The 72,089-nt window shown below is 37.6% G+C and overlaps 4 protein-coding genes and 1 pseudogene across 4 annotated transcripts; all 5 read right to left on the bottom strand.

Moving 5' to 3' along the window:
• Positions 1-7,632: 7,632 nt before the first annotated feature.
• On the bottom strand, positions 7,633-8,565 carry LOC126079877 (olfactory receptor 4C11-like). The gene has a single exon (XM_049891237.1). It carries the CDS (start codon positions 8,563-8,565, stop codon positions 7,633-7,635), a length of 933 nt encoding a protein of 310 aa, XP_049747194.1.
• Positions 8,566-20,861: 12,296 nt separating this feature from the next.
• On the bottom strand, positions 20,862-21,797 carry LOC126079381 (olfactory receptor 4S2). Its single transcript, XM_049890362.1, has one exon. It carries the CDS (start codon positions 21,795-21,797, stop codon positions 20,862-20,864), a length of 936 nt encoding a protein of 311 aa, XP_049746319.1.
• Positions 21,798-33,688: 11,891 nt separating this feature from the next.
• LOC126080379 (olfactory receptor 4P4-like) lies at positions 33,689-34,592 on the bottom strand. Its single transcript, XM_049891614.1, is given in 3 exon segments — positions 33,689-34,032; positions 34,035-34,508; positions 34,511-34,592. Coding segments are annotated over 3 exon segments (900 nt in total).
• A 6,062-nt stretch (positions 34,593-40,654) lies between these two features.
• On the bottom strand, positions 40,655-41,584 carry LOC126080378 (olfactory receptor 4P4-like). The gene has a single exon (XM_049891613.1). The coding sequence runs from the start codon at positions 41,582-41,584 to the stop codon at positions 40,655-40,657; it is 930 nt and encodes a 309-aa protein (XP_049747570.1).
• A 29,345-nt stretch (positions 41,585-70,929) lies between these two features.
• On the bottom strand, positions 70,930-71,856 carry LOC126079864 (olfactory receptor 4C11-like; annotated as a pseudogene).
• Between the last annotated feature and the right edge of the window lie 233 nt (positions 71,857-72,089).

Raw genomic sequence — 72,089 nt, 5'->3', positions numbered from 1 at the left:
AGACGTAAAAGACCTATATAAAGCAAACTACAAGACACTACTGCAAGAAACTGAAAGAGACCTACATAAGTGAAAAATGTACCTTGCTCATGAATAGGAAGACTCAAACTTGTGAAAATGTCAATTCTACCAAAACTGATCTATAGATACAATGCAATCCTGATCAAAATTCCAAAGGCATTTTTTAATGAGATAGAGAAAGAAATCACCAACTTCATATGGAAAGGAAAGAGTCTCTGGATAAGTAAAGCATTACTGAAGAAGAACAAAGTGGAAAGTCTCACACTACCAGATTTTAAAACCTTTTATACTGCCAGGGTAGTTAAAAAGTCTGGTACTGGTAAAACAACAGATACATAGATCAATGGAAAAGATTTGAGAATCCACATGTAAATCCATCCACCTCTGAGCACCTGATATTTGACAAAGGCGCAAAGTCCAGTGAATGGGGAAAAGACAGTCTCTGTAACAAATGGTGCTGGCATAACTGGAGATCCATCTGCAAAAAAAGGAAACAAGACCCATACCTCACACCGTGTACAAAAACTAACCCAAAATGGATCAAAGGCCTAAGTAAAAAATATAAACCAATAAAGATCATGGAAGAAAAAAAACAGGAACAGTGTTAGTAGTCCTAATACATGGAATGTTGTTGCTGTTAGGTGCCATTGAGTCGGTTCCGACTCATAGCGACCCTATGTACAACAGAACAAAACACTGCCAGGTCCTGGGCCATCCTTTACAATCGTTGTTATGCTTGAGCTCACTGTTGCAGCCACTGTGTCAATCCACCTCGTTGAGGGTTTTTCTCTTTTCCACTGACCCTGTCTGTACTCTGCCAAGCATGATGTCCTTCTCCAGGGACTGATCCCTCCTGACAACATGTCCAAAGCAGGTAAAACACAGTCTCGCCATCCTTGCTTCTCGGGAGCATTCTGGTTGTATATCTTCTAAGAGAGATTTGTTCGTTCTTTTGGCAGTCCATGGTATATTCAATATTCTTCGCCAGCACCACAATTCAAAGGAGTCAACTCATCTTCGGTCTTCCTTATTCATTGTCCAGCTTTCACATGCATATGATGCGATTGAAAATACCATGGCTTGGGTCAGGTACACCTTAGTGTTCAAGGTGACATCTTTGCTCTCCAACCCTTTAAAGAGGTCCTTTGCAGCAGATTTGCCCAATGCAATGAGTCTTTTGATTTCTTGACTGCTGCTTCCATGGCTGTTGATTGTGGATCCAAGTAAAATGAAATCCTTGACAACCTCAATCTTTTCTCCGTTTATCATGACATTGCTCATTGGTCCAGCTGTGAGGATTTTTGTTTTCTTTATGTGGAGGTGCAATCCATACTGAAGGCTGTGGTCTTTGATCTTCATTAGTAAGTGCTTCAAGTCCTTTTCACTTTCAGCAAGCAAGGCTGTGTCATCTACATAATGGAGGTTGTTAATGTCTCCTCCTCCAATCCTGATGCCCCATTCTTCTTTATATAGTCGAACTTCCATTATTATTTGCTCAGCATACAGATTGAATAGGTATCGTGAAGGAATACAACCCTGGCGCACACTCCTTTCCTGACTTTAAACCAATCAGTATCCCCTTGTTCTGTCTGAACAATTGCCTCTTGATCTATGTAAGCGTTCCTCATGAGCACAATTAAGTGTTCCACAATTTCCATTCTTCACAACGTTATCCATAATTTGCTGTGATTCACACAGTCGAATGCCTTTGCATAGTCAATAAAACACAGGTAAACATCCTCCTGGTATTCTCTGCTTTCAGCCAGGATCCATCTGACATCAGATATGATATCCCTGGCTCCACGTCCTCTTCTGAATTTTTGGCAGTTCCCTGTCAATATACTGCCGCAGCCTTTTTTGAATGATCTTCAGCAAAATTTTGCTTGAGTGTCATATTAATGCTCTTTTTCTGTAATTTCCACATTCGGTTGGATTACCTTTCTTGGGAATAGGCATAAATATGGATCTTTTCCAGTCAGTTGACCAGGAATCTGTCTTCCAGATTTCTTGGCATAGACAAGTGAGAACCTCCAGCGCTGTATCTGTTTGTTGAAACATCTCAATTGATATTCCATCAATTCCTGGAACCTTGTTTTTCACCAATGCCTTCAGAGCAGCTTGGACTTCTTCCTTCAGTACCATAGGTTCCTGATCATATGCCACCTCTTGAAATGGTTGAATATGGATTAATTCTTTTCGGTATAATGACCCTCTGTATTTCTTCCATCTTCTTTCATGGGTCCTGCGCAGTTTAATATTTTCCCCATGGAATCCTCCACTATTGGAACTCAAGGCTTGAATTTTTTCTTCAGTCTTTTCAGCTTGAGAAACACTGAGCATGTTCTTCCCTTTTGGTTTTCATCTCCAGCTCTTTACACATGCCACCAATACATGGCATAAACAGAATAAAGAACATAACTATCAATGCACAAACACCAGAAAAGAAACTAAATAACTGGGAAGTCCTAAAAATCAAACATTTATGCTCATCCAAAGACTTCACCGAAAGAGTAAAAAGACAACCTACAGGCTGGAAATAAAATTTCTAGCTATGACATCTTCGATCAGTATCTAATTTCTAAAATCAACAACATATTGCAAAACTTCAACCACCAAAAGACAGATAATCCAATTAAAATAATGGGCAAAGGATATGAACAGGCATTTCACCAAAGAAGACATTCAGGCAGATAACGGATACGTGAAGAAATGCTCACGGTCATTAGCCACTAGAGAAATGCAAATCAAAACTACAACGAGGTGCCATCTCACCTCAACAAGGCTGGCATTACTCCAAAAAACAGAAAACAATAAATGTTGGAGAGATTGGGGAGAGACCGGAACACATACACACTGCTGGTGGGAATGTAAAATGGTACAACCACTTTGGAAATAGATTTGGCGCTTCCTTAAAAGTTAGAAATAGAAGTACCATAGTATACAGCTATCTCACTCCTTGCAATATAAAAAAATATACCCTATAGAAATAAGAGCCATCGCACTAACAGACACATGCACACCCCTGTTCATTGCAGCACTGTTCTTTTTTTTTTTTTTTTTACAACAGCAAAAAGATGGAAACAACCTAGGGGCCCATCGATGAATGAATGGATAAAAAAATTATGGTATATTCACACAATGGAATACTATGCAATGATAAAGAACAGGGATGAATCTGTGAAACACCTCATAACATGGATGAATCTGGAAGGCATTACGAAGGGTGAAATTAGTCAGTTGCAAAAGGACAAATATTACATGAAACCGCTAGTATAAGAATTCAAGGAAATGTTTAAAAAGAGTAGAAAACATCTGATGGTTATGAAGGTGGGGAGGGAGAGAGAGGTGTATTCACTACTTAGATAAAAAAAACCCAGTGCCATAGAGTCGATTCCGACTCAAAGCAACCCTATAGGGGCGCTATACGAATCGACTCGACGGCATTGTGTTTTTTTTAATCTAAGTAGTGAATACACCTCTCTCTCCCTTCCCACCTTCATTATCTTGGGTAAAGGGAAAGGCAACTCACGATACAGTGGAAGTCAGTACCACTGGACTAAATAAACCAAAAGCTAAGAAGTTTTCTGAACACCACCGAACAATTCGTTGGACAGTGTTGCAGGGGTGAGGTCCGGGGACCATGCTTTCTGGGGACATAGGGGTCATGGGCATAGCAAAGTTTATGGAGAAAACGTTCTGCATCCCACTTTGGTGAGTGACATCTGGCATCTTAAAAGCTATGGATATGAACAGGCATTTCACCATTTAAAATGCATCAATTGGTCCCAACCCACCTGGAGCAAAGGACAATGAACACCAAAGACACAAAGAAAATATTAGCCCAAAAAACAAAATGGGCCCCATAAATCAGAGACCCCATCAGCCTGAGGCCAGAAGAATTAGATGCTTCCTGGCTACCACCAATGGCTGCCCTGACAGGGAACACAACATAGAGTCTCTGATGGAGCAGGAGGACAGTGGGGTGCAGAGCTCAAATTCTAGTAAAAAGATCAGGCTTGGTGGTCTGACTGAGAATGGATGAATCCCAGAAGACATGGCTCCCAGACTCTCTTTAAGCCCAGAACTAAAACCATTTCCAGGGCCAACTCTTCAGACAAAGAATAGACTGGACTACAAGACATAAAATGATATTCGTTAAGAGTGTGCTTCATAGTTCAAGTAGATACGCAAGACTAAATGGGAAGCTCTTGTCCCAAAGGGGATAGAAGCTGCCTGAATGGATATGAGAAATCTGGGGTGGAAAGGAGGAATGTGTGGTCACATTATAGGGATGGCAGCTAGGGTCACATAACAATGTGTGTATAAATTTTTTGTATGAGAAACTAACTTGAGCTGTAAACTTTCACCTAAAGCACAATAAAAAATATTTTTTTGTGTGTGTGTGAATTATCAATGCTGTATCAGTAATTCATTCTTTTTTATTACTGAGGAATATTTTAACTTAGAATACCACAGTTCACCCATTTTTATATTGATGGATGCTTGGGGATTATATACAAAGCTGCTCTGAACATTATAGTACAATTTTGTGAACAAATTATTTTTCTTGGATAAATAGTTGGGAATGGAATTGTTGGGACACATGAGAAGCATAAGGAGTGCTGGTGGTGCAGTGGTTAAGCACTTGGCTGTTAAATGAAAGGTTGGTGATTCAAACTCGCCAGCCCCTCTGTGTAATAAAGATGTGGCTGTTGGCTTCTGTAAATATTACAGCCTTGAAAACCCTATAGGGCAGTTCTACTCTGTTCTGTAGGGTCTCTATGAGTTGGAATTGACTGGATGACAATGGGTATGATAAGTGTACAGAGCCCTGGTCATGCAAACGGTTAAGCAGCTTAAGGCCAAAAACCAAACCCATTGATTCCCAATCAGTTCTGACTCATAGCAACCCTACAGGACAGTGTAGAATGGCTGGTATATTTGAACTGCCAAACTGTTGGTTGGCAGCCCTAGCTCTCAACCACTGTGGCTCTGCTAACAAAGAAGGTAGTGGTTCGAACCTATGCAGCAGCTCCATGGGAGAAAGATCTTGTGATCTGCTTCCATAAAAACTATACCTAAGAAAGCCTTATGTATTAGTTCTACTCTGTCAGATGGGGTTGCTTTAAGTCGAAAACAACTCAGGGGTACCAAACAACAACACAGTAACTGTCTTAGTCCTCTAGTGCTTCTATAACAGAAATGCCACAAGTGGATGTCTTTAACAAACAGAAATTTATCCTTTCACAGTTCAGAAGGCTAAAAGTCCAAATTTAGGACATCAGCTCTGTGTTGACTCAGCAGGAAGCTGCTTGTCATCAATTTTCTCCTGTTCTAGGAGCTGCTCAGTACAAAGACTATGAGTCCAAAGAATTCATTCGGCTCCCAGAGCTTCTTTCTTGGTGCAAAGGTTTCTTCTCCTCTCTGCTGGCTTCTCTCTTTTATATCTCAAAAGAGATTGACTCAGAATTTAAACTAATCCTGTAGATCGAGTCTTGCCTCATTAATGTAACTGCCTCTAATTCTGCCTCATTAACCTCATAGAGGTTAGGATTTACAACACATAGGAAAATCACAGCTGATTACAAAGTGGTGGACCACCACACAATACTGGGAATCATGGCCTAGCCAAATTGATACACTTTTGGGGAGACCCAATCCAAACCATAACAATACCCCCAAGTTATATTTTATAATAAACACCCAGAATCTACTGCAATAGGGTGAATATTGTGACCATAAGATTCACAAATAAGGTTTTTATTTTATAAAGGAGAGGATAAACAAGGCTAGAAAAAACCAGGGTGGGGAAATGGAATGAAAGGGTGCCATAAATAATTGGACAGTAAATCAAAGAAATTTATGCTAATGATAGTCTATCTTTAGGCTGGGCTCATAATGAGGGGCTATGTGCTGGGCTCTGGTTGAGCAGGGGCCAAAATTCAGAGACCTAGGGAAAGGAGAAATGCTTAGTCAAAGTTTGCTTAGGCAGCATTTTGCTCCAATTGATAAGTGGGACAAGCTGTTCAGCTAATCATTTACGAAGCAAACAATGGAAACATGGGAGTACCTCTGGCCTTGTCACAGGTACATGAGGCTCCTCCTTGAGTTGTATTTAAGTGAAGGAAGCTTGTTTGGCAGTCTTGCAGAACACAAAAGTGTGTTGGGGGTGGGAGAGTTAATCATGGGTGTTCTCCAGGGTAAAAGGGATCACCTAAAATTCAATCCTGTCAAGGACAGTTCCACTCTCAGTTAAATACATGGCCCTGCTCATGCACTAAATGTCAACATAGGGACACTGGTGGAGACTCTAAACTTCTTAAAGTCTCTAAAAATAAAAAGAAATAGGAAACAAGTGATATTTTATTAAATTTATTTTTAAAATAATCTGACAGAAACACAAACCTGGTTTTGGTAAATTTTGTTTTTTAAAGAATTAAAAGCAGCATTAAAATGAAATGGACCCTAGTAATGGAAAAAATACTTTACATTTTAGAACACTGACATGCACGAATACCAAAGTTTATGACATAACCCGTAGCATACACAGCCATGGCCCTACTGTTAATCTGCTTTACCCACCTTGGGCATCAAAATTCTGCTGGCAATTCTATCTTGGGAATCTACACAGCCTTCTATTACAAATTATTATTCCTACTGCAATCATGGATTCTTCTTACTCTCACTAACTGGAGACAAGTTTCCTGTGAATTTTCTGAATGCCCATGGTAATTTTACTGACACAATACATCTTTAACAAAATAATATCATATCATCAATGGGCTTTAACTAAGTTTTGACTTTTCTGCCTTTTTGTCTAAGAAAACACATACTATCTCCAGTTTATTTTTATTTAATCCTGATAATACACATTATTTCACTTTCCTACTGTTAGAGTTTCAGAGTTCTGTAGCTCAGCTTCTGCACACCAACCACACTGCATAAATAGCTGAATGTGGCAAGACCCATTGTAATACTAAATTAAAAACATCCTGTAAAAAAATCCTGTGTCATCTTAATAACATAAGAAAATAATGAGAAAAACTAATTTAGAGTATAGGTATATAAAAAAGGAAGGCTTTGATTAAAAAAGATGAAATTTTTCAAAGACAAACTGGTGATACAATGGATTTCTCAATATCTCAGTACACTGAGTACCCTCCCATTGAAGATGTTCAAAGGAAGATGGATACTTTATTGGAAATGAATTGTAGTGAATGAAAGATCACAGAGAATTAGTTACTTTATTTATGGATTCTCACAAGTTTGAATGCCTGTGATTACATAAATGTCTATTTATCTAAACACGAATTACTGAATTCAGGATTGTGATGTATATTTCATGGTCAGCAATGTCAGAGTTAAGCTCACAGGAAAAGATTGGGTCAGGCCGATGTCAGTTTGGTCCATAATTATCTGACTTATTCTGACACTCTAGCTATGACACAAAAGGTGATGCTAACCATTTATCTTGCCTGTAAACTGGGGAAAAAAAAGAGCAACTCAAAGCCTTGCATATGATTATACAGTATTCACACAATAACCACACTTTAGCATATTGATGTCTGTACTAATTCAGTCAAACCATTACTGGATAATCAAATCTCCAATTCAGCCTTTGCTTTCTGAGGTAATTTTGATACTCCATAACTTTCTCATGGCATTTTTCACTTCTGCATTCCTTAATGTATAGATAAGTGGGTTGAGAAAGGGTGTTCCAATGGTATAAAACACTGTCACCATCTTGTCCATGGAGAAAGTAGTTTGTGGACGTATATATATGAATATACACGGAACAAAGAATAAGACAACTACAATGATGTGGGAGGTACAAGTGGAAAGGGCTTTTTTCCTCCCTTCTGCACTGTGGTTTCGCAAAGAATACAACATGACAACGTATGAGATCATCAGAATGAAGAAACTGATTGAGCAAGTGGCCCCACTATTGAACACCACCAGTAGGTTGTTGACGTAAGTGTCCACGCAAGCAAGTTTTAGTAAGGGCTGCAAATCACAACAATAATGATCAATCAAATTGTTTCCACAGAAGGGCAGTTTCCAGATCAGAACATTCTGAGTAATAGAATGTATTAAAGCAGCTATCCAGGCAAGAATGATCAAGATAATGCAGACCTCTGGTCTCATGATGGTCGGATAATGCAAGGGATTACAGATGGCCAAATAGCGATCAACAGCCATGAGGACGAGGACAAAGACTTCCATGGATCCAAATAAATGCACTGCAAAGACTTGTGTCATACACTCATTATAGGATACAACTTTCTTTGCAGAGAGAGCATCCACAATTAGTCTTGGGGCTGTGGAAGTTGAAAAGCAGGTATCAGCAAAGGACAAATGAAATAGGAAGAGGTACATGGGACTCCCAAGAGACCAGCTGAACTTGAGGGTCACAATAATGAGCAAATTCCCCACCACAGTTCCAATGTAGAAAATGAAGAAGATTATAAACACCATTTTCTGCCTCAGAGGATCCTGTGTCAATCCCAACAGTATGAACTCAGTTACACTCTTATTTTGCTGCATTGTTTCAGTAGTTGTGGGGAGAGTAGAGGTAAGAAATAGTTAATCTACAAGGAAAAAAGCAATAATTTTATAAAATGAATACTACATTTGGAGCTTGAATACCTAACCTTGATCACGAAACTTAAACTTATGAATGGGTAATCACTTATTTTTCTGTATATTGGTTTTTCATGAATATAAATAAAATAGAGCTCATACTTAATCTAGCTCCCTAATTGCACATGACTGTGTAATAGGAAAATAATAAAAAAGTAAAAGATTCTATGGACATAATAAACATTAATGTTGGGGATCTGGTACAAGTGAATATTTTTCTGAATTGAATGTATTTCTTCATTTTTTATCAGGGACCTGCCAATATTTTAGGGAATGTGCTGCAAAAATAGGGAAAATTTTTACATAATAGATTCCACAAATCAATATTAATGTAAGGAAAATATAAATAAATAATAAACCAATTGCAGTCCAGTGGTTTCCGACTCATAGGGACTCTATAGGAGAGAACAGACCTACCCCATAGAGTTTCTAAGGAGTGTTAGGTGAATTTTAACTGCTGACTTTTTGGTTAGCAGCCACAGCACTTAACCACTCCGCCACTAGGGCTTCCAAACAAATAACTGGGAAAAAGCTAAAATAATTATAAAAATAAAAGAGATCCTGTTCTTAACAAAAGAACTAAACAAATGAAAAGGTGCTCATACACAGTTAAATACATTACCATTGAAATTGCAATTAGATAGCCTTTTCACCTATGAGATAGTAATGTGACCCTTTTGATAAATGTTTGTTCAACCTCGCACTTTTTTGGTAGGAATGAAATTGGGTGCAATCTCTTAACAGGATTTTCAACATGGAGGATATTGCAAGTGTACATCTACATCAGCCAGTAATTCTGCTACTTTGCAGACACACTTGCTCACACGCAGAAAGAAAATCTTTGGGTCACTTTCCATGGTAGCAAAAGATGAGAAGCAATTTAAATGTTCATCAGAACTTAATAAACCAGAGCTGGCACTTTTATGCAATCATTGTTTAAAAAAAAAAGGACTAGTATTTATGTAATGGTCTTTAAAATGCATTGCAGAGTGAAAACTAGGGAACATAAATGTATGCTTACACTGTAATATTTCCATTACAACCAGGATAATTTATACCACACATATGTAGGTTTATGCAAATAAATTGTGCTTAGAAGAGTATCAAGGACAATCATAATATTTATAATCTCTGGAGAGGGAAACCACATTCTAGGCATCAGAGATGGATGAAGACCTTTTAGAGATGTGCACTTTGGTAATAATGAAAATATGTTGTAATCACGTGTTGCATTAAAAAATAAGGACTTTTAAAATCTTACCTAAGGAGATGATCTGATTAACTTATTTACGTTTTCATGTTACTGAGCCCTCAGATGGCCTTCTTTAGGCAGGAAGCATCACAATATTCCAGGGCAACACTGGATTCCAGGAACTTGAGTAAAAAATCAGTCAGCTGTACAGGCAGTTCTGAAACTCAGTGCTCTTTAACCAGATTGTACATCTCCACACTGCCATGTAACTCCAGGCTTTCATTCTTGGAAGTTTTCCAGAGGTAGTGCTAGTCAAACTCTTAATCAAAGAAATGAAAAACTGTAATTTCTATCAACTAAGCATTATATCTTTATCTATCTATCTATCTATCTATCTATCTATCTATCTATCTATCTATCTATCTATCTATCTATCTATCTATCTATCTACCTACCTACCTACCTACCTACCTACCTACTTACCTACCTACCTACCTACGTACCTATCTTATCTACCTACAGACAGGTTTATACATATAAGTCACATAATTACTATACCAAACCCAAAAACCAAACCCACTGCCGTCTACTCGATTCCGGCTCATAGCGACCCTATAGGGCAGAGTAGAACTGCCCCACAGTTTCCAAGGAGCACCTCGCGGATTTGAACTGCTGACCTTTTGGTTAGCAGCCATAGCACTTAACCACTATGCCACCACAGTCATTAGAATAATACACATTATGAACGACACATTAGAACTAAGCAACGTAAGGAGAGGGATTTTTGTCTTCTCACTGCTGAATTTCAGCAAAGAAAAAAGTAGGTGTTTAATAAATATGTATGTATATAATGAATTAAAGAATTAAGGAGGATTTTCTATAGATAAGATTCTATAATATCTCATACTAGTCTACACTTTGTTGCCACTGAGGAGGTGTAAAACCTGTAGGATACTCTAACCACAGCAAAATAAATACCTCTCTGAAACATTTCTGGAACACTCAGAAGATATTATTTCTATTTGCTTATCTCTCTCACTCCCATCTTTCAAAAGTATTTACCTTGTCGTGCTCAACTACCATGCACATATTTTATTTCTGCCTTCTCACTTTAGATTGTAAATTCCTCATAGAAAAGTCTCTAAACTTTTTATCCTTCCACAACTGACTTCTATGTATTAGATACTTAGCGTGGTCAGTGTGAACAGATTGGTTTTCTTCAAATACTGAAGACAACTGTGTTATTACCCAATAAAAATGTTACCAGCTTTTATGCTGAGTTGAAAATGCTCAGTTGCACTCTTTTCTTCCCAGGATAATTTGGAAGTCACTTCCTTTTTAGAAAAAAAAAATGCTTCTCTCTTTGATCTCACAAGGATGCTTCGATTCTCATCTGTCTTTTCGTGCTGACAGTTTCACCCCACAGACTTGGAAATCCACCCTCACACAAGATTTTGAATGGGAAATGCTTGCCTTTTGACTTCCCTAGAGGAGCATTTAGCATGAATGATGCAAAATATAGCAGTCTGGGGAAAATCATTCCTAAGTGTCCATTTCCTTCTAATTAAGAAACTTAAGCCAGATGTGATACAGAGCTTATCCTCAATTTGTCTTCTTAGATTATGGGGAAAAATGTGGCCTACTCTTGAAATTAAAGGTGCAAGTTTTGGTCATAAATGTACTTTTTACTAGAGTAAAAGAAATGGTCATCTTGTACCCAGATCTTGGTTTTTAATAACATTCGCCAACAAAAAGAACCCGGACTTCTTGGAAAACGGCTGCCAAATATAGGATTGGGACAAGAAAGGTACAAGAGGAACTGGAGCAACTTCTAGTGCTGGAGAGAAAGGACGTGCTCAAGCACACATATGCACACATGAACACACACACATACACAAACACCCACACAAACACACAGAGTGGTGGGCATATACCAAATGAACACAGGATACAACTGAAACAGCTCTTATTGACCAAAACTTTAAAAATGTGAGCAACAAAATATCACAGTACTAGACTATACTTCAAAGAATAAAAACATATCCATTAGTCCATACTGATATATATATGTATATATTTATATATATATAAATAATTGAATGAGGAGAAGAAACTAATTTCCTGTACATAAGAATTCCAAATAATTTGCGCAAATATGACATCCTTAAGGAAATAGAGCATAACTTTCTACCTTTTAAGTGTGGACTGAAAAGTGACTTCCTTCCAAAGAGTACAATACGGAAAGGGGAAAAAAGAATAACTACAGTACAGAAGTCTCACAAACATTGCCTCAGACAGTGATCAAAATTAACATCATCAGTGATAAGTCATGTTTATAGTATGTAATCTTGATGTGATGAAAATAACAGTTTACATCTGTGGTCTTGTTTCAAGGAATACAAAACCCCAGGCTGTTGTTGTTCTTAGGTACCATCCAATCAGTTCCTACTCATAGCGACCCTATGCACAACAGAACAAAATACTGTCCGAACCTGTGCCATCCTCACAAATGTTGCTATACTTGGGCTCACTGTTGCAGCCACTGTGTCAAATCCATCTTGTTGAGGGTCTTCCTCTTCTTTGCTGTCCGTCTACTTTACTAAGTATGATGTCCTTCTCCAGGGACTGATCCCTCCTGATAACACATCCAAAATACGTGGGATGTATTCTCCCATCCTTGCTTCTAAGGAGCATTCTGGTTGTAATTCTTCCAAGCCAGATTTGTTAGTTTTTTTGGCAGTCCATGGTACATACGATATTCTTTGCCAGCACCACAATTCAAAGGCATCAATCCTTCTTCGTTCTTCCTTATTCATTGTCCAGCTTTTGCATGCATATGAGGCCATTGAAAACACCATGACTTGGGCCAGGCACACATTAGTCCTCAAGGCGAGGTCTTTGCTTTTTAACACTTTAAAGAGATTTCTTGCAGCCAATTTGCCCAAAGCAATGCGTCTTTTGATTTCTTGACTGCTGCTTCCATGGCTGTTGATTGTGGATCTAAGCAAAATGAAATCCTTCACAACTTCAGTCTTTTCTCTGTTCATCATGATGTTGCTTATTGGTCCAACTGTGAGGATTTTTGTTTATGTTGAGGTTTAATCCATACTGAAGGCTATTGTCTTTGGATGTTCATCAGTAAGTGCTTCAAGTCCTCCTCACTTTCAGCAAGCAAGGTTGTGTCATCTGCATAACGCAGGTTGTTAGTGAGTCTTCCTCCAATCCTGATGCCCCATTCTTCTTCCTCAGATTATTTGCTCAGCATACAAACTGAGTAAGTATGGTGAAAGGATACAACCCTGACACACACCTTTCCTAACTTTAAAACTCAGACTCCCCTTGTTCTGTTCTAGCAACTGCCTCTTAATCTGTGTACAGGTTCTCAATGAGCACAATTAAGTGTTCTGGAGTTCTCATTCTTCGCAACGTTATCCATAATTTGTTATGATGCACACAGTTGAATGCCTTAGCATAGTCAATAAAATAGGTAAATATCTTTCTGGTGCCCTCTGCTTTCAGCCAAGAGCCTTCTGACATCAGCAATGATATCCTTCATTCCATGTTCTCTGAATCCAGCTTCAATTTCTAGCAATTGCCTGTTGATGTACTGGGGCAACCACTTTTGAATGATCTTCAGCTAAATTTTACTTGCACATGATATTGTTTGATAATTTTGCATTTGGTTGGATCACCTTTCTTGGGAATACATATAATATGGATCTCTTCCAGTCGTTTGGCCAGGTATCTGTCTTCCAAATTTCTTGGCATAGACAAGTGAGTACCTCCAGTGCTGCATCTGTTTGTTGAAACACCTCACTTGTTATTCCATCAATTCCTGAAGCCTTGTTCTCAACCAGTGACTTCAGTGCAGCTGGACCTCTTCCTTCAATACCATCAGTTCTTATTCATTTGCTACCTCCTGAAATGATAGAACGTCCACCAATTCTTTTTGGTAAAGTGACTGTGTATTCCTTCCATTTTCTTTAGATGCTTCCTTTGTTGTTCTGTATACATACATACATATATACACATGCAATTATTATATATGTGTGTATGTGTGTATATATATATAATCATTGCCGTTGAGTTGATTCTGACTCAAAGTGACCCTATAGGACAGAGTAGAACTGCTCCAAAGGGTTTCTAAGGAGCTGCTGGTGGATTCGAACTGCTCACCTCCTTTTGGTTATCAGCTGAGGTCTTAAGCACTGTGCCTCCAGGGCTCCACATATAAATTTTTTTTTTCCCCCCAGGTTTCCTTATCTCAAATACCTCCTTGCAGAGGAATGGGGGATGGAAATATATCTGGTACTTATATTTACATTTTATATGCACCTGGAATTCAAATAATGGCAATTTTCATGGAATATAACGGTTAAAGAACAGCATCTATGTATACATTTACTAAAGTAATTAGGAAACAATACAGTAACTAAAAAGAACGAGTTATATAATTACATTCATTACATAATGCATTCTCTTTAAACAATATTAAAATTAGTAACTTTTAATTTTTGGCTAACTGTTGTACTGTGGTGGTTTGTGTGCTGCTGTTGTGCTGTAGTATGGTGATGTTGAGTTACTTCTGACTTACAACCACCCTATGTACAGCAAAAAGAAACACTGCCCAGTCCTGCACCATCCTCACAATTGTTGCTACGCTTGAGTCCATCGTTGTGGCCACTAAGTCAATCCATCTCATTGAGATCTTCAACTGGAAGTTACTCACAGGTATTTCAAATACCAGCAGGATCATCCGTGGTGGACAGGTTTCAGTGGAGCATACAGACTAAGACAAACTAAGAAGAAGGATCTTGCAACCAAATTAGAAAAAAAAAAAAAAAATTGGCCAGTGAAAACCTTATGAATAGCAGTGAATGACCAAATCTATCTTGGAAGAATTACAGCCAGAATGCTCCTTAGAATTGAGGATGGGAGACTTTGTCTCATGTACTTTGGACATGTTATCAGGAGGTACCAATCGCTGGAGAAGGACTTCACGCTTGGTAAAGTACAGGGTCAGCAAAAAAGAGGAAGAGCCTCAACAAGATCGATTCACACAATGGGGTCAAACATACCCATGATTGTGGGGATGGTGCAGGACTGGGCAGGGTTTTGTTCTGTTGCGCATAGAGATGCCAGCAGTTGGAACTCACTCACCTAACTACAACATTGGAGTATAATCTTCTAATAGAGAAATCAGAATATTTACAATGTTAAAATTCCCTTTGGCCATCACTTTTTTCCTCAGAGGCAAATATAACCTTCCATATATTTTTGAATGCATTAATAAGCACACAGATGCTCATAGAAACTATATAGTATTATATATATAAACATACAAGTTATCATACTGTGATTATTTTTGTGCAATTTATTAACTTTATGCTCAACAATATATCTCAGTAATTTACCCATATATATCTCAGTAATTTACCCATATTAGATGCGCCTTAGAGACCCAATATTTAAACTTCTGCCTAATTTTCAATAGTAAGGACAAATTTCCTGTTATCTATTTTCTATTACTGTTAGGTAGATTATTTTCATTTATCCCAATTTTTAACAAGGCTGCAGTGTGTATCCTTCTGAATGTTTTCTGGGTGTATTTCACTAGATCACATGCTGATTCATTAAATCATTGTTAAAAGTTAATATGGTCTGCTTTTTACAAAACTTATGAGCATTTCATTGTAATTCAATTTTGTATTTTCTTGATTCCAATGAGGTTGGGTATTTTTATATATGCTTGTTGGCCAGTTAAAATGCTCTTTCTGTGTACTGCCTATTCAAATATTTTGCTCTTTTATAAAATTGGGTGGTTGTTTTCATTGTTGTTGTATTTTCTTCAGTCAATTCTGACTCAGAGCGACCCTGTGAGACCGAGTAAAACTGCCCCATAGAGTTTCCTAGGCTGAAGTTTTAATAGAAGAAGATCACCAAGTTTTTTCTCCTGCAGAGCTGCGGGGTGATTCTGAACTGTTGACCTTTCAGTTATCAGATGAGTGCTTAACCACTATGCCACCAAGGCTCCTTAAATTTGAGTTACTAATCTTTACACTGGAGCCCTCGTGGTGTAATGGTTAAACTTAAACCCAGCTGCTAACCAGCAGGTTGGTGTTTTGAACCCACCATCTACAACTCGGGAGAAAGACCTCTTGATCTGTTTCTGTAAAAATTACAGCCTAGGAAACCTTACGGGGCAGATCTACTCTGTCACATGGGATCGCTATGAGTCAAAAATCGACTTGGTGCACAACAACAACATTACTTATTTATAACTTCATTTAAAAAGTCTTCATGAATATATGTATCAATGCTCTTTGTAAAGTGAAAAAAAAAAAAAGTGAAGCATGGAATATCTCACACCCTGTGAAGGACCTTGAGTTTAAGAAAGCGCATAGATGAAGAGATGGATATTCCTGGCGTGTAATTTGTTAATCAGCAGTGCTCCATGCAAACAGCATCATTTGAAGTGTTTTCTCACCATACATACTATGTAAAACTGTCTTCCCTCTACTTACGCAGGGAGTCATACTAGGGGAAATGATGATTAGACTAAGAAACGAGTGGGGCCAACTGAAGTCTGGATCATGAGTCAAGATCACCTTTGGTATATTGAGGCATTTCCTTCATATATAGATGATTTCCTGAGCTTTGTGAGCTAGAGGAGAACCTCCAACATCCTCTGTCATTGATTACCGCAATAAACACACAAGGAAAATGGGTGAGAAAACAGATAAAAGTTCACCCAGTTTGCAAGTATGAGAGAACTAGAAGTGATGTTTTCTGATTCCCTTCCTCCACACCACAGATCGCACGCAGAAAATGAGTTATATACACTCATGGAGCCCTGGGGACACAGTGGTTAAGTGTTCAGTTACTCACCAAGAAGTCAGCAGTTCATTCCACCAGCTGTTCCTTAGAAACCCTATGGGGCAGCTCTACTCTGTCCTATAGGGTAGCTATGATTTGGAATTGACTCTATGGCATTTTTTTTTTCCTTAAAGTATTATCTTTCCATATGTGACAGGAATACAAGTTTTCAGATGAGGGGTACCTTTGTAGAAATTAGCTGCATGGTAAAGGAAAATTTCAGCAGCAGTTTTTCTTTCTAAAATTCCACACTTTACTGCCTAAAAATATCAGGGTACTTAGGATCCCAAGAGGAAGAAGAGAAGTGATAAACTATATTGAATAGGAGGCACAAAAGACAATATAGCAGAATAAGTCAGAGTCTAGTTTTGATGTTGGTTGGTGGCAATTACCTCACTGTAGGAGTTTCCAGTTCAGGAAGGTGAAGGTGGACAGATATTTCTATAGCTGTGTGGACAAGTGTCTAATTCTGGTGCTTATCTTTAAGAAGTCTGTTGTGGATGATTACATAGGCCAGCAATGGATTAAATTTGCTTATCGTGACAAATTCTGTGTGGTTTCTCCCAAAAGAGACTGGCCTTTCAGAAATTTGTTTGAACATGGATCATAGTTATTTTTTGTTAATCCTTGTTTTACTATTTATCAATGAAGGAAAGATCAAGGGGAATCTACCCAAGTGTGTTTAATATTGTGTTGATCTCTTCCTATATTTTATCCACTGAAGAAATAGTGGAAGGGAGGCTGCCTACACATTTTGGATATAGAATTTGCCTTTCATGCATAGAATCAAAGTTATGTACTTTCCCTCATGTCCTTTATCTCAAACTTGACCTTTTTACACTGCTCCTGGCAAAGTACACAACAACAAAGGAACCCAAACCCATTCCCATCGAGTCAATTCCAACTCATGGTGAACCCATGTGCTATAGAGTAGAATACCTGCATATGTTTTTCTTGGCTGTAATCTTTATGGAAACAGATTGCCAGGTTTTTCTTCCAAGACACTGCTCAGTGGGTTTGAACTGCCAACCTTCAGTTTAGCAGCTGATCATAAACAGCCTATACTGCCCAGGGAGATCCTGGCAAAGTACTTTTCATCAAATATTTGGAAAGTTTTATGAATTTAAGAGCATGACAGAAAATTCCTACTTTGACAATTTGACCATTCAGCTCACCAATGCTTTGTAACAAGCTATTCTAAAACTTATGGCTACACAAGAATCATAAAGCTCTTTTTCATGTGTCTGTGGGCCAGAGGTCATTCTTCTGATCTAAGCTGGGCATTCCAGGCTTCAGGTTGGGTTCAGGCACTCCTATGTGACTATTATTCTTCTCCTGCATCAAATAAAATTATCTTATTTTTTATTCCTTAGATTGTATTAAAAATTGGTTACCATACGAGAACTGGAAACACTGAAGTGAAGCATCCCCACTCAGGCACTACAAAAATAGTGAAATTCTGGAGACCTTGACATGTGAAAAAATGTTTTAATCTCCTGGAAATGTTAAATGAGAAAACGGACAAAATATGGAAGAATATGACAGATATCTTTACATATTCAAGTGAGCACTGCATGGAAATGTGTTTAAAATTTTTTGGGCTGCTCCAGAAAACAGAAGTATAACCAGTGGTTAAAAGGCACAGGGAGACCTATTTTCATGTTTCCATTAAGAAATAAATTATTTTCTTCATCTGGAAAAAGAAAAAGATTGTCATTTATTTTCATTAATGAAGACTCCAGTCAAAGTCACATCTCCCATCTTGTGACAGCAGGGTTATAAAGCTGTTATAAAGGATAAAAATGTTGTGATGATAAATCTATGGAATAAAATGCTATTGTTGACCTGCCTTGTCCCCACTGAAACTGAAGAGAACTGAGTTCTCGTCATTCTTGGTCATTTCCTTCCAAGGAACCGAGGGGAGGTTCTCTGAGCTTCTCTGATAGGGTTTGACTAAGTTTATAAAGTCACTGGTGGACGCTTGAGTAATATTTCATGTGTGCTCCTTCCCATCTGTTGAAGAGTCAGGAATCTGGCATCTTCTACCTTCTCAGGAACCTCAGACCCCTAATATCAATCATACTATTCCCCAGTGTTCAAACATGTATTGCAAAGGAATAAGGGAAAGAGTATTGTGAATAAAATTATCAAATGGACAATGATTTATTCCACGACTTTGTAAATTCAGTTCAATTTTAGCTCCCTTTGTTGTGGTTATTATTTATTTATTTATTTATTTTTGTGGTTATTAGAGCAGATGGGGACATCTATGTAAAACTAAGGCTCATTAGATTCATTGACTCATAGGCCTCTTAAGCTCTAAGAGCATCAAATATCATCTAGTCTCAGTGTTTCCAAGTTCCCTGACTGCATACAAATGACCAAGAAGAGCTTGTTAAAAATAAAGATTTTTATATAACATTTAACCGTGGCTGAGGAAGAATCTCTTTGAATAGGTTCTGTCATCTGTTCAAATATCTCTCAAGGTGATTCCAATGATCAGTCAAGGTCAAGAAGCACTGATCTAGAATTCATTTTAAAATCAAGGAAATAGAGGTCTACAGAGACCCAGACCCAGTGAATATATGTCCAATCTGGGACAATACCCATGTATTCACATATACATGATCTCAGGGCAAGAGTTTCTTGATTATAACTTCTAACTTAGATGTCTTGCTGCTTTTTGATGTTTCTTCTCTTTAATTCTGTGATCACATCAATATCAGCAAGTATTTTTTAAGCACTAATGCACAGTCCTTAATGCGAGAAATGTTTGCACATACACACATGCACACATACATACATAGACACACACCCTGCAACCACAAACAGGCATGAAGGATACAGATAATCACCGGATAATCAGAATTGTGGCAAAGAAAATGAAATAGCACAGGAAATCAGTGATATGTTCACCTGCAACAAGAAAAAAAAAAAAAAAGTCCAGGTTGCAACCCAAGGTGAAGGAAAAAGGTGTTACCAGGAAAAATTTTCAGTTCACATGAGAAAGTGTTTGTTTGACTTGAATGAGTTTCTCTGAAATTCACAGACGGGAACCTGCTTAGTTAAGACAAGGAAGCAGTGGAAAATCATTCACTGTATTCAGTAAAGCTGCTTGGTCAAACATGGTAAATTGATAAAATTTGTATTCACCGTTTACTGAATCACAGTCACCAATTCATCACAAGTGATTATTTTCATTCAGTCTCTTCAGCTTTTTCTGTTAGTCATCTCAGATTAGCAGGGGTTGCTGGCTATAGATTCCAGGTAACTAACAGAGTCAGTTAACAGCAGCATATTCATAGGCTATTACGATTAAATGGTGGTAAATTTGCCCAATAACCTCATAGTTTGGGCAAAGAAAATGAGTCCTCTGGAAATCATTTTCTTTTCCCCCTCCAAGACCAGAGAATGAGAAAATAACATTTGTCTTACAAGCTTGTGTTTCATCCCTTTTACATTCTGTATACCTTTCTCTTCCCATTTCAGACTTTCTAGGCTTAGTTGTAAGAATCTGTGCTTTGGGAGGACTTACATCAGCATGCTTTAGTTTGCGTCCTTCGCGAGTTTTCTTATGCTGTTTTTCATACAACGTATGCATATTGAGTGCTTAATATGTACAAGTCACTGTTCTAAACACTAAACAGACTTTTGCTCTTTAAGGAAAATAGGCAAGAACGTGGAGGAGAAAACAATGATACTGAGTAAGATCATGATGATATTCGGAGTTTAATAACACTTCTCTGGTTTAGGTATTTTCATAAGTTATCTGATTATGAAATATTGGAATAAATGTAACGATAATGATAAATAATACCTACTTCAGTAAAATAAGCCAGTGTGACATTTGCTTCTCCCAACAACCCTGCAAACCAAACCAAACATTCTCATTGCCGTCGAGTAGATTTCGACTTATAGCGACCCTATAGGACAGGGTAGAACTGCTCCATAGGTTTTCCAAGGAGCGGCTAGTGCATTTGAGCTGCCAATCATTTAGTTACCAGCTGTAGCTATTAACCACTGCTCCACCAGGTCGGTATTATTGATTTTGTTGCACAGATGCATTAACCAAGATTTCTATTAACCATTATTTCTATTTAAATCATCCAGCTTAAAGTATCAAAACTTCAAACTACTTGCCATCATCCTCCCAGAAAACCTTCCTACCCCACAGTTTCTTCATTGCATTTTTTACTTCTGCATTTCTCAGTGTATAAATCAGGGGGTTTAACATGGGGGTGACAATGGTGTAAAATACAGCCACCATCTTATCCTCAGAAAAGGTAGTATCAGGGCGCATGTACATGAAAGTACATGGGCCAAAAAAGATGACAACCACAGCAATGTGGGAGCCACAAGTGGAGAGAGCTTTGCACCTGCCTTCTGCTGACTGCTTTCTCAGGGACACCAGGATGACAGTGTAGGAGATTAACAAGATAACAAAGCTCCCCAGAGCAATGGTTCCACTGTTGGCTGTCACAACACCACCAACAACATATGTGTCTGTGCAGGCCAGTTTCAGCACAGGGTGGACATCGCAAAAGTAGTGATCAATCTCGTTGGGTCCACAAAAGGGTAGCTGGGCCACCAAAGCCACCTGGATAATGGAATGTAAGAACCCACCTACCCAGGTCCCCAGCAACATTTTATTACATTTGTCCCGGTCCATGATAGTCATATAATGTAGAGGTTTACAGATGGCCACATACCGATCATAGGCCATTATGGTAAGGATGAAGATCTCAGTGCAACCAAAGAAATGTACCCCAAAGAGTTGCAACATGCACCCCACATAGGAGATAGTTTTACTTTTGGCTAATAGGTCAACAATCATTTTGGGAGCTGTAACTGAGGAGTAACAGATGTCCACAAAAGACAAATAGTTGAGAAAGAAATACATAGGAGACTTAAAGAGGTTGCCCACACACACTGTCAGCATGATGAGAAAGTTTCCCAGAAGAATAACCATGTAGAAGAAAGAAAACACCACGAAACAAACTTCTTCCACCTCTGGGTTCTGAGAAAGGCCCAAGAAAATGAACTTGGTTACATTGTTTATTTTTTCCATGGAATTAGTCCAGCAGAGGATGTTTCCAAGAGACAATTAAATTGTCTGAAAAAAATAAAAAAGGTCCAACAGCATTATTTCTATTACAGAAAGAGTGGATAATCACAGTAGTTGAAAATGGGTACTTACTGCTGTTTGGCACACACAGAGAAATTGAAGCATATATATTCTGATCATCTTACCTCCGTACAACAGTCCATTCATTCACTTAGGTGAGGAAAAAAAGTCCAGAGATATCAAACAAAGCCCTTAAATCACCCATCGAACCAAGAGTTCTGTTCTCTCTGGCTGTTTATTAAGATTTATTCATCTGTTTGCTTTTAAACATTTACTTAGTTCTTATTCTGTATAAGTACTAAACTTGATTTTAAAACAACTCCTGTATTTGGGTGTCACTGGATGGTACAAACAATTAACATGCTCAGCTGCTGACTGAAGGGTTGCAGATTCAGGTCTACTCAGAAGCACCTTGGAGAAAAGGCCTGGCAATCTACTTTCATAAAAAACAGCTATGAAAACTCTTAACTAGTAAAACAAACAAAAAAAACCTGCCTTTAACATTACACTTTTTTCAGAACTATGGGATCAAATTGACAACAGCAACTCAAAAGATTAGATTGGAAATTTAGGGGGCAGTGAGTTTATGTCAGTGGGGGAGCAGCAAGTCAGAAAAGGAGGGTGGGAATGACTGCACAACTCTAAGACTGTAGTCAATGTCACTCAATTGTACATGTAGAAACTGTTAAATTGGCGTATGTTTTGCCATATATATTCTCAACAGCTACAACAAAATAAATAAAATTAAAAACAAGTCAAAACGAAACAAAAAACCCCTCTGGAGCACAGTTCTCCTCTGACATACACAGGGTCACCGTAAGTTGGAATCCACTCTACAGCAACGGGTTGGTCTGTGTTTGGGGACATGGCAACATCTGTATATCTAGAGAAGTTCACCTCTTGTTTGACACAGAAATGGAAACGTAAGCCTGCAATTTCTCTTCTGCGTATGGACACGCCTGTACCTCTCAGTCACCAGTGAGATCGAGTAGTAGAGACTGGGTGAACTCAATAGGTTCTCCTTCTTATGAAATTTGGATCTTCATGTGCACGTGTTTATGCTCTCCTACTTGATCTCCAGCTCTTCACAGTCAGGAAGTGGTGCATTGGAGTAGAAAGAGGAACAAAACTATACAAACCAGACCCTTAAATAATGGTACTGTTGTTGTTGTGAGGTGCCTTTGAGTTGATTTTCCACTCACAGAGATTCTATGTGCTTCGAACTTGGGTAAATCTTTAACTTCACCAGGCTTCTGTTTCCCTATTTGTGAAATGAGAAAGTTTCTATTTCCCTATCTTCTCTATAATTCTAAGAGTTATTTCTACCATGAAATGAAATTACTCTGTTGGGTTGGAAGAGCCACATAACCCCCTGATAGGGAGGCAGAGAAAGAGAAGATAAAACAATAAAAGAAAACTGCTAGAGAAAAAGCAAGACCTGTTTGATTTGAAAGGAGGTGAAGTGAAGTCTCAGCCAATTTCTTCATCTTCAAACTCGGGCTGTTTGAGGATTTCCCAGGCTTTATTTTGCTTTGGAACTTTGATCATTCGTCTGTTGACCAGTAAGGGTGGGGTTGCAGGTGTGCGGGGGAGAACTCTGCCCTTTAATCTCACCACTCCATGCATTCTTTTGACCCTTCAAGTTTCATGATAGATATTAGTTCTACCAGTATGGGTGAAAAGATGAGTAGCAATATCACTCATACTGGAGAATTAAATATTGATAGAAGAGGTCCGCACTGAAAGAGAATTTAGATGGGTTTAGGAAGACATCAATATTGAATTTAAATGATGTGTCTTCAGCGACGGAATCTCATGCACACTAGTGGGTCACCGGAGTGTTAGGGTGGAAAGGGGTCTGTGGGATTGTTTTGACTGAAGGGGTTTTTATGGTGCCTCCTCAAATCAAGCAATAGATAGAAATGATTTCTCTAACTAGAAGTTAGGCTAGGTTTACACAGTATCTTAGATAATCATTAGGAGCTTTGTCTGCCTGAGGCCATATATCCTCAAGATTCTTATTAAGTTTCCTGTCTACAGCTCTTACTAAACTCTGTGCTCTTGGCTATTCCTTTGTGGCAATATTGTAGCTGGCAAGTCCATTTTTAGGAAACTATGGGGCTATGTCTTCATGTGTACAAATTAAAGTCGTTGGAGTAGCCATTACAAGTGTGCTTTCTCTTATGCAATACAAAGAAATAATAACAGTAGTAATGGTAATAATAATATAATTCAGATTCAGTGCTTAAGTACCTTCCTCTACTTTTGCATATTGAATCCCCTTTGGTTTTCCTTTCTATTTAAAAAATAATAATTATCATTCTCCCTAAGAGAGCCTGATGGAAGGGAGCTCAAATCCTAGCAGTATTAGACAACTGTGAATTATGTCACTTGCATCTTATCCAGCAAAATCTGGGTATTTGGGTACAGGCCTGAATTGTGCAGCCACTGTCCATATCATAAGGTCCTAGAGGCATCCTGCTTTCTTCTCGAATCAATATTCATTTCAAAGAATTCCCTCCTCCCCTTTCTGTGCATTTCAAACATGATAACCCCTCATTTCCTTTTGAAATGATAAAGCTTTTGATTGGCTATTCCTTACTCATATTCATGCTACCCTATCTCATAGTCATGCGTAGACACTTTATTATCATCTTAATAATTTCATTCTCCCCTTACACTGGAGAGAGTCTTACAGATACACTAAACGTGCTCAAAATAGAGAAATTTGATTGAATTATTGTTTTCCACAAACTTTCCATATAGATAAACTGGTTTTCGAAGAAAAAAAAATCTCACCAGTATTTTCCAAAGCTCTTATCTTACTTTATTTTTCTATCTCTTCTTGAGATATTATGAGGGCTGCCTTAGGAAATTTCCTTGTGAATAAATTCGTGCCAGAGTGTCTCTGACTCCAAGAGCTCAATGGCTGACAGAAGTCAGTCTTCCTTGGTCCTGGTTCTGTCTCTCACTTACTGAAATCTGCCATTTCACAGGATCCTTTGTAACAAATGCTCTTTTTCTACTTCTCCTAAGGCCTATTTAAAAAGGATGATGCAAAATGTTAAGGACCTTTGGGAAAGTCTTTCCCCAAAGTCTTCCTCCTTAGTCAGAGTGCAGTACAGACCTAACAATGAGCTTTAACATCCAGGTATCTTTTCACTTCTTAAAAAAACTTAAATGAAACTTTCCTTGCTTAATTTCAAGCCCAATCAATTTTCTTTGACTTTTCTAGCTTTTAGAGGTAACCTGCGTTTCTTGGCTCATGGCCTCTTTTCTTCATCATCAAACCAAAAGCATAGCATCTTAAACTCTCTCTCTGATCTGGACCTCCTCTTCTACCTCCCTCTTTCACTTTAAAGAACGCTTGTGATTACATAGGACTTAGCTGGCTTATCCAAGGTAATATCCTTATTTTAAATTGAGCAGATTAGCAACCTTAATTCCACCTGTAACATTAATCCTGCCCCTGTAGAACAACATGTTCACAGCTTTTGGAGTTTAGGACATGTATTTTGGGGGGCCCATTAGTCTGCTTACCAGAGTTAATTAGCTACTTGGTAATTGGATGGAAAAGTCAGTCTACCCTCCTTATAGTCCACACTGTAAAAAGTATTTTATAATCTAGGAGATGTGTGAAAATATGTTGTAGGAAAAATGTTATTTATTGCATGTAAATAACTGAGTATTAATGTCTGGCTCTTATGCACAAAGGACAGCCATATGAATGAGGGAAGACTATCAGATGAGAATCATCATCTCTGGATGGTAAATGACATTCACTGCATACGTAAAATGAGAGTAAGTTAATAAAGATAAAAGGACATCATGTTTGGTAAAGGAGAAGGCCAACAAAAATGAGGAAAACTCTCAATGACATGGATCCACACAGCAGTCACAAAAATGGACTCAAACATACCAATGATCATGAAGATGGCACAGAACTGGGCAATGTTTTGTTTCTGTTATACAGAGATGCTGTCATGGTTAAGATTGTGTGTGAACTTAGCTCGGTAATGATTCTCAATAGTTCAGTAGTTATGATGTAGTCTGGCAGCTATTAAATGACCTAAACATCACCCTGATGGATATACTATAATGCAATCACCTCCATACCCCCATGTGTCTGTCAGTTTGTCGTACTGTGGGGGTTTGCCTGTTGCTGTGATGCTGGAAGCTTTGCCAGGGGTATTCAAATGCCAGCAGGGCTCAATCATGGCAGACAGGTTTCAGCTGAGCTTCCAGACTAAGAGTAGGAAGAAGGACTCGGCAGTCTACTTCTGAATATGTCTAGCCAGTGAAAACCTTACAAATAGCAGCAAAACACTGTTTGATATAGTGTCAGAAGATGAACCCCTCAGGTTGGAAGGCACTTAAAAGACAACTGGGGAAAAGCTGCCACCTCAAATAGAGTTGACCTTAATAACACGGATGGAGTGAAGCTTTCAGGACCTTCATTTGCTGATGTGGCACAACTCAAAATGAGAAGGAACAGCTGAAAACAGCCATTAATAATTGGAACATGAAATGTACGAAGTATGAATCTAGGAAAATTGCAAATTGCCAAAAATGAAATGGAATGCATAAACATCGATATCCTAGGCATTAGTCAGCTGAGATGGACTGGTATTGGCCATACTGAATGAGACAATCATATGGACTACTATGCTGGGAGTGACAATTTGAAGAGGAATGGCTTTGCATCCATCATCAAAAGAACATTTCAAGATCCTGAAGTACAACGCTGTCAGTAATAGTATAATATCCACACACCTACAAGGAAGACCAGTTAATATGACTATTATTCAACCACTAAGGACAAAGATGAAGAAATTGAAGATTTTTACCAGCTTCTGCAGTCTGAAATTGATAGAACATACAATCAGGACACATTGATAATTACTGGAGATGGAAATGTGAAAGTTGGAAACAAAGAAGAAGGATCAGTAGTTGGAAAATATGGCCTTGGTGATAGAGGCAATGCCAGTGATCACATGACTGAACTTTGCAAGACCAACTTCTTCATTGGAAATGCCTTTTTTCACCAGCATAAATGATGACTATACATTTAGACCTCAACATATGGAACACATAGGAATCAAATTGACTACATCTGTGGACAGAGATGATGGAAAAGTTCAATATCATCAGTCAGAACAAGACCAGGGGCCAAATGCAGATCAGATCATCAATTACGCATATGCAAGTTCAAGTGGAAACTGAAGAAAATTAGAACAAGTAGATGAGACCCAAAGTATGTCTTGAGTATATCTCACCTGTATTTAGACACTATCTCAAGAATAGATTTGAGGTGTTGAACCCCAATGACCAAAGCCTTGAAGAGTTCTGGAATGACATCAAGAACATTACCCAAGAAGAAAGCAAGAGGTCATTAAAAAAAAACATGAAAAAAGAAAAGACCAAAATGGATGTCAGAAGAGACTCTCAAACTTGCTCTTGAACATCGCATTGCTAAAACAAGAGGAAGAAATGATGAAGTAAAAGAGTTGAATAGAAGATTCCAAAGGGTGACTCCAGAAGACAAAGTATTGTAAGGACATGTGCAAAGACTTGGAGATGGAAAACCAGAAGGGAAGAACACACTCTGCATTTCTCAAGCTGAAATTACTGAAGAAAAAATTCAAGCTTTGAGTTGCAATATTGAAGGATTCTATGGGGAAAATATTAAGCAACTCAGAAAGCATCAAAAGAAGATGGAAGGAATACACAGAGTCACTATACCAAAAAGAATAGGTTGACATTCAATGCTTTCAGGGGGTAACATATGAGCAGGAACCAATGCTACTGAAGGAAGAAGTCTAAGCTGCACTGAAAGCATTGGCAAAAAACAAGGTTCCAGGAATTGAGAGAACACCAACTGAGATGTTTTAACAAACAGATGTAGTGCTGGAAGTACTCAAAGAAATTTCGAAGACAGCTACCTGGTCAACTGACAGGAAGAGATCTATATTTGTCTTTTTTCAAGAAATGTGATCCCACCAAATGTGGTGATTATCAAACAATATCATTAATATCACATGCAAGTAAAATTTTGCTGAAGATCATACAAAAGTGGCTGCAGCAGTGTATCAACAGGGAACCGCCAGAAATTCAAGCCAGATTCAGAAGAGAATGTGGAATCAGGGATGTCATTGCTGATGTCAGACGGATCCTGGCTGAAAGCAGAGAATACCAGAAAGAGGTTTACCTGTGTTTTATTGACTATGCAAAAGCATTTGACGGTGTGGATCACAACAATTATGGATAACATTGTGAAGAATGGGAATTCAATAACAATTGTGCTCATGACGAACCCGTACATTGATCAAGAGGCAGTCGTTCAAACAGAACAAGGGAATATTGCATGGTTTAATGTCAGGAAAAGTGTGCATCAGGGTTGTATCCTTTCACCATGCCTATTCAATCCGTATGCTGAGCAAATTATCTGAGAACCTGGACTATATGAAGAACAGGGGATCAGGATTGGAAGAAGACTCATTAACAACCTGTGTTATACAGACGACACAATCTTACTTGCTAAAAGTTGAAGAGGACTTGAGGCACTTACTGATGAAGATCAAAGACCACAGCCTTCAGTATGGATTACACCTCGATATAAAGAAAACAAAAATCCTCACAACTGGGCCAATCAGGAACATCATGATAAACAGGAAAGTTTGAGGTTTTCAAGGATTTCATGTTACTTGGATCTATAATCAACAGCCATGTAAGCAGCAGTCGAGAAATTAAAAGAAATTGCATTGGGAAAATCTGCTGCAAAAGACCTCTTTATAGTGTTGAAAAGCAAAGATGTCACCTTGAAGACTAAGCTGCACCTGACCCAAGCCATGGTGTTTTTTTCTTTTGCCTCAAGTGCATGAAAGTCAGAACGATGATAAAGAAGACTGAAGAATTGATGCTTTTGAATTGTGGTGCTGGAGAATATTGAATATACCAGGGACTATCAAAAAACGAACAAATCTGTCTTGGAAGAAGTACAATCAGATTGCTCCTTATAAGCAAGGATGGCAAGGCTACATCTCACATACTTTCGATTTGCTGTCAGGAGGGATCAGTTCCTGGAGAAGGACATCACACTTGGTAGAGGGTCATCATTATAGAGGAAGACCCTCTATGAGATGGACTGACACAGTGGCTGCAACAATGGGCTCAAGCATAACAATTGTGAGAGTGGCTCAGAACCAGGCTGTGTTTTTTCTGTTGTACATGGGGTCACTACGAGTGGGAATGACTCAATGGCATCTAACAACATCAACAATCACCTCCATGATGACATCTGCTATGAGCATCCAATCAGTCGAAAGGGAGTTTACTTGGGGGTGTGACCTATACCCAATACATACGGATTTTCTGGCAAAGCTTGTTTCTCTACGGCTTTTGATTTGGATCTTGCATCCGGCTTGTCGTCATATGGCCTCTGGTTCTTGGGACTTGAGCTAGCAGCTTACCTGCCATCTTACCTGCCAATCTTGGATTCATCAGCTTCTGCAGCCTATGAGCCAGCAGCCTGCCATCTGATCTGTTCATCTTGGGTTCAACAGTCCCTGCAGTTACTTGAGTCAGGAAAAGCCTACCGCCTGATGTGTGAACCTTGGACTTGAGACTTGCTAGCATCTGCAACCCTGTGAGCCATTTCCTTGAGATAAATCTCTTTCTCTCTTTATACATAATAATAATAATAAAAAAAAAAAGCAGTTGCCGTCATGTCGATTCCAACTCATAGGGGCCCTATAGGATAAAGGAGAACTGCTCCATAGAGTTTCCAAGGAACACCTGGTGGATTTGAACTGCTGACCTTTTGGATAGCAGCTGTAGCACTTAACCACTATGCCACCAGGGTTTGTATACATACAAAATTGTAAGACTAAGTTTTCTAAGTTGGTCCTTAAAGATTTTGATGATTTGGCTTCCAGTATTAAAGAGGGTACTGCTAATCCATGGCATGAGGTAGTAATAGAAATATGCAAAGCTCAGTATTGGTGAAAGGTGAGGTTCTGGGGGATTGTATGTTTGTTCAAAATTCCTCAACAACTTAACATTTCAAAATTTCAATTATTTCCAACTCAACCCAAAATTCAGATTTTCTTTCTTTATTCTCTTCTTTCTCTGAGTGAAAAGGCTAGAATTTTTTTAAATTGCCTACCCCTCCCCTCCCTCGTTACCATCAAAGATTATTTCTTTTTGTATGGAAACTTTTTCAGGAGTTTTTATATCGTCATCTCATACAATATTTGTCCCTTTGTGATTGAACTATTTCACTTAACATAATGCCCTCCAGATTCATCCATGTTGTGAGATGCTTTGCAGATTCACCACTGCTCTTGGTGAAGTGTCTGTTCATTTTCTTTGCCCATTTTTTAACTGGATTATTTGTCTTTTTGTTGTAGGGATGTTGGATTTTCCTGTAGATTTTTAGAGACTAGACCTTTGTCTGATTTGTAATAGCCAAATTTTTTTTCCCAGTCTGTGACCTCTCTTTTTACCCTTTTTGTGAAGCCTTTTGATGAGCATAACTGTTTAAGATCTCAGTTACCTCCCTTATCTTCTGAAGTTTGTGTGTTGTTATGTTTTGTATCCTGTAATGCTGTATATTAGGGCCTCTAGCATTGATTCTGTTTTTTCTTCTATGATCTTTATAAACTTTGGTTTCACATTTATGTCTCTGACCCATTTTGAATTAGTTTTTATGTATGGTGTGAGATATGGGTCCTGTTTCATATTTTTGCAGATGGGCACCCAGTTTCGCCAGCACTTGTTAAAAAGACTGTCTTTTCCCCATTTGATGGACTTTGGGCCCTTGTCGAATATCAAGATTTTTTTTTTTTTTTTTTAAAGAAAGGCTGATATTTGCAGACAGGTTGTTAATCAGCATCAAGGCATAAGAAGACAGGCTAAAAAATTCTTTTCAAAAAATGCACCTTTGACCTATAATAATAATAATAGTCCACTTTAAATTGATATTTATATCATAATCTCAAAAACACAAGATGTTTTTAAAGCAATTTAACACCATTCCCACCTTTTCAGCTAGATACACTATACCTTTACCTTATCCCTGTTATTTGGGAAAATATCTTGAGGTGGAAATCATCTCCCCCTCCAGCTGCACTTTGTCAACTAAGGGTTTACTCTGCCTTTCTGGCCCAAATCCCCAAATCACTGCCCACCTCCCGCCAATAAAAAAGTCCATGTCGGAAATTACATGATTGCTTGGGGATCTTTTTAAGAATATCTCTTTTTCTTCATTGTGGATTTTTTTCTAAATATTTTTCCATCGATTCTGGAAAATTGAGTTACTACCTCTTTAAATATCTCTTTTCACTCTTTCCAAAATCCAGGAGCATGATTGAATACGGTCTTCTTTTTACTTTATTCCTAATGTCTCTTAATGTCCCTTTCCTTTTTCTATCTTCTTACCTCTCTATTCCTTATTCTTAGTAATTTATTAATATCTATAATTCAGTTTGCTGATTCTTTTTTAAGATATAATTACTCTGGTATATCCATCAACTGTCTAATCTTTTTTTATTTTTTTAAGTTGTTTGTTTTTTAACAAATTGGGCAATTGTGAGACTCTCTATCCTATATCATGTTTTTAAAATTATCACTTATGCAATTAACATATTCACACTATATTTTGTTTGCGATAACAGTAATAAATGTAGTTCTATTCTGCAATATGCTATTTACAGTCTAATTTTGTCCTTTACTCAACACTTTTTTTTATTGTGAGAGCAGAATTTTTGGACAAAAAGTAAAATACTTTTTCTTTTGTTATTGTTGTTGTTAGATGCTGTCAAGTAGGTTCTGACTCATAGTGACAATACTTAGAATGAAACACTGCCCTGTCTTGTACCATCCCCATAAACATTGCTATGTTTGAGCCCATCATTGCAGCCACTGTGTCAATTCATTTCCTTACACTTTTTCAATGACCGGCTAGCTTACTAAGCATGTTGTCTTTTATTTTAGGTTTATCCATACGAGCATGTTTAATCCTGCAATTATGACAGGAATAAAAGCCCCAGGAAAGATCCCTTTCTCTACGATGTGTGTGTGTGTGTGTGTGTGTGTGTATGCATGTGCCTATGTGTAAAAATCGAGTGTTAGCCTGAACTCATAAAGTCTCTTCTTTACCTGGACTCACTGTCTTTATTTGGAGCCCTGGTGATCCAGTCTTTAAGAGCTCAGGCTGCTAACCAAAAGGTCGGCAGTTCAAATCCATCATCTGCTCCTTGGAAACCCTTTGGGGTAGTTCTGCTCTGTCCTATAGGGTCACTAAGAATCACAATCAACTCGAGGGCAATGGTTTGGTTTCATTTGAACTTTTATTTGGAGGCCCTGAAGTACATTTTTTTTTTTCCTTCTCAAAACCCTAATGTAGACCTTTCCCCATTTTACTTAATATGCCAAGCAACTCCATATGCTATACTAAGGATCCCATTTGATAATATTTCTCAACGGTGATTTCCTATGTGTTAATTTTGCTAATGTAATCTGACGACCTATCCATGGGAATTTTTTCTGAGCTCAGTTGTATAAACTACCTTTCTTAGACCCTTCCTCCCCCCACCTCCTTTTATTTCTGAGTACTCTTCTGTGTTTGACAGGGTGGTTGAAATTAATCAGCATATGCCATACCCAATCACACTGATCCTAGAAATATCAGAAGTTTCTCATATTTCTAAGCCTTTTTTCCATTCTTCCTACTGATAACTCTTTTTCCTTTTATATATCTTTTATTTTGTGTCAGTAATATATTAGAGAAGGGTATTAACACTAGGACACAATCACTGTCTTAAATTTTTAAGTGTTAATTACAAATGAAACACGCTTAACATAGCCATAGAAGACATATATTCACCAAAGGCTTTTTTTCAACATTTTCACAGCAGCACTAGTCACATATAGCATTAAGAAAATGAATAAACTGTCATATATTCATACGAGATACTGTACATCAATGAAAATAATCAGAAAATACACACAACATCAAGAGTCAGTCTCATAAAACTTACCACAAGAAGTCAGACACTGAAGAGTACAATCTGCATCATTCCTTTGACAAAAAGTACAAAAACAGATAAAACTAAACTATGATCTTAAGAGATAATGGGAGTGGTTATCTTTGGGATATAGTGCTTACAAAGGGGGATGGGAAGGTCTTCTCACTGGTAATTTTTGGTTCCTGATCTGGGTGCTAATTACATGATAGTACACAGCTTGTGAAAATTAATGAGGTGAGCACACACGATATGTGCAATTTTCTATGTTTGTCATTCAGTAAAATGTTTTAAAAATTGTTTTATTTACAGCATTTCAGACATAAAAAATTACATAATCTGTTTCCCTTTCACTACAAGGTCAAATAGGTGATATAATCCTCTATCTTTAAGAAACTGGTTATTTCGTATCATACAAGCACTACTTTAAAGATTAAGTAAGATAGCCAAAGGGTAGGAAAAAAAAAAATCTGTTGCCAATCGAGTTGATTCCAACTCATAGCGATCCTATACAACAGAGCAGAACTGCCCCATAGGGTTTCCAAGGAATGGTTGATGGATTTAAACTGCCAACCATTTGGTTAGCAGCCAAGCTCTTAAGCACTGAGCCACCAGGGAAAGTATAAAAAATAATAATGCCCAGTTTACTGATAATGTGTCATACAGAATAAAAACACAGAGAGGATGTGTCTTCTGTTTTCTGATTTCTATCTCCAAACAGTGAGTCAGGACAGACGATGGGAATGGATCTTATTCACAGCTGTGGTTCCAGGGGACCAAAGACTGAAAAGCAGAAACGGTTCCGAAAAGTTACTTTCCTTCCAAGAGCGTTTGACGGCACCAAACTTTCCTCATGGCATTCTTCATCTCCATGTTTCTCAGTGTGTAGATCAGAGGGTTGAACATGGGAACAATGACGGTGTAGAAAAGAGCAAACACTTTATCTTCTGGAAAAGTTACGGCTGGTCTAATATAAATGAATAATGCCGGAGCAAAAAACAGAACCACCACTGTTATGTGAGAACTGCAGGTGGAAAGAGCTTTACTGCGGCTCTCTGCAGAGTATGCTCTGAGGGTGTATAATATAAAAAAAGAAGACAACATCAAGACAACAAAAGTCACCAAAGAAATTAGGCCTGAATTAGCAATGATGGTGTGCAGGCCAGTTTCAGCAAAGGATACACATCACAGAAGTAGTGATCTATCTCACTGGGGCCACAAAAGGGTAAGAAGATAGTGAGAAGAAACTGACTGGCTAAGTGTATAAACCCCCCAGTACAACAAGCTATGATGACTGTGTTACACCTCTGCCTGCTCATGATGGCAGCGTAGTGCAGGGGCTTACAGATGGCCACGTAGCGGTCATAAGCCATCCCTGTGAGGATGAAGATCTCAATGCCTCCAAAGAAATGTGTGGTAAAGAGCTGTGTCATGCAGCTATTATAAGAAATGGTCTTTCTTTCTGCCAGTAAGTCAGTCATCAGTTTGGGTGTCACTGTGGATGTGTAGCAAAGGTCAGAGAGAGAGAGGTAATTAAGGAAGAAATACATGGGTTGGTCATTTAGCTGACTGCATATGATAGAAATCATTATGAACAAGTTTCCCATCCAAATAGCAATGCAACAAAATAAAATAATGCAAAGCAGAAGATTTCTATGTTTTTGCTTTGAGAAAGTCCCAAGAGAATAAATACAGTGACATTATTTTTTCCCATGGTTTAATGCACACAGAATACTTAAATCATTTGAAATAACATAATTCATAAGACCGTATTTAGAAGTGTTTCTCGAGAAGAGTGATGATCATATTCTATTCAAGGGACAATTAACTGACTTGGCATAGTTGTCTTCTTTTAAGTGTCTTTGAGACTAAAAATCAAATGTTCAATTAAAATGGCTCTCTAGCAACACTCTGTGTGAATACATACTAGACGATTTCCATTAAACCTTCCAGAAAATTGTGATCCATCCAAACCTGGGTAGACATGAACGTCCTTAATCAATCAACAACATTAAACTTTTATTTTTAGGTAATATCTATTTCCAAAGCCTAATGCGATATATAATAATATTTGGGAAGAATATAACTCTTACCATCTTGGACTAAAAAACTACAAAAATAAGTATAAATTACACAGGCATTACTTTAATTGTGTACAAGGTAATGCGATGTTTAAGCTTTCTTACTAATGGAGTATAAATGGAGTATACATTACCTTAAATCCATTTCAAGTGAGGAAGCATAAAAATAAAATCTACATAAATCTATAGACAAAGATTTAAAAACGAAAGAATCTTTGTTTTTTATGTGAACGTTTTTTAAATATTTTGATGTTATCTGCTTTCTTGTTTATATGCTTCATTAGTGGCTTAGTGAGAAGTATGTGTTGATATTTTAAAATACAAGAGTGTTTAGTCTTACAGTTAAATCAATGAAAACAGTAAAGATGAAGAGACCACCAAACAAACCCAGGAGTAAATTCCTTAAAAGTAGAAGAGAGTGTTATATTAAAGTTTTACCCTCAATGCAGTTTATTATATTCAACAAGTCAAACTGCTCTTAACCTTCTAACCAGGAGGTATATTCCTTTTCCCATATTTGTCCAATACAATCCTTTCGTCCGAATCCATGAACTGTCCAGATAATGACTACTTAATCAGGAAAATGTGATTTCTACGGAGATGACAAGTTGGGACCTGTCTTCTACTCTTTGCATTATGCCATAATATGCTTTTACCTTGGGTGCCAATCATTTTGTCTGTTGGAATATGAGTGAAATGGGAAAACTTGCATTATCTTTAAAATATAATCTTTGTGACATTCAATAATGGAATATAAAGCTGCCTTATAAATTCTAGTGATATTAATGGTAAACACTATTATCTAAATATTAGTGAGAACACTTCAGTAAGCTTGACTCTGAGGCAATAAAATATCAGAGAAATTTGAAATTATTTTGAGTCCAAAGTTTCTTAATCCATTTATCTAGTCTCTTCCTTACAACAACGGTAGATTTTAATTGCAAGTCAAGGAAAATAGTATATGAGTAGTATGACTCTCATCAATTGTCCCATGAGTATGTCAGATTGTCATACTGTGGGGGCTTGTGTGTTGCTGTGATGCTAGAAGCTATGCCACTGGTATTCAAAAACCAGCAAGGTCACCTATGGTGGACAGGTTTCCAGCTGAGCTTCCAGACTAAGACAGGCTAGGAAGAAAGACCAGAGGGTCTACTTCTGAAAAAAATTAGCCAGTGAAAACCATCAATTAACAAAAATGGTATCAAACCAATAGTACCCGGTTACATAAACTAGAAACATTGTTGTAGGATATGACCAAACCTGGTATGAACTTAGATTGTTAGAATTGTGGATATTGATGAAAAAAATGACACTAGCTATATGTTTCATCAAATTCAGTCATAATTTTAAGTCAAAAATCCTATAAATAATCTTTACCAGTAGTGCTGAAATTGTCTTACTTTTATATTATACTTTTTCAGTCGTAGTCTCAGACCTGGCTTCTCAATCAAATCCTACTTTAATCTTCTCTTCAACTCTCCCTGTTATTGATTAAGTTAACATTGCAATTCATACAATAAATAATCACATTGTAATAGTAATGGAACTATAAGACTAAGGCCTTAATTTCCTCAGCAGAATTGTAAGAAATAGTATTAAGGAAAAATTATTGAGAAATAGATTTTAATCATTACAAAACCAGACTAGAGTAATACTTTGCCTATAAGAAAGACTATTTTTTTCTTATTTGAATAAAATAACAATATTGAATATACTCCTGGTGTGAGTTATCCTTAAAATGGTTTATTGTATTTAGAGTTTTCATACAGAAATAACATATATGGGATTCAAAACCCACCTGAACTATGCACATTATCCTCCCCTCCCCCCCGCCCCAAGCATATTAAGAGCCTTAAATGAAACTAATCCTCTAAGGAAAATAAGACTGGGGGGGTGTTCTCAGGCAAGCTAGTTAATCAATCAGTCTGTGTTTATGAATGAAAAAAAAAAATTTCCCGTAAGTAGGCACGTTTATGCTTTTAAAACTATATGGGTTTGCTAAAAATATTTCTTGAATCTCTAGTTGTCTTGGTTCAGAAGGCTACATTCAGCTGATGCTCAGTTCCCCTACTTGGCAATCCTTCTTGATTCAAATTCCTCACAGACATAGGAACACCTGCTTAACGGTCTTATAGTACTAGTAAAAACCTAACAATTCTTTATAGTGTAGGGGGTCCCTGGTTGTATTTCTTTAATCAGCCACTAACTTAAAATACTATCTTTGCAAGTCACTTAATTTGTTTTGAAAAGGGTTTTTCTTTATCTGAAACCTAGGAAAACATGCCCTGCTCTAAATAATTCAGACATTGGTTCCAGGGCTCCAGTTTGGTAACAGATGAGAAAGAGCCTGCAAATGAGAAAATAGTGTACAAATGACAATGGCATTTGTGTTAAGGTTAATGCACACAAACATAAATAAATTACTTAAAGTTCATAGAGGTTAAGGAACTTCTACAGAGTAACACAACTAGTACATAACAAACCAGGGTTTAAAATCTGAGTTTTCTGACTACAAAGCCTGAGTTCGTAACCTCTTCACTGTACTGTCCCTGGTGCCACAATGGTTAAGGGCTTGGCTACTAACCAAAAAGCTGACAGTTTGAAACCATCAGCCACTCCTTGGAAACCCTATGGGACAGTTCTACTGTGTCCTATGAGATTGCTCTGAGTAGGAATCAACTCGACAGTAATGGTTTTTTTTTTTTTTTCGTCCCTCAAAAGTGAAAAACTAAAAACAACAAAATGATTTTAACATTAAACCTGGCTCCCTTAACCCCAAAGTCCACACGTACTGAACTTATTGGGCAAAAACAGGGAACCTCCTAAATTTTGACCATTGCCTCATTTTAGCCACTCACATGTAAATGTGTAAATGAAAACAAAGAAATATAAGTTAGGTCAAAGTCTCAGTGAAAAACCACAGACTGAATACTTCAGGATTCTTACATATATAAACAGCTCTAGAAAGTAAGAAAGGTACGGTTCACATACTTCTACAGGAAGCAATATATTTCTTAGTCTCCCAAACATGAGTGATTTTGCAGCCCCAGCTAGTTGCCATATAAGAAAAATAAGTAGGAAAGAAGAGATCTGGACTCACACCCAGTCCTGGCTTCTGTTTTGCTCTGTGAACTTGTTTATTTTTGTTTCATACATTTCTTATCTGTAAAATGAAAGAACTAATCTCAATGATCCCTTAGATTTCTCCCCTCCATGATGTCCTTTTTGGAGCGCTAATCACTTTATATTCTTGATCAATTTTTACTGTTAGTCTTCACAGAGTTATAACAGAGTATTCCTTTTTTATTTATAATGTGTAGTCCTCTAATAAAATTAGGGCAATAGCTTTTTTTATTTTTCTTTAATTCTGTCAATTTCACCCTCATTTTCTGGAGTACGTCATGTTCAACAGGTACGCAACTCCTCCCTGAATTTACTGCTCTCTTAATCCAAAGATATCTAAATTTATAGAATTCACAAAAAAAGCCTACTTTAAAATTAGCTGCTAATCATAATGTTTCTTAAGACTGAAGTAAAAATATTCTCAATAAATATCATATTCGACGGCACTGGGTCTGGGTTATCATATTTATGCAGGATAATGAGAACAGAGAAAAAAAAGGTTACTCACATATGTTCTTCTGCACTTATTTTGAATCAATTTGTGTTTTCCTTTATAGTCTTTTCTGTCCTCTCTTTTTGACAGTCCAGTCATTCTTCAACCAGGGTTTTGAACCGCGCAGCTCGGTTTTAGTTACCGCCAATGAAGCAACACCGGAATGGACGCGAATTTTTCAAATATGAGTGAACCAGAACACTAACAAGAGCTGAAAAAATTACAGGTGGAAGCCCTGCTAAAAATTTAATTTCCCTCTTAGAAAACAAGGGCAGCGTGCGTAGAGCATTTTCACCAAATCTCTTGACCAGCTGAGTGGAAAGCCGTGGCCGCAGCTCAAAGATGGCGGCCGACCGAGCTGCTTTGAGTGTGTGTGCGTCTCCACAGTCCCGGTGACTCTTCAATGTCACACGTCAGGCTTCTGAAAGAGCTCCTTCCGCCTTTTCCAAGTGTCCCGCTCCTAGGCTTCAACCCATAATTTTTCCCATTCCGGTTTGCGTTCCGATCAGCCAAATTTTAAAAATTTGTGTCTGTTCCTGTTTTACTTCCTCAGTCACGTCTGGACCGGTTCAAACCAGTTCAAAGTCCTATCTTCAACAATTTGAATGATTTCAACATCCCGACTTGACATTTCCCTCAGCACCATCCATTAGTGCTGCTGATGGGTGTCACTTTCTATTCCTCACCAATTTATGCAGAGAAAAATACAAATTTTGTACCATTGTAGGAACTATTGTCACTTGTGACACAACCAGCTCAAAGAAATGATGTCACCCACAGAGAAAAATTTGAAAGCAGTAGCAATATTTTGTTTTCCAAGACTAGTCAAATCACAGGTCCATATGGACTCTGTATTGTATCAATAAATTATTCCTGAAGATTTCTAGGCTCAAATGCTAAGTAAAATTATAGGTAAAGAACTTATTCTAAAGGTGCATTTATTTCCTCTCGCAGCATTGCTTATTTTATGAAAGATAATTATTTATACATCTCCACATAATCAACTTACCAGTTAGTGTCCCTTTAGATCCAAGTTACCAGAATGACTCCACAATTAGATTATAAATACTCTGGAAACAAAAACTAACTCCACAGCATGTTGTTTTATTTCCATTCACTACCCAGTCCACATGAGCCTTGATGGCTGAAATCTGTGTTTATATACAATTTGAGTTTCTTTTCCCTTTCCTACAATCTGGGGAGTAAATTACAGCCTGATCCTTATGCTAGGAAATGAGCTCCATCCATACCTAGGTACTGTCTTTATCATGCTCTCTGGGGAAAAAAAAAAAACTATGCGTGTATATGCTTTATGCATTTCCCTTTAAGGTAACTTTTCTGGAAAATTAGAGATGCAGAACTTTTTGGGGGAGGAGGGTTTATAATATGCTCATCAGGCTAATTTGTTAACAACAGTGTTGAACATTCTGCAGTTCTAGTCTTTTATCATTATCAATGTCTTTTTTTTTTTTTTAGTTGTTTATTTACCAACCAGAAACTACTCATTAGCCCACATAGTCATGGTTCATAGTTCAGGAACATAGTTCAGTGACATTATTTTTTTCTTCCTTCTCCAAAGTTACCACTTATCTTTTGTCTATCTAGTGTCCACCTTTTTTTTTTAACATCTACATTCAAAGACAGTGTTTGCTTCTGCTTTGCTTTGCGAACTCAACGAATAATAGTAAATATTTAATAAACTTGTACTCCATGTCAGGCATGAACCTGTTGATGGGCTTTAGTTCATTTACCTTTACAACAATCCTATGTGGGTTTGGGTTTTTTTATAGGATGTATACCACTACCATAAAAATCAAGAGAAGGAGAGAAGAGGCTTAATTTTACAGCCAAAATAAAATGTCAAAGTATGAAGAACTTGAATGTATGTGAGGAGAATAGAGTAAGAATCAATACAAAATATGTATCAAAATTGTCCAAACAGGAAGAGTTCTGGGGAAAAGCTCAAGATATTGATCTGTCTTTTGCATACTCTTGTATACACATTGTATATCATTCTACATCAATGTTAAGGCTAAGTGTTGATCTCTAAAGTAGAATTCAAAATGGTTTTCATGCAAGCTACTTTTCTTGCAAAAACAATTGATAGTACCACATCTTCTTCATGGCTTTCTTCATATCCATATTTCTCAGTGTGTATATCAGAGGGTTGAACATGGGAGCAATGATGGTATAGAAAAGAGCAAACACTTTATCCTCTGGAAAGGTTACAGCTGGTCTAATATAAATGAAGAGGACAGGCACAAAGAACAGGACTACAACTGTTATGTGTGAACTGCAAGTCGAAAGAGCTTTGTAACGGCTTTGGGCAGGGTAAGCGCTGACGGTAAATAATATCAGAACATAAGACAACAACAAGATAACAAAAGTCACCAAAGCAATTAGACCTGAATTAGCAATGACTAAGAGACCTATTATGTGTGTATTAGTGCAGGCCAGCTTCAGCAAAGGATACACATCACAGAAGTAGTGATCTATCTCATTGGGGCCACAGAAGGGTAAGAAGATAATGAGAAGAAACTGACTGGCTGAGTGTATAAACCCCCCAGTACAACAAGCTATGACGATTGTGTTACACCTCTGCCTGCTCATGATGGCAGCGTAGTACAGGGGCTTACAGATGGCTACATAGCGGTCATAGGCCATCCCTGTAAGGATGAAGATCTCAATGGCTCCAAGAAAGTGAATAATAAAAAGTTGTGCCATGCAATTATTATAGGAAATGGTCTTTCTTTCTGCCAGTAAGTCAGTCATCAGTTTGGGTGTCACTGTGGATGTGTAGCAAAGGTCAGAGAGAGAGAGGTAATTAAGGAAGAAATACATGGGTTGGCCATTTAGCTGACTGCATGTGATAGAAATCATTGTGAGCAAGTTTCCCATCCAAATAGCAATGTAACAAAATAAGAATAATACAAAGCAGAGAATTTCAATGCTCTTGTTTTGCGAAAGGCCCAAGAGAATAAACACAGTGACATTATTTCTCTTTTCCATGGTCCAATGCAGTTAAAATGCATAGCAGTCACCTGAAAAGACATAATTTTTAGTTCAATGTCAGAAAGATTTATGAATAATATTGACAATAATACACATATTATAAAAAGTATGTTTAATTGAACTGACTGCAGTGTTTCAGAAATTGACAATCTATTATTTAATAAGAATATTTTTTTCTGTTTAGTCTCATGATTATTTCCTTAAGTACTTCGGGACATTATATTAAATGTTTATATTAATAGAAATGAATGCATTCAGTCAGTCAATCAAAATAAAATAAAAATTCTAGGCACTGCTCATTTCCAAATTCCAGTGGAATATACAGCTAAATTTTAGAAAAGATGTATATCTGAATCCTTACTAACTGAAAATTTGTTAAAGATGCAAGTTTTTTATTTTTTAATTGGCATAGAACCAAATGTAAAGCTTTAGCCGTGGTCACTAGTCAAAAATGCTGTTCTTGTTAGCTGCCTTTGAGTCACGTCTGACTCATGGAGGCCCCATGTACAGCAGAACAAAATGCTGCCTGGTTGTGTGCCATCTCCAGGATTGGTTGAGGGATTGATTCCATTGCGATCCATAGGGTTTTCATGGGTTAATTTTTGGAAATAGATAGCCAGGCCTTTTTCCTTAGCCCATCTTAGACTAGAAGCACCACCGAAACCTGTTCAGGATCACAGCAACACGCAAGCCTCCACTGAGAGACAGTAGGTAGATGTGCGTGAGATGCGTTGGTTGGAAATCGAATCCAAGTCTCCTGCACGGACGGCGAAGATTCTGCCAGTGAACCACCGTTGCCTCGCAGTGGAATATATACTACCTTAAAATTATTTTAAAGAGAGGCATAAAATAAAATGAAAGATTAATATGATGATAAATAAGTATTTAAAAAGTGGAAGATAAAAGTTCTCTGCAAGAGCCTCATATAATTGGTTTGGCTAATTTTTTGATTGCTTGTTTAATGTTTTCTGACAGTAAAATGTTGAGATTTTGTAGTGGAAGTATATTCCTGCAAGTTGTTGCTGTCTTTGTTAGCTGCCCTGGAGTCAATTCCTACTCATTGGACCCCGTGTGTGCAGAGTAGAACTGTTCCATAGGGTTTTCGATGGCTGTGACCTCTCAAAAGCAGATTGCCAGGTTTATATTTTGAGGCGCTTCTGTTGAGTTGATTCTGACGCATAGCTACCCTATAGGACAGAGTAGAACTCCCCACAGGGTTTTCTAGGCTGTGATCTTTATGGGAGCAGATTGCCAAGTCTTCTCCAGCAGGGCTGCTGTTGGGTCTGAACCACTGAACTTCCGATTCGCAGCCAATCACTTAACCATTGCCCCGGCAGGCCTAAGAGGCCTTCTTGGGTGGGTTCAAACCGTCAACCTTTACACTAGTAGTCCAGTTCTTAACCATTTATGTCACCCAGGGACTTTATCTCCACAGATAGTTCAATTAAAATTATATACTTAAATGAACAACAGAATAAAGCAACAGTTTAAAAAGAGGGGCAGAAGGCAGTTTTACTTTGTTTTTCCTCCTGACTCAGCATATCATTTTTTCATGTCAATTTCACCACATTGTTTTGAATTGGAGATTTAATTTCTGTTTCTATGTTTTTACAAGTTAACTATTTTGCCACAAAACTATAAAGTATTCTAGTACTGCCTAATTCAAGGAAAAAGTTTATAGGAAGTTCTTGGGATAAGGTTCATGGGAAGACAAATAGTTGGGATCTGGGCTCTATTATTCAATTATACCACGGTGTGTGAATTTGGATACTACTCACTTATCTCTCCGAACTTAAGTTATCTCATCTGTAGAATGGGGTAACCTGACCAGACTTTGTCAAAAATGGTTGTGAAGCTCAAACAAATCAATAAATGACCGTTGTTTCATAAACTATAGGAGGATTAATGTTTGAGTTTATTATCTAAATGTTACTGTTACTAAATTAGCGTTCTAACAGTTGTCAAAAGCACAGCCCAGTAAAATTAACTACCATATAGAAAATAAAATTGCATGATCATGAAGTCACTTTGACTAAAAGTAAACTTTAACATCTTCTAGTCAAATCCCTTCATTCAAAATAGAATCTATTTAAATAAAAGTTCACATGTAGAATAAATAAGTGCAGTTTGAATCTCATCAATCAGCAAATATATTAATCCAACAGGATCAATTTATGAAAATTTAGCCATTACAGTTGGTGTTGACCAGAGCTTCTTACAATTTAGAAAAATAACAGAACACTGATAACTTCATAATCCATTTGGCTTTGTACAGTATTGGGCCCCGATGTTCAGCATCAATTCTTATCCCCTTTCCTTAAATTTTGTAATATATCTTCTCTCCTACTTTTGTAGCTATATTTTCTTATCAATTTACTTTTAAATTCCCTCCTTACCTCTGTATTTTATAGATTAGGTTAACTATGTTTTCCTTCAAATTAAAGGATTCCATTGCAATGAAAATGGAACCATAAAACTGTTACACAGATGTTTATATATTCATACAAGGTTAATTTTATAGGGTTTATCTGGTTTCAGAAAAGATCCATGGGTGGAAGGATGTCCCCCAGCAAAAACTAGGAGGTACTTCCGTGAACAAAAGCAAGCTGGGATACTGGACGGAAGGCAAAGGGCAGGGAGGGAGATAGGAGGAAAAAAAGGTGGGGGGAGGGGCAGAACAATATTTTGACATACCATTAGGTCATGCAGAACAAAATGTAAAGAACCCTAAACACTTAAATGTACCAGTTCACTAAAATCTGTTTAATATCTGAACTAAAACTTCTAAGCAAGCAGACAAATCAAAACATGTATGTCAGCAGAAATATTTTTACGCATACCAGTAAAGCCGGAGGTGATAAGGTTTTTAAACAGGAGGGAGCATCCAAGCCTCTGTAACACTTTTATTCTTTATAGGGCCTTTTTGGCTCCAGCAAGCCTGGAGAACAAAATGCAAATTTAACAAACAGATGAATCTATTTCTATGGTGTAATTTTATGATTAGAATTGGCTATAGGTAAGCATTGAGGAGTAAGTCTTCTTAGCATGCCTCCAATTATACTAAACAAATAATTCCTCACTTATAAATAAAAAAGTCTACCTTTCATTCTTAAAATGATAATTAAAATATTGGTTTGGACAGCTATTAAAATAATGACTTGTTCATTTGAATGAAATAAAACCATCCTTTTAATCATGTGCACAGAAATTTAAAAAAAAATCTGAATTATTTCCCTCCTATTCCTCGCCTGATAATAAAACAAGAGAATTATGGCTCACACATGAAATTAAGCCTCTGCAGAAGCTAAGGTTGCTGGAGAACTCAGACAAAGCCAATCGTTCTGTTCGTGTATACTGACAGAAAATGTCTCTACTAATTAAATGTATTCTGCCATTGTAACCAAACAATTTGGCGGAGTAACCGCATAAATCTCCAATTTTCTCCATTTCCAAATCCACAGATAAGGCTTTATTTCACTTCTTGGCAATTCTTCCTTTTCATGTAACCTTCGCCATAGACCAGTGAATGATTCACCACGTATAAACTTCCACGTGTATTCCTAGCTCCATGATAACAACGGCAATGTTAGAATAAGGAGCCGTGGTGACACAATGGTTAAGCGCTCGACTGTTAAGTGAAAGTTGGGTGGTTGGAACCAATCAGTGATTCTGCAGGAGAAAAGACCTGGCAATCTGCTTCTGTAAAATTACAGCCTAAGAAAAAGGCCTTATGGGGCAATTCTACTCCATCCTATAGGGTCACTATGAGTTAGAATCAACTCAAGAACACACATCAACAATTTTAGACTAGTTTCTAATCTTAACTCAGCCATCAATTTTAGATGTGAACTATACAAGTGACTTCATTTCTTTCAGCAATATTTCTTCATCTGTCATGGAGAGATATAATTCTCCCTTAACTAAATCAGTAAATGAATTCTGAATTTCATATTTAAAAAGAGATAAAGGAGAACTTCAAAAAAAGTAAGATGTTATGTGAGTAAGTATGGTATTGTGTTCAGTTTGATGCGCCTCTAAAAGTAGTAATACCTTAAATACCCATTGCCTTAGAGTCGATTCCAACTCCTGGAGATCTTAAATGACAGAGAACTACCCAAAGGGTTTCCAATGCTGTCATCTTACAGAAGCAGACTGCCACATCCTTCTCCCTTGAAGCAGCTGGTGGGTTAGAATGTCTGACCTGTTGGTTAGCAGCTGAGTGTATAGCCACTGCACCACAAGGGCTCCTTACTAATACCATAAACCAAACCAAACCCATTGCCATGGAGTCAATTATGACTCATAGCGACCCTATAGGGCAGAGTAGAACTGCCCCATAGTGTTTCCAAAGAGTGGTTGGTGGATTCAAACCACCGACTTTTTGGTTAGCAGCCCAATGCTTAACCACTGAGCCACTAGGGCTCCACTAATACCTTAGAGAGGTAAAAAGTAGTTGAGGTTTTCCTGGGTTAAGTGTATGCAGAACACCTAACTATCATTTTTCAAACCAGACCTTGAAACCAGAAATTTCTGAGTTCAGAGCCCGAGTTCATAACCACAAAAGATGTAGAAATGAGGCAGGAAAATAAATTTCATGTTCAAACCCCCATTTTTTCATAACTTCCTAATTCTTTCATGCAAAACCAGATAACCTCCTAGATTATCTGCATTAAACCATTTCAACCATTCTAATTTTACTACATAAATGGTGATTGGACAGTAAGTTAAACCCAAACTTTTAAGTCTATAAAAATGATAGATAATTAATACCCAAACAAAAACTACGAACTCCTCTGTTCCTTTCTCCTGCACACGTGACCCATCTATAAAGAGTGAGAAAGTTCCAGCTCACATATCTGGATGAAAAGAGCTGAGTCTCCTCGTGCTCTCAGACATGAGGGATGCTATGGCAGCCGCAAATAAACCGGTTGCCTTAGAACTGACTCTGACTCGTAGTGACTCCATGTGTGTCACGGTAGAGCTGTGCTCCATAGGACTTTCAGTGGCAGATTTTTTGGAAGTAAATTGCAAGGCCTTTCTTTCAAGGTGCCTCTGGGTGGACTCAAACCTCCAGCCTTTTGGCTACTAGCCAAGAGCGTTAACTGTTCACACTGCCCAGAAATGCCACAATAATCTTATGAAATATATATTATTTTACTAAAAAGGACACTGAGCTTATAAAAGTTAAGTAACCGCCCAATGTACTAGAGCTAATAAGTGGTAGAGTCCTGATTTAAAGCAGCGAATTCCTCACATGGCAAGACATTAAACAATATATCATACACTTAGCAGGGTGCCTGATTCACAGTGTGTAATCAATAAATACTTGATACTTTGTGATTTGAAACAGAAGATTCACTGGCTCAAGTCTTTCGATCTTCAATTCATACCAAAGTAAACTTTATTAATGCTTAATATGCATGACCCTGAGCTAATCAAAGGCAGCGAGACTGTCTCACACTGCTCCTTGAAATATCTGGAAATGCTTGGACAAATTTAATCTTGAATTCCATCTCTACGTCTTCCTGAACTGTGTGACTTCTGACATGTAATGTATTCTCTACAACCACCATGTTGCTGACGTGTACATTGGGGATACTGATATCTATGCCCCAGCAGTCTTGTGAGAATTAAACTGGATAAAGTGTATGAAAGTATCACCCACTTCATGGTAGGGGTTCAACAAGTAACTATTTCCATTTCTTTGACCTCTGTTCTATCCCTTGTTAAATGCATGCTACCATTAATTTAACCAATAATCAGCACATATTTGTTGAATGAAGAAAAATTTTAAACATTCAAAACAGTATAGGTTACATGTAAGATACTGAACAAGTAAAACCATTATCACCATAATTATTACAGATAGGAAACAAAGCAAAGAGAGATAAGGTAAACACAGATTCTAGTTTTGAGATACTTCCATTGGCTTTTTAGTGCCCTACCTGGGACTTTTGGTTAAGTTTTATTTGCTGTTTTGCTGGAGGAGGGGAGAAGGATGATCTTGGTGGTGGTTAATGCAGGGGGATTATTTGTCCTTTCGGTTTGGGTTTCCCAATTTCTCAGTAATTTGTCAATCACTTTTTTCTTACTCAATACTGTTTTGACTTTCTATAAGAAGTGCAAATAATATTTTCTTCTGTTTTGAAAATTGCTACCCAGCTAAGAATCATTACCCTGTCACTGACTGAATGCTTGTCCTTTAAAAACATCATATTACATCCTCCATGGACAGCTTCTTGAAATTATTGCTGTCCTAATTTCAAAAGAAATTAGTAGATAAAATTTAGACAGGATGCCTATATTTAACTTTAATTCCCAGTCATTCTATTATTTATAATATGGAGTCAAAACTACTCTGAACAGACACTACATATTTGGGCAGCATAAACGGACGGGAGGAGAAGTAATTCACCCCAGGTTCTTCTGCTTCAGTTGTTGTGGTTCCTTTCCTAAGCTTTCTTGCCTTGCCATCTCCCTCTCCTCAGTGACATGCTGGCCATTCTCCTACTGTGCAGGTTATTTTATTTAAGGTTCTTGAATTCACATTTCCTGCAACATAGTCCTTTCATTATTCTTGGCGGGGGGTCGGGGGAGGGCTTGTGCCTTTATACGGACAACTGACACATGTTATTCAACCAGTGTTCTCACAAGCAATGGGAAGTCATATATTCAGAGCAACAGTTGAAAGGCAATCAGAATAATTTGCACATCCAAACAAGTCAAATCGCAATCTCTATTTGCATCCCTAAAATCATCCCAAGAGGTATCCAGGCTCACATGATTAACTAAATACTAGGTAAGGTATAAACTCAAAAGCTACTTTTTATTTTAGGGCATTAAGAATCCCTTGAGTGTTGTTTGCATTTACCTTCCCAGGTACTCAACTCACCATGTGGATTTTCTTTAGATCCACGTTATCAGACCCACTGCACAGCTGTAAAAGAATCTGGATTATAAAGGGTATGCTGGCCACAGTTAACTCAGCTGCATGTAATTTAGCAGCCTCAGTCATTAGACATTCTCCCCTGGGCCACAATGACTGAATCCTCTTGCTCTTTATGTAAAGAGTTGTGCTGAAATCAAATTTGAGGAACTTTTGCTTTGAGGAAAGAGCTCTGGTGGTGCAGTGGTTAAAGCACTTGGCTGCTAACCAAAAGGTCTGAGGTTGGAACCCACCATCTGTTCCTAGGGAGAAAGATGTGGCAGTCGGCTTCCATAAAGATTAAAAAAAAGATTATAGCCTTGTAAACCCTTTGGCAGTTCTACTCATAGGGCCACTATGAGTTGGAATCAACTAGAAGGAGGTGGGTTATGTTTGGTTGCTTTGAGGCCCTTTTCGTTTCTGTAATTTCTATAAATTGGTGGTATCGATGATACAAAAATATGTTCTTGCATTTTCTTTGGGCTCCCTTGAGGAATTTTTCTCAGAAATCTACTTGTCACATTATCTATAATTGATGTGCTTTATCCAAGTGCCATGGTGTTATGTTTTTTATTCCATATGCAATTGTCACTTTGTTGTTTCTTTTCTACATATTAAAATGAAAAAAAGATTTCTGCAAAAATAATTATGCTAAAGAAAAAAATTTTTTTGCCCCTTGGCCATATTCCCTGCCAACTAGGATGGTTATTGAAATCGTATCTGTGCCTGTATATCAGAATAAGCTAATATGTGTAGTTTTTGTTGCTGCTGTTTTTCCAAATGGAGAGATATAGCCATTCATCTGGTGGAGATTTATTAATACATAAATATTTGTTGAATGAAGAAAGAAAGTTTAAAGTTTCAAAACAGTATATATCACATGTAGATATTAAACAAGTTAAACCGTGATCACCACAATCATTGCATACAGGAAATAAGGATAAGAAACAAAGTAAACAGAGATAAGGTAAACACGGATTCTAGTTTTAAGATACTTCCATTGTATTTTTAGTGACTTGCCTGGGGTTTTTGGTTAAGTTTTATTCGATATTTTGTTTGAGGGGGAGGAGGAATGGTGATCATGGTAGTGGTTGTTGCACATTCTGCATTCTGAATGTATAGGGTGTAATAAACACTACAACCAAAATGTAAATTGTCTGTAAACCCATTGCCATCAAGCCGATTCCAACTCACAGTGACCCTGTAGGTCAGAGTAGAACTGCCTCATAAGGTTTTCAAGGAGTGGCTGGTGGATTCGAACTGCCAAACTTTTGGTTAGCAGCTAAGCTCTTAACCACTGTGTCACCAGGACTCCATTATAAACTGTCACTAGGCCATTAAAATCTTTACCACTGCCTATAACACTTCAAGGAAGTGGTAGGGAATGGGTGGTGAAGGTTCTGCACCAACCAGAGCATAGATGCTACTACCTTGTTTTCTTCACACTTTAAACCAAACTATACTATGAGGACTTCATTACATAACTTATCTCAGAGTGTCATCATGTAAGATTTAGTTAAATATTCTACCAGCAAATAAAGTTTCTTATTTTAATTTTCCGAGAATCATATTTAATGTCCTCTGTTTCTAACAAAGTCAAAATGTTTCCATGTTTAATGTTCACAAAAAAAAAGATTATTAATGTTATTATGAAAATGCAAGTTTAATCTCAGAGTTGCATACTCTATATGGCATAGTCACTCTTCTTTGAGCCTTGAATATCTTCATACAACTGTGCTGCTTTGCTATCTCAGTCCGACAAGTGAAATTGTCACTTTATGCATTACTCTTCAGCTCCCCATTTCTGAAATCCATAAGATGAGAAAGTTATGTCTGTTTATCAACAGCTAATAGAGTTTCTTGATTCCAAGTCCACTTTTATGCCTGCATAAAGTTTTTTTTTTTTTTTAAGTATGAAAATATCTTTTGACACCAAACCATTTTCATGGCCCTTTTCATCTCTGTATTTCTCAGAGTATAAATAAAGAGATTGACCATAGGAACAAAAATGGTATAAAATAGAGCAAATATTTTATCCTCAGGGAAAGTGGTAGGAGGTCTAAGGTAGGCAAAGATTGAAGGCCCAAAAAATAAGACCACCACAGTGATATGAGACCCACAGGTAGACAGGGCTTTGCGTCTTCCCGCAGCTGAGTGATTTCTTAAGGTGAATAATGTAATGACATAAGACCCAAACAAGAGAACAAAGGTTACTAAGGCGACCACACCTGAATTGGCAACTACAAGGAAACCAATGATATAAGTGTTAGTGCAGGCAATTTTCAGCAAAGGGAAAATAACATAGTAGTAGTGATCAATTTCATTGTGGCCACAGAAAGGCAACCAGATTATCATAGAAAACTGAGAAAAAGAATGGACAGCCCCACTAGCCCAAGCAGCCAAGACTAGGAAATTGCATCTTGTTCTGTTCATGATTATCACATAGTGGAGAGGTTTGCAGATGGCAACACACCGATCAAATGCCATGACTGTAAGGATGAAGATTTCAATCATTCCAAAGAAGTGCATGGAAAAGACCTGTAACATGCAGCTACCACAGGAGATGGTTTTTGTTCCGACTAACAGGTCACCAATGAGTTTGGGTGTCACACAGGAGGTATAGCAGATGCCCATGGAGGATAAGTGGCTGAGGAAATAATGCATTGGTTGATGAAAAAGAGAGCTGCATCAAATGGAGACAAGGACCAGAAGGTTTCCCATCAAGAGGTTAACGTAACAGAATAAGAAGAGTCCAAAGCAAAAGAGTTGTATGTTCTGGTCATGAGAAAGTCCCATGAGAATGAATTCTGAGATGTTCCTATGTCTTTCCATGTATTGAGTTTGTTGTACGCTATGCATGAATAGTTAGGCATCTGAAAGAAAAGAGAACAAAGATTTAGATGTAAACATTTGCAGTATGATCGCTGATGGATTTGAACTGCCAACCTTTGAGTTAACAGCCATAGCTCTTAACCTTCAGACCACTAGGGCTCCAGTATGAAAATCATGGAAGTTAATTCATGCCTTATTAATATTTGTTATATTTGTTCTTGGGAATCACACTTGATTTCTATATTTTCCCAAATAGTCTATTGATGATATAAATATAGATTTTCTTCAGATTTTAGTATACAATGTTTTAAATATAACTATGCCTAAAACAGAAAATGTTCTATACTATTAATTACAACTTTTTGATAACAAAAATTAACTTAGTGCAGGAAATTCAGTTAGTTGATAATTTTCAATTGAGTTCTTTATTCTCAGCAGCATTTTAATTTTACTTTATGTTCATTTCCCCTGGTAGGATAGGGATCACCTCCAGGAATTATCTGCATGGATTTGATTAAAGGAAAAAAAAAAAGCAGTTGCAATTAAAAATACGTGTCTAATTCTTGAGCTGTTTGATTTGCAGTGTGGGTAATGTTCCATGAAATGAGGGGCTCAAAGTGAGGAGCGCATATTGAACTTGGAAAACCAAATTTACTGAATATTTTACAGGACAAAAAATGGTTGAAATGCATGCAGCAGAAATAGAATTTTTGTCAATTCATGACTATGAAAAATAATTAGAAAAAATATTTATGTCTCCAATTTGTACTTTAGTATTAAAGAATGTTTTAAGGTAAACCCTACGATCATTAAAATCAATGGTGCAAATTACTAAAATAAAAAAAAGCTAATCAAATGCACAAGTACTTTGAATTCTGTACAATTTATTCAGTTCTACTACAGTAATTTTTAGTCACCAAAAATTAATAAATGATGATGTTGCACAATGTAACTGTAAAACACATGTTATGGTATTTATTCGTGCATTTCTGTATAATATTAGCCTATATAATGTTCCATATAAGATAATCATATAGTATTCCGTATAATGTAATCAGGACAGGATTTACACAAAGGTATTGGAAGAATGCACTACAAAAGTGTATGCTTCTGACTGCTATTCTCCCCCTCTTGAAGAATTAGAAAGGCTCTAGGTGAGCTTTTTACCTTAGCCTAGATCAGGTGCGGCAGGCATAGCTGGAGCCTGCGGATGCTGGTTTTCAATGATATAGTTGCAACAATATGTATGGATTGACAAACTCAGTATTTTTCAGATTGCTATCTAATACTTGAGGTTATTTTAGGTGGTAAACAGACAAGGCTTTAAAATACCCTTTTGAAATCTAGTTTAGTGGTTTTGACTACACTAAGAAAATGAAGTCTCAACGTGGTCGTATTTTGTCCCTAATATTGTCTCTCTTTTTAACACAAAGACAACAAATCTCATACTTGAAATTGTCCACAAGTTAAATTACCCCCACAGAATTTAATCTTTGCTAATTTAAAAAGAAAAATAGTTAGAATTGTAAATCATAGTTTATGAAAATATTATCTTCATTATTTTATATAAATGTGCATAATTGAAATTAATTTAAAACAAATTATTGAATAATCAGCAAGGCTAGTTATTAGAATGACTAAAGAATTAAAATACTCATCTAATTCAATCACGTTATTTTACAGTGTTGGAAGAAACATAATGAGAAACTGAATTTCCTTCCCATGTCAGTGATGTTTCTGTGTTCAAATGTTTGACATCAGGTGAAATAATAAGACCTGAAGTGTGGGTGATTTCTTGTTTAAATCTTTGATTCTTAGGTTTTATGTAGTAAAATAAAACCTTTGTAGGTTAGTAGACAATGACAATCATACACATGACTTTAAACAACCTCTACCCACAACTGTTTCATATAATTTAATTTCTGTTACAATTTATGACAAAATCTTAACAAAGAATAAACAGAACTATTTTGAATGGTTCCATTTACACTAATGTTCTCACCTGGGCAAAACATTGGCCCTCCCTAAACTTGACTTAGAACACCTATTAAACTGAGGTATAGATACATCATGGAAACAATGAGGGATACATGAGATAAGAAATCCTAAGGTAGGATAGGTGCTATATCATTACCAAGTATATACATTTTTCTTACCCTCTTCTTGCTTTGAATGTAGGGATTATGAACTAATTAAATTGTCCTGCAAATAGATGCATACATCACCAATCAGATCTTAGTATGAAATATATAAAAATAAAACTGCAACATACATTTAGGAGGGAAATCAGGAAAAACATATATGTGGATAATATGTTGTTGACAAAATTAAACTGAGATGGTGATATCGTTGATTATGTGGGCACTTAATATTAAACCAGTAGCCTATATTTTTCATGCTACTAAAGTTAAGAAGTTAATTAACATCTTTTGTAGTATTCTTTAATAATCCTGTTTGCTCCTTAGGATACAAGCCAACATTGTTAAATATGGATCCTACTTTAAGTCAACTAGTGTAGCCACTAAATATACACAGTTTCTCTTGTTGGCATTAGCATGTGACTCACTACAAACTTACTTTATTGGATTCTGATGAATCTAAACAATTTTATGAGAATAGTCTTTGGAAATGTGGACAATTCTCCAAAGATTAGAGACTGAAAGGTCACCGACAATTTGAAAATTTCAATCTTTTTAAATATATTTTCCAAAAACTGAAGCCTTGTTTAAAATACACAATCAAAACTAAGCATTGTAAGCAACTGTTTTACTATTCAAATTGTGATATGCCACATTGCAATTTGTAGCCTCAAAATAATGGAATAAATTCCAAAATAAGGATAATAAAGATGATTACCTGCACATCAATTCTGGATGCCCTTAGTTTTAAGTACTGAAGAAAATATCCTGGTCACACATCTCCCCCTGAGTTACGGTTTACTAACAATTCACTAGCATTTAAATCGTAAATAAAACGTAAGATTAAAAGCCAATGATTTAAGCAAATCTAGGACGATTCTTTGAAAATGTCTTCTGAATTACTTTCCTTGCATTTAAAGGAGGAAAATGGTACTCTTTTGCAAGGTAACTGAAGAATTAGTTATCCCTGTAACTACCCTGGATTCACAGAGGAGTGTGTATTCATGCCAGAAGAAAGTGGTCTAGGATTTTAAATACTGATACAACTCCCTGACATCTGCTCAAACTCAAAAGTAAACGGTGCATTTTGAAATATCTGCTAAAGCTCTGGCATATATATATATATATGTATATCTCCTAGAAGTCATCTCTTTTATGCCTATACCTGACAAAATCTGCTCTGGAAGAGCCAAATGTAAACTAAGAAGAGAACATGAGAATTTCTTTTTCGACTATGAAAAATATAATTGTTTGCCCAAATGCATTACTTAAGTGATCCTTACCAAATAACACTAACCAGTTGCCCAAGGTTATATTCTTCACCCTCCTGGGAATTTTCATTTTTTTACAAAGTTTATTTCAGGCTCTAAATTTACTTTCCAGTTTTGCAAGACCCAGGCTCTGGACACCGTTTCTCTAGAGGTCAGTACTGTTATCGAGACCAAGAGAGGCTCAGGAACTTCTGCCAGCTCTGGCTAATCCCTCCCCTGAAGAGCAGGAGGGAAACTTGTGTAGACCTTTGGGAGCACTGGCTTTGCATTGGAGGAAGTCTCTATTTCTGGAGAGAGGGAGGACAAAGAAAATCAAAGCAAGAGAGGAAGTGATACAGAATCCCAACAGAACTCATGAAAAAAAGCAGTAGAGATGCATAAGAATCAGTTAGCAATTAAGTCAGTGGCCTGATGCCCCACTTTCCCCTGGACAACTAACCATCCTCAATAGCAGTGAACTATCATTGTTGAAATGGAGAGCTGGTTTGCAGAAAAGAAAAGAAAAGAAAACAAGCAAAATGAATTACAATTCACAGAAATCTCCTGCTCCTATTGGTAGGTGGAACAGGACTCACATTCTTTTTCAAAGATTTTGGAGAGTTAAAAAAAGTCTTGAACAGAAGAGAGAGAGTTCTATTTTGATTACTATCAGACACTTTCCCCTAAGTAGTTGCAATTGTGCAATGTGTATAGACTTAGAGTCATCTGTACTGATAAACAGTTGGAGTCCCCTTTATGAACAGATAGAACGATATATCTATGCATCACATGTAGCACGTGAAGTCATATAAGACTTCAGAAAAATCAATATTTTATAATATCTCATCTAGAGCAGATAAATTATCTTGAGGAAAATAATCACAATCATATTCACAAATATTTTTGGAAGCTAATTATATGCCAGTCCCTGTATTAAGCATTTTAAATGCAGCTCTGATTTAAATCCTTAAAAAAGACACTTTCATGAGAATTATTCCCTCTATTAATCAGGCAGAAAAAAAAAAAAAAAAAGAGAAGGCTTCTAGAAAACAAATAACTTGCTCAAGATCACAGGCTTTGTTTTATAATTAATAACAATATTTGGTGTTTGCAACCTATGTAGGTATAAAATGTATGAAAACAATGCATAAAGTCAGGATAGGGAGAAATGAAAGTACACTATTGTAAAGTTATTATACCATATATGAAGTATAAAATAACTTAAAGGTAGCTGTGGTATGCTAAAGTTGCCTACTATAAACTCTAAAACAACCACTAAACTGTCAAAAAAATTATAGCTAACAAACCAAGAATATAAAAAGCACTCATAAAAACACTCAATTGATCCAAGAGAAGGAAGAGGAAGAAGAAAGGGGAATAAACAGGTAAGATAAATATGAAAAAACCATCAAGATGATAGACATAAACTCAACCATATCAGTAACCACATTCAATTGGAATTGTCTAAGCACTCCAATTAAAAGACAGAGATTACTAGTTAGGATACAAAAAAACACAATACAACAAAATGCTGCATATAGAAAATGGACTTTATAAAAATACAATTAGGTTAGAAGTAAAGGGATGAAAAAATATATAATGCTAACATCAGGGGAAAGAAAGATAGGGGTTAACACCAGGGGAAGGAAAGATAGAGAGTAAATGTAATTATCAGACAAAGAAAATTTCAGAACAAAGACTATTACTCTCATGGATTGAATCATGTCCCCCAAAAATGTGTATCAACTTAACTAGGCTATGATTCCCAATATTGTGTGGTTGTCCACCATTGTGAGATCTGAAGTGATTTTCCTATGTGATTTAAATCCTTACCTCTATGATGTTAAGGCAGGATTAGAGGCAGGTATGTTAATGAGGCCGGACACAATCTACAGGATTAGGTTGTTTCTTGAGTCAAACTTGGAACCCTGATGGCTCAGTGGTTAAGACCTCAGCTGCTAACCAAAAGGTCAGCAGTTCAAATCCACCAGCCACTCCTTGAAAACCCTATGGGAGAGTTTTACCCTGTCATAGGGTTGCTATGAGTTGTAATTGACTCAAAGTCAATGAGTTTGGTTTTTCAGGGTTTGAGTCAATCTCTTTTGAGATATCAAAGAGAGAAGTGGAACCTCATACTACTAAGAAAGAAGCACTGGGAGTGATATGTGCCCCTTGAATCTGGGCTTCCTGCACTGAGAAGCTCCTAAACCAGGGGAAGATCAATGACAAGGTCCTTCCCCCAGAACCAAAAAAGAAAGACTTCCCTGGGAGCTGGTGCCCTGAATTCAGACTTCTGGTCTCCTAACACACAGAAATCAAATTGACTACATCTGTGGAAAGACACGACAGAAAAGCTCAATATCAGCAGTCAGAACAAGGCCAGGAGCCAACTGTGGGAACAGACCATCAATTGTTCATATGCAAGTTCAAGCTGAAACTGAAGAAAATCAGAGCAAGTCCACAAGAGCCAAAATATGACCTTGAGTATATCCCACCTGAATTTGGAGACCATCTGAAGAATAGATTTGACGCATTGAACACTGGTGACCTAAGATCGGACGAGTTGTTGAATGACATCAGGGACATCACACATGAAGAAAGCAAGAGGTCATTGAAAAGACAGGAAAGAAAGAAAAGACCAAGATGGATGTCAGAGGAGACTCTGAAACTTGCTCTTGAACGTCAAGCAGCTAAAGCAAAAGAAAGAATTCATGAAGTAAAAGAACTCAACATAAGATTTCAAAGGGTGGCTCAAGAAGACAAAGTAAAGTATTCTAATGACATGTGCAAAGAGCTGGAGATGGAAAACCAAAAGGGAAGAACACGCTTGGCTTTTCTCAAGCTGAAAGAACTGAAGAAAAAATTCAAGGCTCGAGTTGCCATAGTGAAGGACTTCATGGGGAAAATATTAACTGATGCAGGAAGCATCAAAAGAAGATGGAAGGAATACAGAGTCATTATACCAAAAAGAATTAGTCAATTTCCAACCATTTCAAGAGGCAGCATAAGATCAGGAACAGATGGTACTGAAGGAAGAAGTCCAAACTGCTCTGAAGGCATTGGTGAAAAACGAGACTCCAGGAATTGATGGAATATCAATTGAGATGTTTCAACAAACAGATGCAGTGCTGGAGGTGCTCACTCGTCTATGCCAAGAAACATGGAAGACAGCTTCCTGGCCAACTGACTAGAAGAAATCCATATTTATGCCTATTCCCAAGAAAGGTGGTCCAGCCAAATGTGGAAATTATAGAACAATATCATTAATATCACACACAAGCAAAGTTTTGCTAAAGATCATTCAAAAACAGCTGCAGCAGTATATTGATAGGGAACTGCCAGAAATTCAGGCCAGTTTCAGAAGAGGACATGGAACCAGGAAGATCACTGCTGATGTCAGATGGATCCTGGCTGAAAGCAGAGAATACCAGAAGGATGTTTACCTGTGTTTTATTGACTATGCAAAGGCATTTGACTGTGTGGATCATAACAAATTATGGATAACATTGCGAAGAATGGGAATTCCAGAACACTTAATTGTGCTCGTGAGGAACCTTTACATAGACAAAGAGGCAGTTGTTTGGACAGAAAAAAGGGGATACTGATTGGTTTAAAGTCAGGAAAGGTATGCGCCAGGGTTGTAATCTTTCAACATACCTATTCATCTGTATGCTGAACAAATAATATGAGAAGCTGGACTATATGAAGAAGAACGGGTCATCAGGGTTGGAGGAAGACTCATTAACAACTTGCATTATGCAGATGACACAACCTTGCTTGCTGAAAGTGAAAAGGACTTGAAGCACTTACTAATGAAGATCAAAGACCACAGCCTTCAGTATGGATTGCACCTCCACATAAAGAAAACAAAAATCCTCACAACTGGACGAATGAGCAACATCATGATAAATGGAGAAAACATTGAAGTTGTCAAGGATTTCATTTTACTTGGGTCCACAATCAACAGCCATGGAAGGAGCAGTCAAGAAATCAAAAGACACATTGCATTTGGTAAATCTGCTTCAAAGGACCTCTTTAAAGTGTTGAAGAGCAAAGATGTCACCTTGAAGACTTAGGTGGGCCTAACCCAAGCCATGTAATTTCAGTCATATCATATGCATGTGAAAGCTGGACAATGAATAAGGAAGACTGAGGAAGAATTGACACCTTTGAATTGTGGTGTTGACGAAGAATATTGACTATACCATGGACTGCAAAAAGAGTGAACAAACCTGCCTTGGAAGAAGTACAACCAGAATGCTTGTTAGGAGCAAGATTGGCAAGACTGGGTCTTAGATACTTTGGACACATTGTCAGGAGGCATCAGTCCCTGGAGAAGGACATCATGCTTGGCCAAGTACAGGGTCAGTGGGAAAGAGAAAGACCCTCAAGGAGGTAGATTGACACAGTGGCTGAAACAATGAGCTCAAGCATGACAACAATTGTAAGGATGGTGTAGGATTGGGCAATGTTTTGTTCTGTTGTGCATAGGATCACTATGAGTAGGAACCAATTCGACAGAATCTAGCAAAAACAGCCTCCTAAACTGTGAGAGAATAAATTTCTGTTTGTTAAAGCCATCCACTTGTGACATTTGTTATAGTAGCACTGGAAAACTTAGACAATTATCAAAGATAAAGGATTTTACTTCATAAAGATTAAGGGTCAATTAATCAAGGGGACATTACAACCCAAACGTTTATGATGCTAATAACAGTGCTACAAAATACTTGATGAACAATTTATAGAATCTCAAAGAGAAATTGTCAAATCCACAGCTACAGTTAACTATTTCAATATCTGTCTGTCAACAGCTAGTAGAAAAAGTAGACAGATAATAATCAATGATGTAGCTTCCGTTATTGTTGTTAGGTGCCACTGAGTCATTTTCCACTCATAGCAATCCCACGTGTTACAGAGTGAATCGCCCCATAGAGTTATCTAGTACGTAATCTTTGCAGAAGTAGATCACCAGGTCTTTCTCCCATGGAGGAGTTGGGTGGGTTCAAACCTCCAAACTTTCAGTTAGCAGCTGAGCACTTAACTCTTTGTGCCACCTGGGATCCTTAAGGATGTGGTAGATTTGAGCAAAACTATCAATTGAATTGAATTAAATGATTTATAAAACATTTTACTCAAACTTAGCAGAATACACATCTTCTCAATTTCACTCAGAATATTTACCAAGAAACGTCATATTCTAGGCTATGAAAATGTTGCAATTAATTTCTGAAAATCCTAGTCTTCCAAGTGTGTTCTTTGACCACAAAGGAATTAAATTAGAAATATCAGAGAAATTGTAGAAAATCCTCAAATATCTAGCAATTATATAAAATACTTCTAAAGAACTAGACATGCCAAGAAAAATAAAAAAGGAAATTAGCATGTATTTGAATATTAATTAAAATAAAAACACATATGTAAGAATGGTGGGATACTGGTAAAGCAGTATTTAGAGGAAATTTGCAGCACCATTACATATATTAGAAAAAAAGAAAGGCCTTATATGATCATTAAAGTTGTGTGTCAACGTGGCTGGGCCATAAGTCTCAGAGGTTTAGCAGTTATGATGTAGTTTGGCAGTTATATGAGGATGTGATCACTTCCATGATGAGATTTGATATAATGTGATCGCCTCCATGATGGGATCTGCTTTGAGCAGCCAATCAGTTGAAAGTGAGTTTCCTCCCGGGTGTGGCCTGCATCTAATATAGGTAGACTCTCTGGTAAGGCTACAGGGCTCTTGCTCACTCTGGATACTGCAGTTGGCTCCTGTTCTTTTGACTTCTGGTTCTTGGGACTTGAGCTAGGAGCTTACTTGCACTATTGCTTGCTGATCTTGGTATTCACCAGTATTCTCAGCCTGTGAACAAGAGCCCTGCTCTCTGAACTCAAAATAGATCAAAGAACAAAATATAAAATCTAAAATGATAAAGATGATGGAAAAAAAATAAGGACGATGCTAGGATCCCTAATACATGGCATAAACAGTATATAAAACATGACTAACGATGCACAAATACCAGAAGAGAAATGGGAGCCCCTAAAAATCAAACACCTATACTCATCCAAAGACTTCACCAAAAGAGTGAAAAGGTTACCTACAGATTGGGAAAAAGTTTTTAGCTATGACATCTCCAATCAGCCTCTGATTTCTAAAATCTGCTTGATACTGCAAAAAATCAACAACAAAAAGGCAAATAACCCAATTAAAAAATGGGTAATGTATATAAACAGGCACTTCACTAAAGAAGACATTGAGGTGGCTAACAGATACATGAGGAAATGCTCACGATCATTAGTCATTAGAGAAATGCAAATTAAAACTACAGTAAGTTTCCATCTCACTCCAACGATGCTGGCATCAATCCAAAAAGCACAAAATAATAAATGTTGGAGAGGTTGTGGAGAGTCTGGAACACATATAGACTGCTGATGGGAATGTAAAATAGTTTAAACAGAGAAGAAAGTATTCTTCAATGGTTATGAGAGTGGGGAGGTGGGGAGGGAAAGAGGTATTCACTAATTAGATAGCTGAAAAGAACTATTTTAGATGAAGGGAAAGACAACACACAGTACAGGAGAGGTCAGCACAACTAGACTAAACTAAAAGCAAAGAAGTTTCCTGAATAAACTGAATGCTTTGAAGGCCAGCATAGCAGGAGCAAGGGTTTGGGGACCATGGTTTCAGGGGACATCTAGGTCAATTGGCATAATAAAACCTATTAAGAAAACATTCTGCATTCCACTTTGGAGAGTTGTATCTGGGGTCTTTGCAAGCAACCACATAAGATGCACCAATTGGTCTCAACCCACCTGTACCAAAGGAGAATGAAGAATATCAAGGACACAAGGTAATTCGAGCCCAAGAAACAGAAAGGGCTGCATAAACCGGAGACTACATCAGCCTGAGACCAGAAGAACTAGATGGTGCTGGCTACAACAGATGACTGCCCTGACAGGGAACACAACAGAGAACCCCTGAGAGAACAGGAGAGCAGTGGGATGCAGACCTCAAATTCTCATAAAAAGACCAGACTTAATGGTCTGACTGAGACTAGAAGGACTCTGGAGTTCATGGTCCCCTGACCTTCTATTAGCCCAAGACAAGAACCATTCCCAAATGCAACTCTTCAGAGATTGGACTGGACTATAGGATAGAAAATTATACTGGCGAGGTGTGAGCTTCTAGGATCAAGAAGACACATGAGACTATGTGGGCAGCTCCTGTCTGGAGGGGAGATGAGAAGGCAGAGGGGATCAGAAGCTAGCTGAATGAACACAAAAATAGAGGGTGGAGAGGACTTGCTGTCTCATTAGAGGGAGAACGACTAGGAATATAGAGGGAGAATGACTAGGAATATATAGCAAAGGTGTATATAAATTTTTATATGAGAGACTGACTTGATTTGTAAACTTTCACTTAAAGCACAACCATTAAAAAAAAATTGCTCAACATCATTAGTAATTATGAAAATGCATTTTAAAGCTACAATGAGATACAAGTTCACATGTTTTAAAATTGCTAAAAGTAGTAAGATTGACTGGGGTGATGTTTTTACAAATGTATTCCCATGCCAAAACTTAGCAAATTGTATACTTTAAATATGCACGGTTTACTGTACTTCAATTATGCTTCAACAAAGGTGTTAAAATATTTTAGGACTCAGGACGAGTAACCAGAAAAAGAACTAGAAACAGTGGACCCCTCCCCAAGGCTGGGATTCAAACTTTACTGGAGAATGTGTAGCATCAATGCAGAAACTGTCAGACTTGTTAAGCAAGCAGGAGCAGTGCCTCCAGATTGCATAAAGGCCCAGGCTGGTACAGGGGATGCCCAGATGGAGCGAAGAGAGTCAGCTCACCAGCAGGGCTGTGCATGGATTGGGGTATGCAATGTCCCTTTGGGGAAGGACATGGGGAAACAACCACTTGGGTTCAGATGGCAGATGAGAAGGAATAAATGATCAGATGTAGGCGGGGCACTGGCTGCCATGTTGTGGGCAGGGAGACACAAGGACAGGTGTGCAAGATATCTACATTGGGAAGGTTGCAGCTTGCTACACAATTGCATGCCCTGAGCAGAGCCCCACTGGCAGTGGTGCAACAGGAGCAAAAAGAGTACAAAACAGAAGCACCAGAGCCAGGAAGAGAGACCCTTCCTCCTCCAATGTACCCTTGTGTCATCTACTGACAAGGTCAATATCAGTGTTTAAGGGGCTCCGCCCATTACCACAGAGTAGGTAATGTAAAGACAGATTATGCTGAGATGAGATAACTTGACAACTGATTCCCAAACAGAGCTCAATAGTGAAAATACATTTTTAAGAGCTCCTCATTTCTTGGAGCCCTGGTTGCTCAGTGGTTGACAGCTTGGCTACTAACCAAAAGATTGGCGTTTCGATTCCACCAGCCAATTCTTGGAAACACTATGGGGTAGTTCTATTCTCTCCAATAGGGTCATTACGTTTTCTGCATTGCCACAGAGTATGTCAGCTGTTTTTCTCCCAATCTGACATTTACATGTGAGTGATGAATAAAATTATTTTATTTTTTACCATTGACTACTCCATATGATATGCTACCACTGTTTTAGCCCAGAATCTTCTAGATGCCAATAAACCTAACCCATCTACGACTCACAAGTCATTGTAAATTACTGAAGTTGTCACTTGACTCAAAATCCTTCAGCTCAATGTTTCTGACATTTATGAACATTTATAAAATGAGTAAGTTGGGGTTATTGATCTGGCAGCTAATAGAACTGATTCCATGTTCACATTTATTCCTTTTTTTTTCTCTAATTTGAGAACAAATCAAGTGTGTCTTTATTCTGACACCACACATTTCTCAAGGCTTTTTCATGTATTTCTCAGTGAATAGGTTAAAGGATTAAGCGTAAAACAAATGATGGTTTAAAATAAAGCAAATACTTGATTTGCAGGGAAAGTGGTAAGAGGTGTAAACTAAGCAAAGACTGAAGGGCCAGAAAATAAGACCACCACAGTGACATGAGACCCACAAGTAGATACAGCTTGGGGTCTTCCCTCAGCTGAGTGATTTCTTAAGGTAAATAACATAAGACCCAAATAAGAGAACAAAGACTACTAAGGCAATCACTCCTGAACTGGCAACCACAAAAACACCAGTGAAGTAGATATAAGCACAGGCAACTTCCATTAAAGTGAAAATGTCACAGTTGTTGTTGTTGTTAGGTGCCATCAAGCCAATTCTGACTCAGAGTGACCCCATGCACAACAGAAGGAAATGCTACCTAATCCTGCACCATCCTCATGAGCCTTTGTTATCCATGAGCCTATTGTTGCAGCCACTGAATCATTCATCTCCTTGAGGGTCTTCCCCTTTTTCTATGACCCTCTACTTTATGAAGTATGATGCCTTTCTCCAGGGAATGGTCCCTCCTGATAACATGTACAAGTTATGTGAGTTGAAGTCCCAGCATCCATGTTTCTAAGGAAGATTCTGGCTGTACTTCTGTGACAGATTTGTTTGTTCTTTTGGCAGTTCATTGTATATTCAATATTCTTTGCCAGTGCTATAATACAAAGGCATCAATTCTTCCTCAGTCTTTCTTATTCATTGCTCAATTTTTGCACACATACGAGGCAACTGAAAACACCATGGCTTGGGTCAGGCGCACTTTAGTCTTAAAGTGACGTCTTTGCTTTTTAACACTTTAAAGAGGTCTTTTGCAGCAATGTTGTCCAACGCAATGCGTCTTTTGATTTCTTGACTGCTGCTTCCATGGGTGTTGATTGTGGATCCAAGTAAAATGAAACTCTTGACAACTTCAATCTTTTCTCCATTTATCAAGATGTTGGTTATTGGTCAAATTGTAGGGATTTCTGTTTTCTTTATGTTGAAGTGTAATCCATACTGAAGGCTGTAGTTCTTGATCTTCATTAGTAAGTGCTTCAAGTCCTTTTCATTTTCATCAAGCAAGGTTGTGTCATTTCCATTACGAAGGTTGTTAATGAGTTTTCCTCCCATCTTGATGCCCTCTTCTCCTTCATATGTCCAGCTTCTTGGATTATGTGCTCAGCATACAGATTGAATAAGTATGGGGAAAGATAAAACCCTGATGCACATCTTTTGCAACTTTAAATCACAGTTTCACCTTGTTCTATTTGAACAAATGCTTCTTGATCTATATTCAGGTTCCTCAAGAGCACAATTAAGTGTTCTGGAATTGCCATTCTTCAAAACGGTTTCCATAATTTGTTACTATCCAAACAGTTGAATGCCTTTGCATAGTCAATAAAACACAGGTAAACATCCTTGGAAACTCTATGGGGCAGTTCTACTCTGTCCTATAGGGTTGGTATGGGTTGGAATCGACTCCACGGCAGTGGGCAAGTGGGTAAACATCTTTCTGATATTCTCTGCTTTCAGCCAGGAACTGTCTTACCTCAGCAGTGATATCCCTCCTTCTACATCCTCTTCTAAAACTGGCTTGAATTTCTGGCAGTTTCCTGTCAATGTACTGTTGCAACAACTTTTGAATGATCTTCCACAAAATTTTACTTGTGCATGATATTAATGATATTGTTCAATAATATCCACATTCAGTTGGATCACCATTCTTTGGAATAGGTGTAAATATGAATCTCTTCCAGCATGTTGTCCAGGTAGCTGTCTTCCAATTTTCTGGTTATAGATGAGTGAGTGCTTGTTGAAACATCTCAGTTGATATTCTGTCGGTTCCTGAAGCCTTATTTTTTGCCAGTGTTTTCAATGCAGCTTGGACTTCTTCCTTCAGTATCATTGGTTCTTGATCATATGTTAAGTCCTGAAATGGCTGAACTTTAACCAATTTTTTTTTTTTTTTTGATCAGTCACTCTGTATTCCTTCCATCTTCTTTTGATACTTCCTGCATTGTTCAGTATTTCCCCAATGAACTCTTCAACAATTGCAACTTGAAGCTTGGTTTTTTTCTTCAGTTCTTTCAGCTTGAGAAATGCTGAGTGTGTCCTTCTCTTTTAGTTTCCTAACTCCAAATCTCTGAAGGTTTCATTATAATACCTCGTCTTTTAGAGATTCTCTTTGAAATCTTCCGTTCAGCTCTTCTATGTCATCATTTCTTCCATTGGCTTTAGCTACTGGGCTTTCAAGAGCAAGCAGGAGAGTCTCTTCTGACAACCACTTTGGTCTTTTCTTTCTTTCCTGTCTTTTTAATGACTTCTTATTTTCTTGATGTTTGATGTCCTTGATGTCCTTCCACAACTCATCTGATCTTTGGTCATTAGTGTTCAATGTTTCAAATGTATTTTTGAGCTGGTCTCTAAATTCAGGTGAGATATATGCAAGGCTGTACATTGGCTCTGGTGGACTTATTCTAATTGTCTTGAGCTTTAACTTGAACTTGCATATGAGCATATAGATCACAGTAGTAATGATTAATTTCATTGGGGCCACGGAAAGGCAACTAGGGTTCATAAAAAATTGGGAAGGAGTGGAAAGCCCCAAAAGCCCAACTAGCCAAGATTAGGAGACTGCATGTTGCCCTGTTCGTGACAATCATGTAGTGGAGAGGTTTGTAGATAGTAATACACAGATCAAATGCTATGGTTCTAAGAATGACAATTTCAATCATTCCAAAGAAATGCATGGAAAAGACCTGTAACATGCAGCTACCATAGAAGGTGGTTTTTTCCCCACTAGCAGGTCACCAATGAGTTTGGTTGTTGCATAGGAGGTAGAGTGGATGTCCATGGAGGATAAGTGGCTAAGGTACATTGGTTGAGGAAAAAAAAAAAAGGTCACTGCATCAAATGAATACAGAGATCAGAAGGTTTCCTACCAATGGAGCAAAATAGCAGAATAAGTGGAAAACAAAGCAAAACATTTCTGCGGTTTTAGGTGAAGGGAAAGTCAACACACAATACAGGGGAAGTCAGAACAACTAGACTAAACCAAAACCTGAACCAAAACCAAACACTTTGAGGGACAGAGTAGTAGGGGCGGGGGTCTAGGGATCATGGTTTCAGGGAATATCTAGGTCAATTGGTATAACAATATGTATTAAGAAAATGCTCTGTATCCCACTTTGGAGAGTGACATCTGGGGGCTTAAAAACTAGCAAGTGGTCATCTGAGATGCATTAATTGGTTTCAGCCCACCTGGAGCAAAGCAGAATGAAGAACACCAAAGACACAAGGAAAATAAGAGCCCAAGAGACAGAAAGGGCCACGTAAACCGGAGACTTCATCAGCCTGAGACCAGAAGAACTAGATGGTGCCCAGCTACCACAAATGACTGCCTTGACAGAGAATACACCAGAGAATCCCTGATGGATCAGGAGAAGAGTGGTATGCAGGCTTCAAATTCTAGTCAAAAGACCAGATTTAGTGGTCTGACTGAGACTAGAGGGACCCCAGAAGACATGGCCCCTGGACTCTCTGTTAGCCCAAAACTAAATTCATTACTGAAGCCAACTCTTCAGACAAAGATTATAGGGCTATAAGACATAAAATGATACTGGTGAGGAAAGTGCTTCTTAGCTCAAGTAGACACATGAGACTAAGTGGACAGCTCCCGTCCAGAAGCAAGATGAGAAGGCAGAGGGGGACACATTGAATGGACACAGAAAATACAGGGTGAGAGGAGGATCATGCTGTCACATTATAGTGGGAGCAACTAGGGTAACATAACAATGTGTGTATAAGTTTTTGTATGAGAAACTGACTTGAATTGTAAACTTTCACTTAAAGCACAATTAAAAAAAAGAGAAAAAAATTGTGTTTTGGTTATAAGAAAGTCCTATGAGAATGAATTCTGAAATATCCCTCTGACTTTCCATATATTGAGTTTGTTGTATGTTATACACAGAATTGAGTGTCTGAAAGAAAAGTGAACAAATATTTGGATGAAAGCATTTACAGCATGACCACAATCACATAAAATCCATCACCAAAGTATAAAACTAATTCATAATTTTCATTACACTAAATAAATATGTAACAAAACATTTTCTGCTTCAACATTTTTTGTGTGTATAATTCAGTGATACTAAACCTGGTGAACACGTGGATATTATACACAGAGCTACTGTGAACATTATAGTACAAGTCTTTTTGTGAACATATTATTTTTCTTGAATAAAGAGCCCTGGTGGTGCAGTGGTTAGGCACTTGGTTGCTAATGGAAAGGTTGGCGATTTGAACTCACCAGCTGTTCTGTGGAATAAAGATGTGGCCATCTGCTTCTGTAATGATTATAGCCTTGAAAAACCTATAGGGCAGTTCTACTCTACGGGGTCTCTATGAGTTGGAATTGACTCGACGGAAATTGGCATGCTAAGCATAAGGCACTCTGGTGGTGCAAACAGTTAAGCATCTTAAAGTAAAAAAAAAAAACCCGTTGCCATGCAGTTGATTCTGAATGCTATCCACCCTGTAGGACATAGCAGAGCTGCCTTATAGAGTTTCGAAGGAGCATCTGGTGGATTTGAACTGCTGACTTTTTGGTTAGCAGCCATAGCTCTCAGCTACTGCACCACTGCTAACCAAAAGGTTGGTGGTTTAACCTACACAGCAACTGCATGGGAGAATGATCTGCTGATCTGCTTCCGTAACACTCAGAGCCAGGGAAACCCTATGCAGCAGTTCTACTCTGCCGCACGGGGTTGCTATAAGTTCAAAACAACGCAGTGGTACACAAAAACAACAAGGTAAGTGTCTTAGTCATCCAGTTCTTCTATAACAGATGCCACTACTGGTAGTCTTTAACAAACATAAATTTATTCTTTCACAGTTTAGAAAGATAGATGTCCAAATGTCAGGAACCACCTCTTTGTAGGCTCTAGAGGAAGGTCCTTATTATCAATCTTCACTTTGTCTAGGAACTTCTCAGTGCAGGGACTACAAGTACAAAGAACACACTCTGCTCCCAGAACTTCCTTCTTGGTGCAAAATTCCCTCTCCTCTCTGCTGGCTTCTTTTATATCTCAAAAGAGATTGACTCAAAATATAACCTAACCCTGTAGAATGAGACCTGCCTTATTAACATAATTGCCTCTAATCCTACCTCATTGACATCATAGAGGTTAGGATTTATAACACATAAGATAATCACCTTTGATCACAAAATGGTGGACAGCCACGCAATACTGGGAATCATGGCCTAATCAAGTTGATACGCATGTTGGGGAGACCCAATTCAATCCATAACAATAATCCAGTGTTAAAATTTATAATAGACAACCAGAATCTACTGCAACAGGGTGAACATTGTGACCATAAGATCAACAAATAGGGTTCTTATTTTATAGAGGTGAGAATAAACAAGGCTGGAAAAAACCAGGGTGGAGAAATGGGATAAAAGTGTGCTGCAATGGAATAGTAAGACAAAAGACTTTATGCTAAGAAGAACTTATTTTTAGGATGGGCTCTTAACAAGGGACTGTATGCTGGTGCAGGTTGATCGTAGGACAAAATTCAGGGAACTGAGGAAAGGAAAGGTGCTTAGCTAAAGTTTGGTTAGCAGGCATTTTATTCCAGTTGATCAGTGGGACAAGCTGTTCAAGTAATCATTTATGAAGCAAAGAATGGGAATATGGAGGGAGTGTGTCTAGCCTTGCCATAAGTAAACAAGGGGCACCCTTGAGTTGTATTTAAGTAATATGGTTTGTTTGGCAGTTTTCCAGAGCACAAAACTGTGTTGGGGAAGAGGGGTAACTGTGGCTGTTTTCCAGAATCACAGGAATCACTTCATATTTAATATTGTCAATGACATTTCCATTTTCTGTTAAATATTTGGGCTTCCTCATGCATTAAATGTCAACTTTGCGACACTAGTGTAGAACCTAGATCTCTTAATGTCCCTTAAAGCAAAAAGAAGTGAGAACTAGGAAACTAGTGATATTTTACTAAACTTATTTTTAAAATAGTCTCTGACAAGAGGATTTTTTGGTATTGATAAGTTTTGTGTGACTAAAGAATTAAAAGCAACATTAAAATGAAATGGACTTTTTTTTTTAATGGTAGAGATGTGTTACATTTTAATACACGGAAATGGATGAATATCAAAGTTCAAGACATAACCCATGGCATACACGGCCAAGGTGGTGCTGTTGATCTGCTCTGCCCACTGTGGCCACCACAATTCTGCTGGCAATTCTAACTTGGGAATCTACACAGCCTTTCTATTACAGCAGCTCGAATAGCACGTTCCTGCTGCAATCATGGACTCTTCTTACCCTCACTAACTGGAGACGAGTTTCCTGGGCATTTTCTGACAGCCAATGGTTAATTTACGAATATAATCCATCTTTAAATAAAATAATATTTATTTATTTATTTATTTTTAAATAAAATAATATACTACTACTTGACTTTAAGTAAGTTTCTACTTTTCTGCTTTTCAGTTTCAGAAAATATGTACTATCTCCAGTTTATTTTTAATTGATCTTGACAATATGCATTATCTCACTCTCCTAACTTTCAGAGTTTCAGTGTTCTGTAGCTGAGCTTCTGCACACCAGCCACACTGAATAAATAACTGAATAGCGCAAGATCCATTGTAATACTAAATTAAAAAATCACGCCATCATCTTAATAACACACATACACACACACACACAAAAAGACAAAAAAAAATTAGGAAATCAGTACATAACAAAGGAAGGCATTGATTAAAAAAGATGGAATTTTTCAAAGACAAACTAGTGATAAAATGGAATGGACTTTCTCAATATCTGACCACACTAAGTTCCCTTCCCTTGGAGATGTTTAAAGGAAGCTGGACACCTAATTGGAAATGAATTACAGAGAGAATGAAAGATCATAGAGAATCAGTTGTACTTTATTTATGGATGCTCACAAGTTTGATGGCTGTGATTTCATAAATACCTGTTTATCCAAACAAATTTCAGAATTCAGAATTGTGATGTACACTTCAAGGTCAGCAATGTCAGAGCTGAGCTCTCAGGAAAAGATTGAGTCAGGCTGATGACATTTTGGTCTGTAATTATCTGACTTACTGTGGCACTGTATCTAGTTCCAACACAAAAGTTGATGCTAGGCATTCATCTTGCTTATAAACTGGAAAAAAAAAAAAAAGTAACCCACAACCTTATATATGATTGCATATTATTCCCACAATAATCACACACTGTCATATTTGATACCTGTACAAATTCAGTCAGATTATTATTGAATGATCAAGTCCCCAATTCATCATTCGCTTTGTGCAGTAATTTTGATGCTCCACAACTTTTTCATGGCATTTTTCACTTCTGCATTTCTTAGTGTGTAGATAAGTGGGTTGAGAAAGGGTGTACCAATGGTATAAAATACTGTCACCATCTTGTCCATGGGGAAAGTGGTTGATGGACGTATATATATGAATATACACGGAACAAAGAATAGGACAACTACAATGATGTGGGAGGTGCAGGTGGAAAGGGCTTTTTTCCTCCCTTATGAACTGTGGTTTCTGAGAGAATACAAAATGACAATGTATGAGATCACCAGAATGAAGAAACTGATTGGGCAAGTGGCCCCACTATTGAACACCACCAGTAGGTTGTTGACATAAGTGTCCATGCAAGCAAGTTTTAACAAGGGCTGTAAATCACAGCAATAATGATCAATCAAATTGTTTCCACAGGGCAGTATCCAGACCAGGACATTTTGAGTTACAGAATGTATAAAAGCCCCTATGCAGGCAAGGATAATCAAGAGGGTGCAGACTTCTCGTCTCATGATGGTCGGGTAATGTAAGGGATTACAGATGGCCAAATAGTGATCAACAGCCATGAGGACGAGGACAAAGATCTCCATGCAGCCAAATATATGCAGCTCAAAGACTTGCATCATGCACTCATTAAGGGATATGATTTTCTTTGCAAAGAGAGCATCCACAATTAGTCTTAGGGCTGTGGAAGTTGAAAAGCAGGTATCAGCAATGGACAAATAAAATAGGAAGAAGTACATGGGACTCCCATGAGACCGGCTAAACTTGATGGTCACAATAATGAGCAAATTCCCCACCACAGTTCCCATGTAGAAAATGAAGAAGATTATGAACACCATTTTCTGCCTCAGAGGATCCTGCGTCAATCCTAACAGTATGAACTCAGTTACACTCTTGTTTGGCTTCATTGTTTCAGTAGATGTGGGGAAAGTAGAGGTTAAAAATAGTTATTCTGCAAGGAAGAAAGCAATCATTTTAGAAAATGAATACTGCATTTGGAGTTTGAATACCTAAGCTTGATCAAGAAAATGCCACTTAAGAATGGGTAATCACTTATTTTTCCAAATATTTATTTTTCATAAATATACATAAAAAATAATTTGTAACAATCTATTTCTGTATTGCACATGATAGTGTAATA

Source organism: Elephas maximus, chromosome 7 (assembly GCF_024166365.1).
Source record: "Elephas maximus indicus isolate mEleMax1 chromosome 7, mEleMax1 primary haplotype, whole genome shotgun sequence".
In the NCBI taxonomy this organism is placed as follows: Eukaryota; Metazoa; Chordata; class Mammalia; order Proboscidea; family Elephantidae; genus Elephas; species Elephas maximus.
This window is presented reverse-complemented; position numbering and strand designations above follow the sequence as displayed.

Excerpts from the sequence above, each read along its gene's own strand:
- LOC126079877 (XM_049891237.1), bottom strand. The coding sequence starts at position 8,565 with ATGCAGCAAAATAAGAGTGTAACTGAGTTCATACTGTTGGGATTGACA.
- LOC126079381 (XM_049890362.1), bottom strand. The coding sequence starts at position 21,797 with ATGGAAAAAATAAACAATGTAACCAAGTTCATTTTCTTGGGCCTTTCT.
- LOC126080378 (XM_049891613.1), bottom strand. The coding sequence starts at position 41,584 with ATGGAAAAGAGAAATAATGTCACTGTGTTTATTCTCTTGGGCCTTTCG.